General features: G+C 39.8%; 1 protein-coding gene across 2 annotated transcripts; it reads left to right on the top strand.

Moving 5' to 3' along the window:
• Nucleotides 1-37,996: 37,996 nt before the first annotated feature.
• LOC141611483 (protein NAP1) lies at nucleotides 37,997-61,446 on the top strand. 2 transcript variants are annotated; one of them, XM_074430029.1, is made up of 24 exons: nucleotides 37,997-38,230; nucleotides 39,391-39,721; nucleotides 39,815-39,889; nucleotides 40,699-40,779; nucleotides 40,867-40,947; nucleotides 41,114-41,196; nucleotides 43,625-43,709; nucleotides 44,321-44,446; nucleotides 44,574-44,681; nucleotides 44,977-45,021; nucleotides 45,103-45,245; nucleotides 48,072-48,204; nucleotides 48,672-48,785; nucleotides 49,005-49,083; nucleotides 49,166-49,359; nucleotides 52,768-52,913; nucleotides 53,920-54,001; nucleotides 55,184-55,294; nucleotides 55,469-55,594; nucleotides 55,672-55,805; nucleotides 55,879-55,975; nucleotides 57,427-58,418; nucleotides 59,342-59,542; nucleotides 60,829-61,446. In XM_074430029.1, the coding sequence occupies exons 2-24, from the start codon at nucleotides 39,422-39,424 to the stop codon at nucleotides 61,286-61,288; spliced, it is 3,996 nt and encodes a 1,331-aa protein (XP_074286130.1). In that variant the 5' UTR covers nucleotides 37,997-38,230; nucleotides 39,391-39,421; the 3' UTR covers nucleotides 61,289-61,446. The 2 variants fall into 2 exon arrangements, with proteins under 2 accessions (XP_074286130.1, XP_074286131.1); XM_074430030.1 differs by having other exon boundaries at nucleotides 38,064-38,230; nucleotides 39,394-39,721.
• The last annotated feature ends 10,643 nt before the right edge of the window (nucleotides 61,447-72,089 follow it).

Here is a 72,089-nt window from a genome sequence, read left to right as displayed (position 1 = left end):
TTTCCTCGTGAATCGACAGGTAAAAGAGCCCTAATTGATTTGAGGACCAAGTCTCCTTCTTTGATGTTCCTTGGCCTAACCCTTTTGTTAAAGGCTCGTTTGATACGTGCTTGGTACGTTTGCACATTGTGTAATGCACGTAACCTTCGTTCATCCAGGAGGATGAGTTCTTCATATCTATCCCTTTTCCACTCGGCTTATGGGATTTGACTTTCGAGTAAAATACGCAAGGATGGTACTTCTAGCTCGACTGGTTGTACAGCTTCCATGTCGTAGGTCAAATAGAAAGGGGTGGCCCCAGTGGGCGTCCTAACAGATGTACGGTATCCCCATAAAGCAAAGGGTATCTTGTTTGGTTAATCTCGATAGTTGTCAATCATTTTCTTGAGAATCGTGACAACGTTCTTGTTTGCTGCCTCTACGCGCCATTGGTTTGTGGTCTATATGGCGAGGAGTGGTGATGCTTAATTTTGTACTTGGCTAGCAATTGTTCAGTCTCAGCTTGGAAATGTGATCCATTGTCACTGATAATCTCATGTGGGCAACCATATCGACAGATAATGTTGTTTTGTATGAACTTTGCCACGTTTTTGGCTGTAAGACTGGTGTAGGAAGCCGCTTCTACCCACTTGGTGAAATAATCGATTGTTACTAAGATGAAACAGTGACCTCCTGTTACGGCTGGAGTGATCTTGCCGATGATGTCAATTCCCCAAGCAGAAAATGGCCAGGGAGATGTCATGGTGTAAAGCAATGAAGGAGGGACATGTTGTACGTTCCCGAAAATCTGGCAATTATGGCAATCCATTGTGGTCCAATAATACTCTAAACGTGTGATTTTCTTTGTCATCATGGGTCCACTCATGTGAGGGCCACATTCTCCATCATGGACTTCTTCCATCACTTTCCGTGCCTGTGAATGATCAAGACAACGTAGGATTACACCAAGAGGTGTTCTTTTATATTGTTCTCCTTGCATGAGAACGTATTGGGAAGCTAGCAAGCGGATAGCGCATTGTCCCCTTTTGTCCATTTCTGGTGGATATGTGCCATTGAGCTTGAAGTTTAGGATTGGTTGGAACCAAGGTTCCTCCGCAATTTCCTCTTCATCGGTGATTTGGTGCACATAAGCTGGCTCTGATCGTCTTTCGATGCATAAAGGCATTTCTACCATGCTATCCGTCATATTAATCAAAGATGCAAGTTTTGCAAGAGCATCTTCAAATTGATTTTCTTCTCGAGGTAGATGTAGGTAGGTCACTTTGTCGAAGAATTGGGCAACTTGGTCTATTCTAGCTTGATAAGGTGTTAAGCTTTCGCTTCGAATTTTCCAAGATCCCGTAATTTGATTGATGATCAAAGATGAATCCCCATGTACTCGAAGATTCTTGATGCCTAAACTTACTGCCGCTTACAATCCGATGAGACATGCTTCGTATTCTGCAGCGTTATTTGTCACCTCGAAGTCGAGTTTGACTGAGATTGGTGTATGCTCGCCTTCAGGAGAAATGAGCAACACTCCTATTCCAAATCCTCTTAAGTTCGATGCCCCATAAAAATAGAGGTCCCAGGAGTCCACATCCGTTTGGAGTGTATCCTTATCCGGAAACGATCAGGTGCCTATCGTTTGTGTATCATTGTTGGGATTTTCTGCGAAGAATTCGGCAACGGCGCGCCCCTTTATAACTTTCAAGGGTACATACTTGAGATCGAACTCTGAGAGCATCAAAGTCTATCTTGCTAAACGTCCATTGAGAACGGGTTTCTCGAAGAGGTATTTGACAGGACCCATTTTGGAGTATATTTTGACAGAGTAGCTAAGCATGTAATGGCGTAGCTTCTTCGTTGCCCACACAAGAGCGAGGCATGTCTTCTCGAGTGGTGTGTATTTGCACTCGTACTCTAAGAACTTCTTACTAAGGTAGTAGATAGCTCTTTCTTCTTTTCCTACAGTTTGAGCTAGCATGGCGCCTATGGCCGTTTCAGTTACCGTGAGATATAAACTGAGAGGTTGATCTCGTTGAGGTGGCATGAGCACTGGTGGTTTGGCTAGTATTTCCTTGATTCGTTCGAAAGCCTTCTGACAGTCATCATCCCACATGGTGTGATCTGTTTTCTTTAACTTCTTGAAGATAGGTTCGCAGATCATGGTGAGTTTCGATATGAATCGACTTATGTATTGCACCTTGCCTAGGAATCCTCTAACTTCTTTCTCCGTTTGAGGTTGTGGCATTTCGATTAGAGCTTTAATCTTGGAAGGGTCTATTTCTATACCTCGTTGGCTAACGACGTTGTGACACCCTTAAAAATAACATTATCTAATTACTCAAAATCTACAGAAAAACTGGTAGGATAGTTTACAAAAGGAAATTGTAATTAATAGGCTCAAAATGAATTTTATAACTATAATTGTAATGTTTTGTTGATTGTGCCGAAAACTGAGCCTTAGTCCCTTTGACTGATGCGATGTCAGTTAATTGAGTGATTGGTCAGCCGCAATTTGACCCGTACCTCTCGCAGGGCTGGGGTTGCGAGTAAATATTCGGTTGAATGATTTAGATAATCGGCCTTTTTCTTGTTTTATGCCATTTATCAAGCTTTTGTTCACATGTATAGCTTATTGAATTTAATAGTGACTTGTATTGTAGAAATGGCCCTAGTTTCCCCTGAAGCCTTTAATATGGTTACTATTGTTAGAATTAGAAATTAGTATTGAATACTTATTGAGGATTCTGTTGGGATTGTATGCTGTAAATAGACATTATAAGCCTTTCACATGATAGAATGCTAGAATTTATATTGATAAGTAGGACTTTTTGCCCTCTTAAGGTTAAGTGGGTGTCTTACTTGACTTGTGTGGTGAGTCATGTGTGGTGTGGGCTAAAATATTCAAGCTGGGACTAGCTGGGACTAGGTCCTAGGTGAGTATTTCGGCCTCCATCATAGATAGGTTTTTATAGTCTTTGACGAGTATATGTTCACTGCTTGATAGCCTTTGTGTTCCTGACTAGTGGATGTTTATCCAAGTTGGGGCATGACCTCAGGTACTTATTTTGATAGTATGGGGTCAGCTTAAGTACTAGCCAACCCTTCGGTGGTGTGTTACTCGACGAATTATCGTCACATGTTTTCGATTTTTGTATGTTTGGTGAATTTTTGTTTGAGAATTAGTTTTCACATGTTTAGAATGGTTGCATGCATGTCAATTGTTGTCAATTGTTAGCTTAAATTGTGCCTTTTGTTAGTTTAAATTATCAAAGTTGAATTGGGGACGATTAATTAATTTTCAGACGGTCTTTTACTAAACAAAAATGGAAAAATAAGGTGGTGTAGGGGGACGGGCAGCAGGCCCACGGCTAGCCCACGGCTGCCCGGGTTGGTCCGTGCTTGTTTTGCGGTTTTTCGTACAATATTGGTCATTTCGGGTTAATTAAGGTTAGAATAGTATAAGTAACAAATGGGTAGTATTTTGATAGTAACAAAAATTATGTTATTGGTAAAATTGTGCTTATATTAATAGTTATCACATGTTAGGGTAGTTTACAAAAGGAAATTGTAATTAATAGGCTCAAAATGAATTTTATAACTATAATTGTAATGTTTTGTTGATTGTGCCGAAAACTGAGCCTTAGTCCCTTTGACTGATGCGATGTCAGTTAATTGAGTGATTGGTCAGCCGCAATTTGACCCGTACCTGTCGCAGGGCTGGGGTTGCGGGTAAAAATTCGGTCGAATGATTTAGATAATCGGCCTTTTTCTTGTTTTAGGCCATTTATCAAGCTTTTGTTCACATGTATAGCTTATTGAATTTAATAGTGACTTGTATTGTAGAAATGGCCCTAGTTTCCCCTGAAGCCTTTAATATGGTTACTATTGTTAGAATTAGAAATTAGTATTGAATACTTATTGAGGATTCTGTTGGGATTGTATGCTGTAAATAGACATTATAAGCCTTTCACATGATAGAATGCTAGAATTTATATTGATAAGTAGGACTTTTTGCCCTCTTAAGGTTAAGTGGGTGTCTTACTTGACTTGTGTGGTGAGTCATGTGTGGTGTGGGCTAAAATATTCAAGTGGGACTCATTTGGGACTAGGTCCTAGGTGAGTATTTCGGCCTCCATCATAGATAGGTCTTTATAGTCTTTGACGAGTATATGTTCACTGCTTGATAGCCTTTGTGTTCCTGACTAGTGGATGTTTATCCAAGTTGGGGCATGACCTCAGGTACTTATTTTGATAGTATGGGGTCAGCTTAAGTACTAGCCAACCCTTCGGTGGTGTCCTTAGGGTACTCACTTCACTTTGTTTTAAAAAAGTTGTGGGTCTTGGGTGCGGTGGTGTGTATCCGCATGTCTAGGTCTGCGCAGATTTTAGGCTAGGGTTGTGTTGTATCTTGGCCATGTTTTCTTAATAGTAACCGCTGAGTCAAGATACCGGTTCGATTACCTTCCCTACCTCGTGGTATAGACTCGAGTTACAAAGTGACTATTGACGGGGCTAAGAACTTATGCCTGGCTTTGATATATTGCCCTTTCTTGTATGGTGATTTTATGAACTGTAATAGGTGAGATGTAAGCGGTTATTCTGATTGATAAAGTTTGGATTACTATTTGTTATCTGATTCACATGATAGTTTAGTTTGGTCAGTTTAGGGGTCATTTGTTAGAATACATGATAAGTAAATGGTTTATCAAATTGTTTATATGTTACATTACATGTTACATTAATTTTGACGATTCGTGGCTGGGAGGACTCGAAGTTACTCCCCACTGAATTGTGGCTTTCGTGTTTGTATAAAATGCGATTGACAGGTTGTTGATGCTTTGTTGGGGGTCACAGACGGCTAGTGAGCAAGGAACCTTGGACCTAGTTTGGTTTTCTTTTGTAGAAACCTTTTGTCTTTTGGTTATGTAAATAACCTTTTAACTTTTGGTTTGTATATAATTCGAAGGGACATATGTCTCCCTTTTCCATTTTGGGTTGTATCATTATGTATTTTCTTACCTTTAGCGGTGTTAAGTAAGTTAGATTGTAGCAATTGCAGGTTTGGCACCCGTCTTTTGGGAATGTTGGATTGGTTGTGAATGGTATAGTTAGAAAAATCTTTTGAAATTGCAGGTTTTTGACTAGTTGAACCATTTACAAACATATCCTACCAGTTTTTCTGTAGATTTTGAGTAATTAGATAATGTTATTTTTAAGGGTGTCACAGACGTATCCCAGGAGTTTGCCAGATATCACTCCGAATGCGCACTTCTGAGGGTTGAGCCTCATGTTGTACTTCCGTAGCCTTGAGAAGAATTTGCGAAGGTTCGCAATGTGTCCCTCTCTTTCCTTGGACTTGACAATCATGTCATCTACGTATACCCTCAACTTCTTTATGCATCATGTCATGTAAGAGCGTAGTTGCGGTGTGTTGGTATGTAGCTCCGGCGTTACTTAACCCAAACAGCATAACCGTGTAGCAATAGATTCCCCATTGAGTGACAAAGGCGGTCTTATGCATGTCTTCTAAGGCCATCTTGATCTGGTTATATCTTGCGTATCCATCCATGAAGGATAGTAACTCGTGATCCGCCGTATTATCCACTAATATGTCGATATGTGGTAGAGGAAAGTCATCCTTAGGACTAGCTTTGTTTAAGTCTCTAAAGTCAACACAAACACGGATTCTCCCATCCTTTTTGGGTATGGGTACTATGTTAGCTACCCAGTCTGAGTACTCGGAAACTTTGATGAACCCGGCTTTGAATTGTTTACCGACTTCTTCTTTAATCTTGAGAGCCCATTCTATCCTCATTCGACGAAGCTTCTGTTTCACAGGTTTGAAACATGGTTTGATTGGGATTCTATGCTCTGCGATGTCCATGTCGATCCCTGTCATATCTTTGTAGGACCAAGCAAAAACGTCTTTGAACTCATGCAGGAGGTCTATGAAATTGGCCCTTTCGGTGGGGCTCAAGGTGTTCCCTATCCTAAGTTCTTGGGGTTCTAGTTCAGTTCCTACTTTGATGGGTTCAGTATTTTCTATCACTGGTCCCCCTTCCCTCTCTTGTAGTATTTCTTTGGCTATGTAGGGAGGTATTTCGATTAAGTCTGGGTCTAGGTCATCCTCTTCATCATCGTAAACAGAATTGCATTCAAGATAACACGAAGAGTAAGCAGAACCTGATTTATTCATATTAAAATTTGAGAAAAGTTGAAACAAAGAAGCCATCTGATCTGTAGTCAATGGCGGTAAAGGGACAACGGTTGGGACATTTCCCGAACTACTGTCGCTATTTGACACTAAGTTAGGAGAAACGAGGGGAGTGGGAATGACGACAGGAGGAGACTCTCTAGGAACTTCTCTAGACTCCGACTCTGACTCCGACTCTGACTCTGACTCGAATTCATCATCTTCTGGTTCTCCTTTGAACATCTCTCCTTCTCCAGTGGTGAGCTTGAAGAGTCTTCCTTGATTGTTTGTCCACTTGATCAATTTTCTCCATCCTTTCTGCTGATTGATGTTGGTTTCTGTGATTAATGCGGTGGGTTGAAGTGATCGTCTTGAAATATCATGGTAATGATCTCATCCTGCGCGGCTCTAACAAATCGATCTTCTCCAAATAGTAGACTCACGGCTTGTTCGTCTAGGCAAGGTGCTTGACGAGTTTTGACGGTAGGAACCGTTTCTGGAGGAATGAAGTAGCAGTCGTGAAAGATCTCGATTCCGGCCAGCTTCCTTTCGAGATAGTGCCAAGGCTCAGGAAACCCATGAAAGATATCTTGACTTCCTTCCCTAACGAAGTATCCATTTAGGGTAGGGAGGTAGGGTCGCTTTTGGATTCCCACGTTCTTACGGTTTTGAACTTGAGCGAGCATCTCGAGAACTTCCTCTTTAGTGGGTTTGTATCCTAGTCCAAGGGGTATTCTTTGTGAGTTACCCTCTTTGTAGGGTGCAAAGGTGTTTCTTCGGATAGGATTCAAAGGCATTCCCGGTAAGTATCCCTGGGTTTTGAGTATGTGGTTGACCACTAAGTTAGAGTAGGGATTGAAGTATAAGGGTGCCAACTCACTTTCTATGACATTTATGATATGGAAGCCCCCAAGTTCATGTACTGGATCTGCAAGGACTTGATTACTTGACTTCTTTTCGATTACTGCCTTGATGGGCGACGAAGTGATCGTCACCACTTTACCATGTAGTGGGATTTTGATTTTCTGGTGGAGTGTGGATGTTACCGCTTGGGAAGCGTGAATCCAGGGTCTTCCCAGAAGTATGTTAAAGGATGCCTCAATGTCCACGATTTGGAAGTTGACCTTTCGCTCAATCGGCCATGTGGCTATGGTTAGGTTAACAAGTCCTACTACCTTTCGCCGTGTACCATCATATGCTCGAACACCTTGGTTGGTAGGGGTCCAATCCGACTCTTTCATATCCAATTTGTATGCCGTTTTCAGGGATATGACATTGACTGCGGAGCCATCATCTACCAAAGTCATTGGCACATTCTTCTTTAAGCAAGTGACAGTGATATAAAGAGCCAAGTTATGACTAGCACCAAAGGGTGGCAAATATTCATCCGAGAAAGTAATAGGATTACTTAGATTTGGTGATTCTTGGAAGACCAAGTTGACCACATCGTCGGGTGTGGAGTTATGTGACACATTTAGTTTGGCCAAGGCTTGTAGTAAAGCTTGGCGATGTGGGAATGAGCTTGCCACTAGTTGCCAGACTGAAAGATCAGCCTTTGTCTTCTGTAGTTGCTTTAGCAAGTGGTCGGTAGAGCCTTCTTCATTATCATTTGGTATGACCACATTGGTTGGACCGTTCGCTATGGGACCATTTTGGGAAGTGTTTTGGTATGGGCGTCCCGAACGAGTAAGGTGGTCTACATCTTGATCTTCACAATTTTGGACTATTTCCTCACTGATTTTGACTAAGTAGTGTTCAGTGAGATACTCGTCTTCATCATCATCGGCCCATATCCCATTGATGGCAGCAAGTTCTCTCATTCTCATGATTTCAGCCTCTAATTGGATAATTTGGTCGACTAGTTCATCAACCATGGCTACTACTTCTTGTATTGTAGTGTTTTGAGAGAAGACTAGTGGTGCACGTTCTTTAGGTGTTGCATTGGGATCACGTAGGATTGCCACTGCACTCTCTAGTTCCATGACTTGCCTATCCACACTCTTTGCCCATGCAATGAAATCAATGATGGTTGGAGAAATAGTAGAGTAGTTCCCTTCATTCTCTATTGCATGAATTTCATCTTCGACTGGAGAAATGAGGTGTGAACAATCTATGGTATATTCTTCACTTGTAATCACTAGAATTCCAAGAGGATTATGAGTGTTTTTAGGCTTACCTCCAGGTGGTATCGGTAGGCGATCGTCTTCAATCATATCTTGAAGTAAATTTTTCAGTTTGTAGCATTTTTCTGTATCATGTGCCTTACCTCTATGGTATTCGCAGTACGAATCCTCATCCCAGAACTTGGATTTCTTTTCTGGTTCGGGTGTAGGGCCTATGGGTTGAAGTTTACCCAGCTTCATCAACCTTTTCAGAGCGTTGGAATATGTGTCCCCTAAATTTGTGAATTTCCTTGGAGGGGTATTCTTCTTAGATGGCTCGAGAAGGTTAACTTCATCAGTTTTGCTAGTAGAGCCGTAAGAACGACTTGTCGAGCCTTGATATCCATGACCTATCGTTTTGGACAAGAGCCCTTTACGAATGTCATCTTCAATCCTTGTCCATAGTACGGTTAAATCTTTGAAGGTCTTGATGTTTTGATACCTCAAATGATTTGCACATATGGGATTTAGGTTGTCCACGAATTTCTCCACGAGGGTAGCTTCATCCGGACGTTCAACAAGTTGAGTACTAGTCTTCCTCCACCGACTTAGAAAGTCGGTGAAACCTTCTTTGTCATTTTGGGTAAGAACCTCTAAAGTGCGCATGTTGACTTGGATTTCAGCATTATCCGCATATTGTTTAGCAAACTCGATTGCGGCATCATCCCAGGTAGCGATTTTCTTGTGCTATAGCGAATAGAACCATTGTTTTGGGATGGTGTCAAGAGATGAAGGAAAGATCCTTAAGAACATCTCGGGTTTAATGCCTTTGATAGACATGTAATCCTTGAAAGCACGGATATGGTTCAAAGGGTTTTCGTGCCCCTTGAATTTAGGGATATCCGTCATGTTGAAGTTGGTTGGCAACTTGGAACTCACGGCCTCATATTTGCGATTGTTTTCCCTATAAATATCACCCCCTTTGAGATACATCAATTGCTCCTCCAAGTATTGGAGTCGTTTCTCAGCTGCAGTCATACTCATGGGAGGGTTTTCGTCCCCGAAGTTGTTCACAAATTCATCAGACACTTCACTTTCTCGAGGAGGCATCCTCGTTTCCACGGCATATATTCGGCCCTCAATGGTGTCAAGGCGATCATACACTTGGTCTTGAGTAACTTGGAGACGAGCTAGCGCGGCTAAGATTTGATCATTACTATTCTGGAGTTGGTTGAAATTCACGTCGCTTGTTTCAGGCATCTCGGAAACTGGATAAGAGATCGACGACGAATCAAAATACGATCGACCATTCTAGCACACTTACTCGAAAAGAAATGTTTTGACTCGTGAAGTGGGAGTGTGCCACTTGTGTCAAGTGAGTTTTGAAGAAATGACAAAGTTTGAAAAATGTTGGTCCTAGTCAACTTTAGTGTAGTTGTAGGAGTGGACTCGAAGTGAGATTTTGAAATGGGTTTTAAGGCCCGGATTTGGACTCGACAATTGGACAGAGTTTCGACTGATTTTGAGCTAATATTAGGCCCAGGTTTCAAAAATTTTACATTTTAAAGAAGAATTTTGATTTTACAAAAATCGTCATGGTTTGTTTTAGAAATGGTGATCACATATGGTACAAACATTATACAATCATTATAATGGGATGCTGAGTGCATTTAAAAGGGTTTTGGTTTAAAGGGTGGGTTGCCATACCGAACAATCAAACCCGAAGTCTGTGGAGAGGTTCGTACCAAACAAGAGTAAGGCCGATTCCTAGTCTATTTCCTCAAGTAGTGAAAGTCCTAGATACAAACAAGAGTAAGTACCATGGTATGGATGATGTCAATCGCTATCCATCCTTAGGTCCAAAAAAGAATTAAGACCGTTTAGACAGGAGGATTGGTCGAATGGGTTGGGTTGGGCCTAGGAAGGCCGAATGAAACGATCTAGGAAGACCGAGTTATGAAAACCGACAATTGTCTCGTACAAACTATTCCCTAACCTTGTTCAAGTTTCATCCTTTTGGCTACACGTAAGTCTATTATCCCCAGCGGAGTTGCCAAACTGTGGACGCGTGCCACAGGGGCGCTTGGGAACAAGCGTTTGCATTTGTGGAATCGCCACCAATTTATTGTGGAAAATTGGAAACCGTTCGAATACCTCGTGCCATGTCAAGACACAAAGTAGTGACATGAACACCAAGAACTCGTTACCCTTAGCATTCTATGTCTAGAATGACTCTCGTGGATGCCAATGGACACGGATGTTCACAGAGATCTGGAGTAAGGGGTGAGGGTAGGTATTAGGAAGCTCTTTTGATCGAACACCTAATCCCGCCCGCCTCGATAGCGGCCTCTACTAATGATTAGGGAAATTATCTATACTCGATATATTGAAAGTTATATGCATGCAATGTAACATCCATTAGATTAATCCTAACATGTGAGAATTAGACTAAGTCGGTTAACACGTAATTTATCATACAAGTGGGTCGAAGTTGGAATTAAGATTGATTACATGTGAAAACATACAAGTGATACAATAAAAGGAATACAATAATAAATACAATAATGAAAATTACAATAATTACATCGGATTAATTGATTTATGTCGAAAATACATCTAAAACGGATATTTTGAGAAAGAATAAATAAATAAATTAACGAACAAGAATTAGGGTTATAATACGATTAATAACAAATTAATACGTAATTAATAAACTAGGTCAAGGCAACACGGGAGTTCAGGGACAGAAATTAACCAGGAACAGGCGCAGCAGAGCTGCGTCCCTTGGAAGAGGCGCAGCAGTTGCTGCGTCCGATCCTTGGCTCAGTTCTGGCTGTGAAGCCGGAATTGCAAATCGTTAATGTTCGTTGGTGATTTTAATACTTGATTATGAATAATTGACCCGGACGAAAGTGATTAACATATTATTTATATGTGATTCAGGGTCATAAAAACAATAAAACATGGATGAAACCGATTAGAACGAATATTTACAAGATTATAAGGTTAATTAATTACAAATTAACAAACTAATCGAATTAATTAGACTAAACAGGTTATTAATGACGAATTAATGATGGTGACGATGAATAACAGATGCAACTATATCAAAGATCAAATTCCAGAGACTCAATATTAATGAATCGAATCTCTAAAACCCGGATTGACTTTAATGACGAAAACCCGCAAATATTGGTTACAATGGATTTAAGTCGGGATTTAATGAGGAATTAACAATGAATTATTTACACGTTAGAATTATCATATTCAAATTATTATGTCGATGAAACAAACAAAGAAAACGAAAACGAACAGACGACAAAAGACGAAGGAAGAAGAAAGGAAGCAGGAACTGCGGCAGCCTCACGAAGAGGCGCAGCAGGTGCTGCATCCCTTCGAAGAGGCGCAGCAGTTGCTGCGTCCTTTCTCGACGGTTGTCTCCTGATAATCCGTAAAAAGGGTTTTAAAACATGGTTTATAAATCGGTTTTATACATATTTTCGACATAAATCTTACAAGATGATTACAATAAATAAAGAACAATAATAAAATAGGGATTTACACTCTCAGACTTACATGTTTGACGAAACGAGATGAACTAAGTTAACGTTTAGTGATGCTCGACTCGAATGTAGACGAAAGTGCCCTCGTAAGAAGAAATTAAACAGATTGATTAAAGTTGATTATGGTGGAGTTGGACAAATTGGTCGGTCATGCAAAACGAGGCTGGTACCCAGAAAGATCCGAGCTTACGTGGTCGAAAGTTCAAGCACGTAGACGCCAAAAATTAAGAACGTGGTCTAGAATGCAAAGGGAGAAGAGAAGGGTGGACACTCGCGTGAGAAATATGTGAGACCGAAGGTCTCTATTTATACTAATCACACGGAGGAAGTAGGGTTTTTCGGAGAAACTTTGGAAGTGAATCTCGAAAAGATATGAAAAGATACGAAAAATACGCAGAAAAGGACTTGGGAAGAGGCGCAGAAGGCACTGTGTCTCTTGGAAGAAGCGCAGCACTTGCTGTGTCCTTTCCCAAGTGGTTTCCTTCTGCGGAAGAAAGATTTCCGTGTTTTGATTATCGAATAACGGATTAATCTTATTTTCCTTAATATTTTGTGTGAATATTACGGGAAATTCTTTGCCAAAGATTAAAAGATTGCAAAAAATAGAGAATAGAAATATCCGGAACATTCCAGAACATCCTGACTCGGTTTTAGAAAATGAAGACGGTTTTTTTGACCCGGACTCCAAATGTACTCTAATTACTGCCAAAACGACCGTATCGGCACGTAGATGACAACTAAGAGGCAGACACAAGTATTTGAGTGATCACTTCACGATAAACTTACGAACTGTCACAAATCGTTCCGCGTACCAAACATGCGGCCCAATCATCACCGGGTGGTTTGCGGGAGGTGCAGAAATGAGGTATCTACACCTACTGACTGTCCAAATGTGAGAGGTACGCACTATTATGAGTCTGACAAAACACATGTGGTGCCTCTAGACTATGTCAAGGGTAAAACCTTGGCACACAGGTGGTGAATGTTTTGGATTTTGACTGGCTTAATAATTGTTACTGAATTTACGATAATACTGGCTTTGAAATATAATTATGTTTTCACACTCGTTTTGAGCTTTGTTTATTTAGAATATTATTGTTTATAAACTTATCACAGTTTCTTATTTTCTTAAGACTCGGCTTTGCTGACGTCCTTATGTTTTGGGTCTTTCCCTCTCTGGAACATGTACCCCTTTATTGTTTTGGGTACAATTGCAGGTTCAGATAGAGTTGGAAGTATAGCTGGAGTCTTTAGAAGTCCTATTGTGTAAATTGCTTCCGTTGTAGAATCATAAACTGTAGTTTAGTTACAGCTGTACTTTGGAGCTTTGTATATTGGTTATAACATCTCTGTATTTTCGGCGAGTTTTGTATATAAATATTAGTTTTTGTTTAGCCAAAAATCAGGGGTGTTACAATAATGCATCCATGATGCACAACAATTATAATCTACAACAAGATATCAAGATTCTTTGTCACAGAGCACTAATAACTCAAGTAAAACATATAAATAAAAGAATCCCAAGTATTGAGTAGATAAACTTTCTACCTTTGAGGCAAATCTTCAACAAATCAACAATAAAGTGCTCCTAAAAAAAGTTGGCTCCTAACGAACACAATAATACATATATCAAACTTTATCCTTATTTAAAAAACCTGTTAAATCTTAACCTTAAAGCATTAAAATTTATAGCGAGACAGCCAAACTTAGGCGGAAAATGAGAGGGAACGGAACTCCGCTCAACAAATGTTGTCTCTAGCTGTAGATGCAAAATGATGTAAAATAACAACGAGTTTTACCAAATTGATGTAAAACTACTCAAATTTTTATGTTTGGTTTTTATTAATAAAATTGCAGCGAAATTAACGTGTTTTTGGTGTTTTTTGTGTGATGGATGCAAGCAAAATGAAAGGGATATGAATTAGTTGTGAAAATATCGCAAGACCTCTCAACTAAAACGAGGATATGACGCGATCAAGCTCTCCTCCCTCGCAAGGAACTCGATTGGAACACGAATGATGGCTCTCGCCTCACAAGGATTGAATCACACTACAATCTCAACCTCGCAAGGAAGAAATATAAACTTATAACTCGCAAGCAATAAGCACACTACAAGAAACTCTTGTATTAGTTTTCAAACTCCAATTGATTATTTAAAACTGATTACAAATACCCTTATTTATAGTACTCACTATTACCATAACTAACAAGACAATAATATGAAAATTATAATATGACAACTACCTCAACTAGGATTAGGAAAGTAACTGGCTTTCCTAAACTCATTAGGAAATTAAAACAACTTGACTCGAATTAGGAAACTAATAATCTAGACTCGATTTAGGGAAATAACTTAAGATCGATTCCAAGTGAGCTTCCATCTTGTAGTCACGTCATTTTTGTCACCCGCGTAAGAATTGGACAGCTCAACTTACAACGTCCATAACTCCTTTACTCAACCAAATAAAGCGTGTGACTACTTGTTGGAAAGTTAACATCATGTACTTTCATCTCCAACATAAATCACACCAAAACTACCTATATTTTTGGGAGATATTGAGCTTTTAAATCAAGTGAACGAATAGGAAATATAAGAGTTACTTGAACTTGCGTTTTGAACATATACCCATGTTCCCCATGTATCACAAAGTATTTCCAATGACATGAGGTAAATCCTGAGACAACGTAGCTCACTGCTCACTCATGTTTTCATGTCTCATCCAGAAGTCGTAAAGATGTTCCGTTCTTATCCACATGTGGTACTCATTGATTCGACCTACAAGACCAACATTTACAAGATGACACTCGTTGAGGTTGTTGGTGACACATCATGCAAATCTTTGTTCTTAATTTTTTGTGCGCTTATTTCTTCTGAGTTGGAAGATGGGTACACGTGGTTGTTGAAGAGATTGGGTGAACTTCTCAAGTATACCGGTGAATCTTCTTCAGCCTTTGTTACTGATTGGGAGTTTGGGTTGATCGCAGCTCTTTGCTCCGTATATCCTGTCACTCCTCACATGTTGTGTCGTTGTGACGTGAATCGTTCAATGGAGAACAAAGCACTTGAGTGCCTAAATACTGTGTGGTACAAAAATCATGTCATGAACAATAAAACCGGTTGAAACTTAGTGATCGATGCAACAACCAAGGAAGAGTTTAAGGAAGGTTGGGATGCTATTAGTAACAAGTGGTCTAAGTTGGCAACTAATGTGGCGATAACCCGGGCGAAAACCTCGAGCTTCGGCCAAATAAGCAATGTAAAAAACTGAGTATGATATGTGGGAGGATAAAAGTACGGGTAGGAAGATTTCTCGACCCAACCCATGTACCGCGGATAAGTCTCAAAAGTCATCACGACTGGTTGTGATAGCTCATGCAAATTATCTAGGCCTCGACAAGCCCCCACTGCACATCAGGAAAATCTCCATAACAAACTCTATAACCCGACTTTGGTAAAGCCGGACTGTGCTCTAGCTGGGATAAGCATAGGCGCTGGGACATTCTGACAATACCCAAACCGACGCATACAATGATCAGGTTGGTACGACTTCACTATATCAAGAAATATAAGCAAGCCCGAGTAAAGCGACGTCCTGCAAGTCCCATGTGAACCATAACCGTAAGAGGTCCATGTAACATGCTACGCCCTTAGCCCGTCTAACCTCTGCTGATGTTCCACTAACAACTCATGATCTCCCTTAACCAGCCTCGCTCATAATAGGACCAGGAGGTAGGGTTAATAACGATGCCCTTTCCCCGACCACGACGTGGTGGCACTTTGCGGTTTCGCTGATTAGAAGGCGTGACAAATCTATCGGCCATACGGTCCTCTAGGGAACCATAACAGTCTTTCCTCTATCTCTCATCTGCATTAACGAGATTAGAACGTTAAAAAAACATCGAAAAAAATAAAATAAAAATTAGCAATTTAATTACTCAAAACACGGTTATAATTAAATTAAAATGCCCGGCCTATAGATGTACTTTGAATTTCAAAGTCCATTGCCAGACTTTGAAATAAAATTCCCCACCATGTTCAACGTTGTTACCATGTCCAACGTTGGACATCAACTTTCGAACCGGTTTCCAATGTTGAACATCAACGTTGCCTTCATATTCAATGTTCCACATCAATGTTGCCCTCCTTGTTCGACGTTGAACATCAACGTTGCCCTCATGTTCAATGTTGTACTTCAACGTTTACCTTTGCCCCCAACATTGATTCTCAGCATTCTAGACCAAAGGCCCCATGAACAACGACACTAACACTAAACAATAACACCACCAAGCAACAACAACAATGAATTCAACAATAATAATAATCAATTAAAACCAATTCAAATTAAAATATCCTAAGCTAATTAAAACTAATTCAAAAAAAGCAACTTGTACATTTTATATAATAATCAATTAAACACAACAATAAGTGCAAATAAACAATCATAATCTAACTAATTTTAATGTATACAAACTTACTCCTAAACTAATTCAAAAAAAAAACTAATAAAATGGGTTACTTACGTAAACGGTGGAAGTGGTGGTTTGGCTGGTATAACGGTGGAATAGGGAGTTTGTCTGCAGCGGTGGTTCGGTGGCAGTGCCGATGGAGGGAGGTGAGTTTTGGTATTTTATTTTAAATAAGTAAAGAGAGAGTAAAGGGAGATAGAGAGGGTGAAAGGATATGTTGGTCTTTTTTTCAAAAAAAGATTTGTTATAAAACGTCGACGATAATTCATAGTCGGGATTGACATCCTTAAACAAACATGGTAAAAGAGGATTAACGGTTGCGTAAAGAAACACGGTAAATGGCCAAATCCGCATAAGTGTATTGTTTTTTTTTTTTGGGTGAGGAGAAGTAAGGTACAACCTTAAAAAGAAAAACGAAAACCAAAAAATAAACTAAACTAAACGGACAACTACGAAACTACTAAAGCGAATAAAACGTCACCACTCGGGGCCATGACACGCCACCAATGTCCTGCTCCATCAAGCGAAACAAATGATCTGACACATTCGAAAAATCATAAGTGACCAATTCTTGTATTTGAGACACTCCTTGATTCGCAAACCAATCCGCACAAGAATTCGCCTCGCGATAAACATGATGAAGCTCCACCCTCCAAGAGTTATCCCAAATAAACGATTGACAAATCTAAACCATATGAGTACGCCGTTGGAAAATCAAATTTCTTGTTCATTAACGTTCTTACCACCAATGAATCCGTTTGGATGATAAGATGGGTAATAGGTTGTGTTATTCTGAGTTCCAAAGCCAGCATTAAACCCCTCCGAAAGGTCATAAGCTTCGCCCTAGTAACAAATGCCATACCAATTCCCTCCAAAAGGCCCTGATCAACTGGCCAGTCGAGTCCCTAAGCACGCCGCCAGACTCGGACAACCCTGGGTTGCCCTTGGACGCTACATCGATATTCAGAAGCACCTAATTCGTTGGTGGTTCTACCCATCTAACAAAGACTTCTTTGTACCTTTCCTTAAATGGCTTAACACACATCTCGGTCGGATTCTTAGCATTTTTCACCTCCTACGCCTGTTGCATTAGGAAAGCATGAGTGTATTTTTACCATTTCCAATCGACGAATTTAAACCCCTCTTCAAAGCATTAAAGCCCTCCACCACTCCTTTCCAAACATTTGAACTAACTTGTTTGCCCTTGAACATGTCTATGTTACATCCCCCCTTAAAATACTTGTGACGTAAAACACGAGCTCAGAGTGCATTCGGCTCCGAAAGTAACTGCCAGCCCAGCTTAGCCATAAAAGCTATATTAACTTTGTCTTTAGTCCTCATGTCCCAAGAAACAAGGCTCAATCCCCGCTTCTCTTCATCTACTCCTCATAAGAAACGTCTAGATTTCTTATCAAGTTCATCACAAAGCGATCGAGGTAATTTCACTGACTGCATAGCATACGAAGGAATTGAAGCAAGGGTCGATTGAACTAGAATTATTCGACCAGCTAGTGACATTTTTTGCTTCAAACCTGGGAGTCTTTTGTCTACTTTCTGTGCTATAAAATCGAATGATTCTTTCGTTACTCGACCGTTCAACGTTGGCATTCCCAAATACATTCCAAGGTCTTTAGTTGCCTGAATTTGGATCTCATTCATGATGTTCAAGACTTCATCCCCATCAACATTTGGCGAGAAAAAGACTTTAGACTTGAATTTGCTTACCCTTTGACCCGATGCTTGGCAAAATGCATCTAGACATCGGTTCATCACTTGAGCTTGCTCAATAGTAGCTTCTCTGAATAAAATAATGTCATATGTGAAGAATAAATGAGATAAAGTCGGTCTGCCCTTACATATCTGAAATCCTTTTCATTGTCCTACACGACTCCTTTACTCGATAAGTTGGCTTAACTTCTCCATACATATTTGATATATGATTAGTTTAGACCGCCTCCCTTCCTTTTTCTCATGCATTTTGGTCCCACTCGACACGGTTTCGGCCCCTATTTGCTTGTATTTTACCATTCTATTTTGCTTACTTCCATGCTATGAATTTTCGTCTCAATTTGTAGGGAATAGGCCAAGAACAAGGCAAGACTGAATAAGGAGCAAGCACGAGGGCTAACTTGTGTTAGATTGAGAAGAATAAGAGGAGAAAATAAAGAACCGGTGTCCCATGCCCGCAAAGAGGCAGCCGGCCTACCGGTTGGGGGTACACGAGCTCTCCCTTAAAAGAATTAAAGTAAAGAAAGAAGCCAATTTGAAGAAATGCTCGGTGCCGGCAGGCATACCGGCAGCCGGCCAACCGACACCCACGCCAGACCCTTTGAAGAAGTGAAGAAAGCAAGAAGAAGGAGAGTCCTCTGCCAGTAGGCCGGCAACCGACTCACCGACAAGGAACCCATTCATATCCATTTCTTCACATTTTGTCATAAGAAAAAGAGATCTCGCTGTCGGAAGGCAAGCCGGCAGCCAGTGGACCAACTGGGAGCATAAACTGCTTATTGGGCTTTTACACTTCTTTTGAGATGTAATCCAAGAGGATACTATATATACCTCATTGTTTCTTGGACACATTACCCTAGGTTGAGAAACCCTAGTTTAATCTGGTAATATTCCCTAATGAAGTATTAATATTTCCTTAATTATAGCGTAATTGCTCTTTAGTTTATATTAGATCTACTCTTTTCAATAGTTTACATTTAATAATTGGATTATAATTTAAAAACTTGAAGAGATTCATCTTCCATTTATCAATCTAAATTGCCTCCTTTAATTAGTATTGGTATAATTCTCATCTTTATTTCACGTTCTTTCATTTTTTTTACATGTTTATTCTTGCTTAGTTTACTTGGTTTCATATCATGTCTCTTATTGCTAGTTTTGTGGCATCTTCTTCATTTTTTTGTTGTTGTAATCCTTAGTATGTGTGATTAGTCTCCTTACTAAGGTGAAGAAGGATCTATTGTTGACTCCTTGAGTCAATTGTTGGCTTGAATTAGTGGACACCATTGAGTAATTGGTTTAAAGTAATTGTGCACACCAAGTGTTTGTGGAATTGCTAGAATGAGGATTCTAGCCTTTCTCTATTTGTTGACTAGTTAAGGTGAGAGCCTTAACTTGTGGCAGTGAGTACAATTACTCAATATTGGCTAGCCTAAGCGAGGGCTTGACTTTCCTTGACCTAGGGACCGACTCATACCGAGAGGAGCCTTCCTCGACGCTACCTTTGGTGGCCATTGATTTAGTCCCACTAGTTGACCCTTGTCTACACTAGCAATTCTAACACCCTAGTCCCTTTAATTATTATCTTCAATCGTTCTTAGCAATCTTCTAGTCTTTACTTGTTTTTTGTTTCAATTGCTAAGTAGTCTTTTAATCAACCAATCGCTTTACTAGAACTAAACTAGACGCTAACAAACAATCTAAGAGCCGTAATTTCGTCCCTAGGGTTCGACCCTCCTAATACTACCACAAGTAAAACTGTGCACTTGTGGGAGGAGTAAATATAAAACTCTATCAAGATTGTGAAGATGTAAGGGGACAGTGGACCCCCCTACCGAATACCTCTCGTAGGCGCAAAAGGCTCGGTTTTCTCGCCATTCCATAAAACATTTAGACTCGTTGATTGCAAGCAAAGCATTATGGTCTTGATAATTCGCATAGGCATCCCATGTTGTAATACCCCCTAATTTGATAAATATTTATTAAGAATAAATTATGTAATTCAAATAATTAATTAAAAGACATTTATATTAATAATTGCAAATAAGACAATAATTAATAATAAAATTGATGGGGCATATTCTGCACCCGTTGACCAGTCAACATATTGAGCAAGGTCAAAGATATCCACAGCAAGTCAACGGCTTAGACATTTAACTCGACGAGGCGAGGCACTGTCGGCTGTCGGATGGGTCCCGCCGGGGCAACCAGCCAGCCGGGGCACACATCCGCGAACTCATATCCAAGACCCCTCGGCGGTGAGTCAACAGGGCCCGCCGGCCTGTCATAGGTCCCTCGGCCGAGGGGTAGATCGGTCTTTTCACCTGCTAGCCACTTGGCCACTACGTGACAAAAGGTGAAAGTCTATAAATACTCCTCAACTCTCATTGAGGAAAGGATCCAATTAATCCACAATTTAACCTAAGAATCACTATTCACCTGATAATATCTTCCTTATCTCTCTACAATACGTACTTTGCCAAGTAACAACAACTTACCTCTCTAAGTTACCGACTTGAGCGTCGGAGTGAGTTCGCTCGGCCCAAAGCCGAGCCCTCGGTTTGTTCATCGTTTGGGAGACCGCAAGGAGGATTCAACCAAAGACGTCATTCTACAAGCACGGGTGGTAACTTATAATCGCTTCCGGAATTACACCGGAACAATTTGGTACGTGGGGAAAACAGATACTAGAAGCTAGTCACATTCATTCCCAAACAAAAAAAAAACAAAAACAAAAACCCACCCAAAAAGCTAAGAAGATGTCGAAACAACCAGAGAAGGTGTTGGTGGAAAACAAATTCTACCAAGACGACACATTCCACAACTCAGAAATCGGGCAGTCCCCCACCGGCCGTATCACTAATGCGACGAACGGACGCCAAGCGAACAAGATGTGCGCGCCGTCACGACAGTCACCATCATGGGACATGTGGTTGATGCAAACAAAGTGAAGCTACTCCTAGACATAATTGCTAGTACGTCGGCTCACACTGTCACACCGACAAGAGCGGCGGAACCCGTCCGGAGACCGGGGCCCGAGAATGTGACTCCAAGAGACTTGAATGGAGCCTTTGGAAGAAGCGGCCTGTCAAGACGCCGGGGAGCCAGAGCGCTAGTGGTAGACCTTAGTCCTTCCCGCACTCGCGGGAGGATGGCGTCGCCGCAGCGCCGAGGAGGCACCCCCCAGAGGAGTGAAAGAAGTCCGACTCGTCAGAGTCGGAGAAGAAGCCCGACTTACCATAGTCGGAGGAGAAGCCCCACCCAGTACGAGGAGAGGAGCCGGACTAGGGACGTGAGAAGCCGATCGCCGCGTGTCGTTCGACACGTGGTCAGACAGCCCCTCAGCGCCTACGTCCTAGATACCCCGGTGCCGACTAAGCTGAAGTTACCACCTATAGCATACAAAGGAGAAGGCGACCCAACCGACCACGTCGAGGCTTACGAGTCTCACATGTCAGTATGGGAGCAACCCGATGAGGTTTAGTGCCGAATCTTCCCAACGACACTGCATGGGATGGCACAAAGTTGGTACAAGGGGCTACCCGACGGGTCGGTATACTGTTACGCCGACCTAAAAGACACGTTCCTAGCCCAATATTCCTGCAACAAGAGGAGGGCCGTGGAGACCTCGGACCTCCTGACTATCAGACAGGAAGGAGGCGAGTCTCTCCGAAGTTATGTGAAGAGGTTCGACGCCAAGGTTCAGCAGATCCGTGAGTGAGCAGCAATGAACCGGCGACCTTCAGCGATGAAAGGCCTCCCGAGAGGAGACCTAAAGAATGAGCTCATCAAGTGCGACGGCCAAAGGTTAGACTCCGCCAGGAAAATGGTCGATCAAGCCATTAAGGTGGAAGACTACCACAAGACCTGGGTAGGCCCCAGCGAGGCCGAATACTCAGAAAGAAAAAGCCGCCGGGAGGACAACCCGGATGAAAGACGCCGTGACGGTAATGGGTCACGGTCGACGACAGTCCACCGGGGAACGAGAACTCGGCGGACGCCGGGGAGTTCGGAACGAACCGCCGAGGCGGTACAATGATCACACCCCCGGCCGTGTCGCGCCGAGGTTTTCGCCCTGAGCAAGAGCGAGGGTCAGAAGTGGGAGAGGCCTCCCAGGCCGAGGAGTGACGGTGACACGAGCAAGTACTGTGAGTACCACGGCCACACCGGTCACCTTACTGACAACTGCCGACATCTGAAGAATGCCATTGAAGAACTGATCCGGAAAGGGAGCCTCGGCAAGTATGTTGCCAAAGGCCAAAAGACCGACGGTTCAGATAAGAAATCCGTCTTCGAACGGATAGGAGTAATCCATGTTGTCATCGGGGGCAACGAGAACGGTGGGTCCGCTCATGGGCGCAAACGGCACCTGAACGAGCTGTATCAGGCCATCAACTTTGTGCCCAACACAGCGACTCCCGCTTCCAACATCCCCGATATAACTATTGGGAAGAAGGATTACGAGGGAGTCATCGCTCCTCACAGCGACCCACTCGTAGTCCACTTGGACATAGCCAACCACCTGGTGAAGAGGTGCCTGATTGACACATGCGCCTACACAAACATTATGTACAGCGAATGCTTTCTCAACCTCGGTCTGAAAGTTGAAGACTTGAGCCCCTGCACCAACCCGTTGTATAGCTTTTCTGGAGCCGGCCTGGTACCCCTTGGGTCAATCAGGCTGCCAGTGAGGTTCGGCGAGGGAAGTGCGGCCAAAAACGTTATGTCGGAGTTCGTGGTCATTGACGGCTCGTCTGCCTACAACGTTCTCAAAGGCCGAGTCACCCTGAGCGAGGCCGATGCGGTAATGTCCATCCGGGCTTTGACATTGATGTATGTCTCGGACCGGGGGGAAGCGCATAAGCTCGTTTGAAAGAACGAAAAGGACGAAGTGGTCAATGTCCAAGTGTCCGCCAGAGGGTGCAACGTGCAATCCTTCAAAGTGGCGAAGAAGTCAGAGAAGGGGAAGAGCCCATCCTTGCAACAGGAGGGCGAGCGCATGGGTACCACCGTCGGCATGGTTGAAGGAGCGGAGACCGAGGAGGTAGAGATTGACCCAGTCTGCACCGTAACTATCGGTGTTAACCTGGAGCCAAAGTTCAGAGCCGCACTCCTAGATCTGCTGAGAAAGAACAAAGACGTCTTCGCCTACTCAACGGCCGAGATGCCAGGCGTGAGCCAGGAAGTAATTGTTCACAAACTAAACGTACTCCCCACCGCTCGCCCTGTCAAGCAAAGGATGAGGAACTCCTCAGCCGAGAAGGATGAGGCCATCAAAGCCGAGGTAGATAAATTACTGGCGGCGGGCTTCATCATGCCTTGTACCTATCCTGAGTGGTTAGATAATGTTGTAATGGTGAGAAAATCATCGGGGGCATGGAGGATGTGCGTGGATTTTACCAATCTTAATAAAGCATGCCCCAAAGATTGCTATCCTTTGCCTCGAATAGATAGCTTAATCGACGCGCGACGGCAGCTACACTATCCGAGCTTTGTTGGACGCCTTCTCGGGGTATCATCAGTGTTCATGGCCGAGGAAGACATGCCTAAATACGCATTCATCACTGCTAACGGCACATACATGTACAAAATGATGCCGTTTGGTTTAAAGAACGCCGGTGCAACTTACACAAGACTGGTGGACAAAGTGTTCCAAAATCAAAAAGGGCGAAACATTGAGGCTTACGTCGACGATGCTATTGTAAAAAGCAAGTCCGACAAATGAGCACTTAGCCGATTTACGCGAGACATTTTGTTCACTAAGGAAGTACAAGATGAAGCTCAACCCAATGAAATGCAACTTCGGTGTCCGGGCGGGTAAGTTCCTCGGCGTACTTGTCGGTGCCTGGGGGAATTGACGCCAATCCGGACAAAGTCCAGCGATCCTAGACTGCCGGAGCCGAGGAATCGAAAGGAGGTCATGATCTTGACCGGGAGGATGGCGGCTCTAGCCCGTTTCATCTCTCGGTCAGCCGACAAAAGCACCCCATTCTTCAAGGTGTTGAAAGGGAATAAAGACTTGGTGGGGGAGGAGCAGAGCACGACCTTCAATTTGAAAACTCATCTTCGACTCTCCCAACCCCGTCTGTGCCGGGCCGATCTTTGGGGGAAACACAGATCAGACATAGCGATTACCTCGGCCACGGTCGGTGCCGTGATCGTCGAGAAGAGGACAAGCAACAAGCACCAATCTACTTTGTCACCATACATTGTTGCCCGCCGAGAAATTACCCGCCGATTGAAAAAGCGCCTTTTCGTCGTCGTCGCCGCAAGGAAGTCGAAACCCTACTTCGACGCACATCCCGTGACGGTCCCTAATGACCGGCCGTTGGAAAAAGCATTGGAAAAATTTGAGCAATCCAGCAGCTCATCAAATGGGCAAGAGAGCTATCCGCTTCGGCATTCGATACAAGCCGAGGCCCTCGATAAAGGGACAGCAATCGCGATTTCTGGCCGAATGCACATACCAAGAAGAGCAAAACCCCGGAGTATGGGAGGTATACACCGACGGGTTCTCCACGACGAACGGCTCGGAGAGGCATACTTATCATCAACCCCAAACGGGACGAGTTCGAGTACGCCTTGAAATTTACCTTCTCGGCCTCAAACAACGAATCCGAATACGAGGCAGTGATAACCGGAGTCGAGCTAGCTAGGGCCGCAGGGGCGGAGCACATAATTGTGAAAACAGATTCACTTTTGGTGGCCAATCAAATCAGAGGAGAGTACGAGACTCGAGACGACGGAATGGTAAGATACCTGGAAAGGGTGAAAGCTGACACCTCAAAGTTAAAATCTTTTCAGATACAATGCATTCCCAGGTCTGAGAACAACCGAGCCGAAGCTCTCTCAAAACTCGCCAGTTCAACCATCAAGAATGTCAGCCGAACCGTGCTGGTAGACATCAGGAATGCCAAGAGCATTACTGAAGCCGTCGGCATGGTGGGTAACATAGAGACCGAGACAACGTGGATGACTCCGATAATGAAGTACAAATTGACAAGTGAACTACCGGAGGACCGCAGTCTCGCGCAGAAAATAAAAAGGATCGCAGCAAGGTACTTGGTGTTCGAAGGAGAACTATACAGAAGGTCCGTGATAAGACCACTTTTGAAATGTGTCGGCCCAGCCGACGCGGAGCTCATACTGACATAGATTCACGAAGGCATCTGCGGCCATCACATGGGCGCAAGAATACTAGCCCACAAAGCTCTCCTAGCCGGCTACTTCTGGCCCACCATGCTTGCGGATTCCAGAGCCAAGACCAAAAAATGCAACAACTGTCAAATGCATGCTCCGGTGATACATGCGCCGTCCCGAGACCTGCAGCCGGTACTTAATCCCCTTCCTTTCGCACAGTGGGGGATGGATCTACTAGGGCCATTTCCAACGGCATCCGGTGGAAGAAAGTTCTTGATTGTCGCCGTTGATTACTTCACCAAATGGGTTGAAGCTGTAGCAGTACTTGCAAAGACGACGGCGGAAAGTAAGAAAGATAATGGGAAAATGTCATAACCCGTTTTGGGTTACCCCAAGTCATGGTATTCGACCACGGCCGAGAGTTTTGGAGTGACACAATAATGAGTCATTTGGAAGGGCTCGGTATCAAATTTGCATACTCCTCCGTCTGTCACCCGGAAGAGCAACGGACAAAGTGAGGCGCCCAATAAAACAATCCTCAATGGTTTGAAGAAGACAGTTGAAGACCTAAAGGGAAGATGGGCCGATGAACTACCCGGCGTCCTATGGTCCCTACGAACCACGGAGAAAGAAGCAACGGGGTACAGTCCATTCCACTTAGTCTACGGGTCCGAAGCAGTCCTGCTAGTTGAAGCAACGGTGCCGACATTCAGAACGGTCACCTTTAACCCGATCGAAAATGAGGAAGGCTTAAGAACCTCCCTAGACCTAGTTGAAGAAAGCCGAGATACAGCACGCCTCAACTTGGCGGTATACCAAAACCGAATGAGAAGAGCTTACAACCGAAGAGTCCACAAAAGGGACTTAAAAGTAGGGGATCTAGTCCTAAGAAAGTCGGCCGCCACCAACAAGGGAAACATTCATGGTAAACTAACGGCCAACTGGGAGGGTCCCTACAAAGTGGTTGAGGAAATGAGGTCGGGTACATACCGGCTGACCGACATGGAGGGTGTGCCTCTGATGAGCCATTGGAACACCGACAATCTCAGGAAATACTTTGTGTAGCGGCGGAGGTGTCCAAAACAATTGTTGGCACCCCAACACATGTTACATCTAATGAAGAATCACCCAATTTTTCCATCAAAATGTTTATCCCCTCCGCGGTCATATCGAGGTAGACGCCCCGGCCCAAGCCGGGCAGTCACCCCCAGAATGCTGTCGCGTCGTAACCCCTAGTCGCCTCGGCCAACCGAAGGTCTGGCAGGGGACACAACGATCGATAAGCCAACATACGCTGTCGCGTCGTAACCCCTAGTCGCCTCGGCCAAACCGAAGGTCTGGCAGGGGACACAACGATCGATAAGCCAACATACGCTGTCGCGTCGTAACCCCTAGTCGCCTCGGCCAACCGAAGGCCTGGCAGGGGACACAACGATCGATACGCCAACATACGCTGTCGCGTCGTAACCCCTAGTCGCCTCGCCAACCGGGTCCGGCGGGGGGACACAACGATCGATACGCCAACATACGCTGTCGCGTCATAACCCCTAGTCGCTCGCCAACCAAGGCCTGGCGGGGGGACACAACGATCGATACGCCAACATACGCTATCGCATCGTAACCCCTAGTCGCCTCGGCCAACCGAAGGTCTGGCGGGGGGACACAACGATCGATACGCAACATACGCTGTCGCGTCGTAACCCCTAGTCGCCTCGGCCAAACGAAGGCCTGGCAGGGGACACAACGATCGATACGCCAACATATGCTGTCGCGTCGTAACCCCTAGTCGCCTCGGCCAACCGAAGGTCTGGCCGTTGACACAACGATCGATACGCTAACATGTTCAAGAAAAAGACGTTAAACACAGTTGAGATACGCCTCGGCTAAGCCAAAGGTAAAAATGAAAAGCGCTCAGCTAATAACGCAAGAAGACAAGAAAAGACCTCGGCCAAGCCAGAGGCAAAACAAGCAAACGTTCGTTAATGACAACAGACTACAAACGAGAAGAATGCAGACGACGGCCGTCCCCATAGGGGTAAGCCAAAACGCAACCTACCAAAGTTTTACATAAACAAGGAAAAAAGAAACAAAAGATTACAGACATGATATTTGTAGCGCCAAAAGATGGCAGGGAGGAAAGGCTCAGTAGTTGGCCCCCGAACAGCTAAAGCTATCCGAGACGCCGGGTGAGTCTGGTGACGACCGCCCGTCTCCCTACGTTTGATGCCGCCCATCATCGGCAGCAGTAGCATCAACTTCGGTGGCCGGCCCAGAGGAAAGCTTGTCATCTCCACATGCCTTCAGCCTTTCAGCCTCCTTTTCGGCCTCCTTCACCTTTGCATCATAGGCCGCCTTGGCCTCGGCTATCTGAGCCTCCTTCGCCGCCTCCTCTTTTTCCGCAACCGCCTTTTCCGCGGCATCGGCCATCTCATCCAGAAGCTACTCAAATTTCTCCCACGGGAAGGAGTCTTCAGGAATGAGCCTCTTGATTGCCTCCCTGGTCGCTTCCTCGGCCTGATCCCGGAATTGAGCGCACAAGTCAGGGAGGACCTTATCTTGAAGCACCTCAATATCTTTCTCCCTTTGGGCAAGAACAGCCCTAGTGTCCGCAAGTGCCTCCGACTGAGCCTCATACATCCCCCTCCATTCTTCCCTTTTGGCAACAACGGCGTCGTAGCCGCCCTTATACCTGTCCCGCTCCTCCAACAACTGGGCAGAGGTGGCATCAGCAGCCTCGACTTTGGCCCTCTCGGCCGATAGCTGCTTCTCAGCTTCCTCCGCACGCTTCCGAGCAGCTAGGAGGTCAAGCTTAGCCTTCCCGGCTTCCCCCTTTGCCGCGGAGAGATCAAGCTTAAGCCGTTGGATCGAGGCCCACCGGGCCATGGCCTGCTCTTGCTCCATAATGTAGGAGCCGCCGGTTGAGTCCACTTCGCCGACCTCTTGGATATTTTTGTACCCTCCGCCACAAGCTCGGCGGGGGAACCTTCCGGAGTGCGGAGTCAACGGTGACATTCCTATCACCCGCCTTCTTAGGTCGCTTCTCTAATTGCCGATCGATGAAGAACGGCGGCTGCCGACGCAGCGGATCTACAAAAAATTTACACAAGCGCATCCATGTCAACATTCATTGACACATCGAGAGTCGTCGTCGGGAATGCATAATGAACCGGCTAAGTCGAACCACGGAGTTAGGTCCGTACCCGGTCTGGACCCTCTTAGTTAGGGACCGGGTGAATCACTCTTTTCCCGGCAGCGGCAGAAGCCGGCATTGACTCTTTTCTCTTCTTTGGAGGAGGAGGGCCCTTCGCAACGGTCACCATCTCCTCGGAGACATCGACGACCTCCACATGCTCCTTCTGGACCGTTGGGGTTGAAGAGGGAGTGGGGATCGACAACGTCGCCGACCTGGATCTTGCCTTTGATGTTCTCTTGCACGCCCCGAGAACCCGTGCTTGAGCCGCGCCGATCCCGAGCCTTCACCGCTTGTCCATAAGTTCGTTAGGAGCCAATCTACGATCACGCGCGTCAGCCTGAGGGTGCCGCTCAACGACGTTCCCGTCCTTATCAAGCCCTAACCTCTTCAAAGTCTCCTCCGATAGATCCTGGCCAAACCGGTGCGCAAGAAACCGACAAGAATTACATAAAAGAAGTAAAACAAAGCTCTAAAAACAGGAGCATAATAGGCAAAGATGGGCCTCACACCGACCCTACTCACCCCGGTCGGGGGTATGAGGCCGACGCGGCAAAACAGACTCATCCTGAAGAATAAACGGGTCGGGGCACCCATCCCTTCTCAAAGATCAAACAACAGATCGCGCCGCTCCTCGTCGGCACCAAGAGGAACCTGCTGGCATCCATCTTGTGCTTACTCGGGAGACCCATTTTTCACGCTCCCTTTTACTCTCGCACCGTAAGTTGACTTGGTCTTTGGAAGGACCGGGCAGCGGATAGTCATCCAAGCACTTCGACATACACCCACCGCCCCTTCCGGTCCTTGCGGGAAGAAAGCTTATCAACGAGAGAGGACGCCGGCTCCATCCGCACGCTGTACCACCCCACCTTACCGGGGTCGATGGACCGAAGATGATGAAGCCGGCGGAATAAATTAATCGTAGGTACCTCCCCTTGAAAAGACAGAGCCACACGAAGCCAACTATCGTCCTAATGGCCAACGGATGCAGTTGAGCCACGGCGACGTTCATAGCTTTGATGATGGCCGTGACGTATTTATTCAAAGGAAACCGGAGGCCATACTCCGGATACGATATATACGCCGATATGACCCGGAGGCGGGCAATGACCGCCCGACCCTTCCTGGGGATAACAATTTTGTACCCCTCACCGAAGTAGAAGTGACCCTCGAACAGAGTTCCACCGGAACAACTGGCGAATTTGTTGGTCCAGGCACGGTCAGGACCAGTCATGCAAGCCTCGCCGTGATCCAGGATGTGCGACCTCTCTTCACCAGAAGGAATCCCTTCCTTACAATCATCATCAACATCATCATCCTCCCAACCCTCTGGAGCTTTTGGATCCACTTCAGGAGACGGAGACCTAGGGCCCCCAAACCTTATCGGGATGGCATTTAGTATCTCCTCCTCATCAAGACGCGACGGGGAACCCCCCGTCGCAGGCTTACTAGGTCCAGCACCAGCAGAAGACATGTTACAACAAAACTTGAGTTAAAAAGAGAATTTATTTGTTTACCTTGAAGAAAATGCCACGCCGGAGTAATGATTCTGAAAGCTAGAGAGAGGTTTCGTCACAAGGGCTAGAAAGAAGAAAATTTTGGAGAAAATGAAATTGGTGGCCAATTTCAGGGACTAAGTACCCTATTTATAGAGGAAAGCCCATGAAGAGGGACCAATCAGGGCACAGCCCATGAAACGTCAGCCAATCAACAAACAGACACGTGTCGAACATGCAACCACGAAATGTCAATCGTTGCAACAGTTGAATGTCAATCAATGCAACAGTAACCAAGCGTCTTCAACACGCCCCTTCATATCTCTCTGCCTGTTCATCTTCCTCAACAAAATTCCTAAGTACCCGTTTCTCCGCCGGCAACATGATCAACCAAGCCAGAAAGCACCGGCCAGGGGGTAATCAGAAGCAATCGGCACTCTCCACCCTGGTCTCAGCCAACGTCATTACCTTTTCCACATCGGATGTCCATTACACACCCATGTGGAGGGGGGATATGGTACGGCCTCAACAGAGCCACGCCGAGGTAGAAGAAGCCGGGGCAGAAGTTTTGTCTTGTGCAGAATATACGCTCAGCATACATCGGAGCCCATACCACGGCATAGACTACGGCTGGGGGCAAATTGATGGGGCATATTCTCGCACCGTGACTAGTCAACATATTGAGCAAGGTCAAAGATATCCCAAAGAAGTCAACGGCTTAGACGGCCCTAACAAGACGAGGAGGCTGTCGGCTGTCAGATGGGTCCCGCCGGGGCAACCAGCCAGCTGGGGCACACATCCGCGAACTCATATCCAAGACCCATCGGCGGTGAGTCAACAGGGCCCGCCGGCCTGTCATAGGTCCCTCGGCCGAGGGGTAGATCGGTCTTTCCACCTGCTAGCCACTTGGCCACTACGTGACAAAAGGTGAAAGTCTATAAATACTCCTCAACTCTCATTAAGGAAAGGATCCAATTAATCCACAATTTAACCTAAGAATCACTATTCACCTGGTAATATCTTCCTTATCTCTCTACAATACGTACTTTGCCAAGTAACAACAACTTACCTCTCTAAGTTACCGACTTGAGCGTCGGAGTGAGTTCGCTCGGCCCAAAGCCGAGCCCTCAGTTTGTTCATCGTTTCAGGAGACCGCAAGGAGGATTCAACCAAAGACGTCATTCTACAAGCACGGGTGGTAACTTATAACTGCTCTGGAATTACACCCGGAACAAAAATAATGATTGAGTCGTGAAAGGGAGTTGGTCCGTGTATTGGACCGTGTGTAGTAGCTCATGCAACATATGATAATAATAATAGTAATAATAATAGTAATAGTAATAGTAATAGTAATAGTAATAGTAATTTACAAATACAATAGTAGTAATAATAATAAATATATAATAGGAATTAAGAAATTTCCTAGTACCGTCCTTATACCTACCTTCTACTAGTATAAATACAAGACTATATCTATTCATAAATCACTTTACACCTTTAAAAATATCACACATAAGTTAGAGAGGGGGAGGGAGAATAAAAAGGAAGAAAAAAAGGGAAAAGAGATATTGACAATCAATTTGAGGATTTTGCATCTACTTTATTGGATTCAATCTTTTATTTCGTAAGTTTATCTTTAATCTTTCAAAATTTTAATCTTTAATCCTTATAAGCATGTTTTAAGTTTTAGCTCATCACCTAATCATGTCTAGATTAAATATAATCATCTATAGTTAAAATTGTGACGATTTTGTTAAATAATAAAGTTACAGCAATTCAGTAAATCTGTAAGTTGTCTTAAACGAATTATCATACCGTCTTAAAGTCATTATATTCGAAAACGTAAAGAATAAACTTAGGTTATTTTCAAGCCTAGTTGATGCCTGTAAAATTTCGTAGCAATTGGCCATGTAGATTTTCCAGAATAAATTCGTTATGAACATATCGACTAAATTGAAATTGAGTTGAGTCTTTTTCATACAATAAATTTTAAGAGTCTAGATGATTCTAGGAAAATGAATTTCTCAAACATCAAACTTGCTTTATGAATCAATACTTTTTATGCGAGGATTCGTCAGTATTTATAAATCCTTTAAGAAAAGTCTGATAAGTCTGGAATTTGAGAAATATCTATTTCACAAGAACTGTAAATATGAGTCTTACGGTTCCAACCCTATTGTTCTTGCGTCACTTGGACTTTTATTGAATTAATTATGAATTTTAGTGAGACTGAATTGTGGTGTAAAACGGTAGAATTAGATATTTAGCTTCAAAGTTGTCAAAAGGATTAGGACGTGGGCATAGGATAAGTGCATGATTAGTTGGTTGTTTATGTAGTAATTCTACATAATTATGTTATGTAGGTTATGAATTTGTAAGGGATCAAATTTGATTGTTTTGCTTTGCTTGGATTCCTATTTGAGAGTATTTGCTGAAAATTTAGGATAACGATTTTACTGGACTTATTATTTGTGTATATTGTCATTTAATTGGATGTTGTGTTTATTGGATTGAATTGTTTTGGATTATTGGATCATTGCATGTCTTGCATATTGTGATTGAAAGCGGTTGTATTGGTTATTCTTGAAACGGTGTGGTATGTAGCCATTGTTGTTGCTACCGTTGGTTTGATAATGGGTTGGATATCAGGTTTAGCCTGGCAGACATCATGGTAAGAGCCTTCGGGTGATGTGATATAAACTTACTTGCTGAGGTAGACATCATGGTAAAAGCCTACGGGCGATGTATTATAAACTTACTGACAGACACCATTTAATACCTTCGTGGTGGTGTAAGGCCCCAGGCTGGTTCTGTAGACCTGTCTCTGGTGTCTACTCAAATGGAGGTTGAGGGCTGAATTATGAGAATAGATGTTTTGGCATTTGTGTTTGAATCTTTATACTATTTATATTATCTGTCTTGAGATTGTTATCCTACTCAACCTCGTGGCTGACAGTTATTCCTGAACACCTGTGATGAGCCGTAACTGGGGAGCAGACTTGACATGTACTTGAATTAGCTGACTTGGGAGGTTATGGGGATGCGTAGGACTCGGCCACTCTACCTAGAAGTCTAGATCATATTGTTTATTAATCACTTTATTTAATTTCCGCTGCGAGTTGTAATTAATATTATATTGAGTTTCAGTTTTAGTTTGGTTAACTTGTAATCAACATGTAATCGCTAAGTTTTATCTAAAGTACTTTGGTTTGTTGTACTTTGTTATTCACTACCTCGGAAAATTAAGATGGTAACGCTTTCATTTACTTGGGATGTCTTGCTAAAGGCTCCTAAATAAATGGGGGTGTTACACATGTCTTGCAAAGTAAATTGGATAAATGAGCATTCCATCATAGGCCTTTTCTAAGTCAATTTTGAGAGCCATAAAACCCGTTCGTCCTTTCCTGCTTCTCATCGAGTATAAGGTTCTTGAACAATAATAATATTGTCCGTAATTTGACGACGAGGCACAAAACTAGATTGCATTGGGTTGATAAGAATAGGGAGAAGCGGTTTCAACCTATTGACAATCATCTTGGTAATACTCTTATAAGCAACATTGCATAGTCGAATTGGCCTAAATTGCGAGACTAGGTGGGGATGGTCAATCTTCAAAATTAAAGATATAAATGTTTCACCCAAACCATCTGGTAAAATATTCTCGTGAAGAGCTTCAAAAACCATTTTACACAAACTCGTGCTAACGGTATCCCAATGATTTTGCTAAAACAAAGCCTGAACATCGTCCGGGCCCGGCGCTTTAAAGGGGGACATTTGATTCAGCGCACATTTCACATCCGCTACAACATAGTCATGATCCAACTTTTCCTTTTATTCCATTGTTAACATGGGAAAAACCCCAATAGTTATACCTTGAAGATTAATACTTGATGTCGGGACTGGAAACAGATCGTGAAAAAAATCAAGTACCATACTTTTCACAACATTCGTATCCCAATGCCAAGTTCCAGACGCATCTTGGAGTCCCTCAATACTTATTTTTCCTGCGAATTATCGTACTCAAATAAAATAAGCGAGTATTTCGGTCACCGTCACAAATAGATTCCATACGGGATTTCTGAAACCATAATAATTCTTCCTCCATAAGCACTTCATCAAGTTTTTTTTTTAGCTTGATCTCGTGCTTGAAAAAATAATTAAAACCGCCATGGAAGAGCTTCCTCTACACACCCAGTAAACGATATTCAAGGCTCATCTTTCTTGCAAAAATATTATGAAAAGTACTCTTATTCCAATTCTGCAAAAGCTCAGCGAGTTATCGATAAACAGAAATAGCAGTTGATCATTATTCCAATTATCCTGCACAAATTTAGAAAATTGGGCATGTCACATCCATGCTGCTTGGAAACGAAAGGGACGAAGCACCTTTGGTATTGGGGAAAAAACATTAGTGCTCACAATAATAGGACAATGATCTCATTGGTTTTGGATAAGGTGTCTTAACGACCCTTCAACAAACATCAATCTCCAATCAGAATTACACATAACACGATCAAGCCTTGCTCATTGCCTCGTACTCGATGTGTTGCCCCGAGCCCAAGTGTAATACGGCCCCGAGTAATCAAGGTACATCCACCCATTGCTCTCACACCACGCGTTGAACTTATTGCACCGTCGCCTCATACCATTATTTGTCCCGTTGCTCTCATGTAAAAGCGAGTATCATTAAAATCACCCATAGCCAACCATGGTTTATTATGAGTCCTAGTGAAAAAACTCAAGATCTCTCCACAACTCCTCCTTTCTCGTCTGATCAGGACTTGCATAAATAGTCGAATAATACCAAAGAACTTCACCAACACAAGCAATTTCAACCGTAAAGTGCTGCGAATGGTGGATAATAGGAGTCACTATTACTTCCTTTGGATGCCAAAACTACCAAATCCCTCCACTAAAACCTTCCGCGTCCACTCTCGTCTTTCCTCCGAAATTAATTTTGTCACACACTTGATGAGCAACAAACCCACTGATGTGAGTCTCAATAAGAGCAACAACTTGGGGTTTATTGATACAAATTAGTTCCTTAAGTATGGATAGGAATACATCACTTCCCGCTCCTTGAACTTTCCATGTCAACAGACTCAAAGCCGGTCACCGGTTTAATTGTTGTGGAAAACGATCCAAAAAAACTTTGGAAAAGATGACAAAGAAGACATAAATGCTTCAGATAATTTCATGAGAATTCTCTTTACCTGCGACGGGATTGACTTCTCCATAACCAGTTCCTGAGATGCTGCTTTTAGAGGTCGAATGACCCGCAAGTCCAACTCCATCAAATGAGTCAGAGGAAGTGTCGTTATCAGCACTAGGATGTTCATTTGTGACATTGAGTAGAGGCGCAGAGATGAGGGGATGGTGACTTGTTTGGTGAATGAAATCAGAAGGGGGGGGGGGGGGGGATCATATTGAGGTTGAGAGATGTGGAGAGGTCGACTAGTTTTCTTGTAACTAAGGCGAGACACCTTACAAGCTAAGGAATTTTTTAAATTTTTTTTCCTTATTCAAATTAGGGGACTGAGATTTTTTTAGAATATTTTTGTGAGACGACTTAGGCAGGTTTAATAGAGGATAATTCATAGCAGGTTGAATAGCTTGAGGAATCAAAATATCTTCTCAATTGAGAGAATCAAATCAGTTGAAATATTGGAAATCTTTTCCTTATTTGAAGGAGAATTTTCAGGAATAAAATCCTTAATTATATGCACCTTTGGAATATTTTGCCCCCTAACTAAAGTTGAATTCTTCCCATAATTGGTTTTCTTAAAGATACTGGTCTTAGGAGATTTCGAAATTTCCACAAATACGGAATCGATATCCCTTGATTTATACCAACTTCTTCCTATATGGCCATATCTTCAAGCTGACTCACCAGATTTGGATTAGTAAGGACTTGTATCTAGGCTTGCATTCGGAGTGTTTGTTATCTTCCTTTTATTGCTTTTATGGATTTAGATATTGTCGTTGTTGTGGTTGCAGCTGTCCCTGGTTGCCGAGTGAGAGCTTCAGCTCAGATCTATAAGGTATTGATTATGACCCTAATTATTCAAATTTCATATGATTGTGTTAATTCGTTTTTCGTATTCCGTTAGCCTTTTTTCGTCTTCTCATTGTTTATTATTTTTATCTTTCTTTTCTGGGTGGGTTGGTAGCTTACAGATTACAAGTGTTCATATGGAGGACAATTTTCCATTTGTTTGAATGTGGCGATGCATTTTGTTTGCACCTCTGGATGCGTTATGTACTTATGTGAACAGATCTTTGCCTTGTGATCCGTAAAATCATCATTTTGTTTAGCCTTTGTTAGGGTATTTTAATCATATTTAAACAAATGACTCAGACGGTGGAAGTAGTGCTTAAAGCCCTTACATCGGCTCGCTCAAGTTTGTTTATGAAATGGAATTGTAACATGTTTGGGAGCATCTTGTTATTTTGATGTTCAAAGATTGAAACTTTCTTAGGAATTCATTAATGTCTAAAGAAATGCAGAGCTGACTTGCTTAGGTGGTTATTACTTATTAGCGATAATTTATTTAACCTCGACCGAGTTGTAGATCTGTTCTAATGATAGTCGTATTGTCTTACCTGGTCGTCAGTGATATGAAGAACCTGATTGGGGAAGCACTCTGCGGGATATGCCAGGAGAGCTTCAACGCTTCCGTCACAGCTTTAACTGTTCCCATTAACATGTAAGTTTTGGCTTATTTTAATATTAGGGAGTTGAGCTGCTGTGTGATAGTCTCGTATGTTAGCCTAACCCAAGTGCTTGAATATTTCTACTTCAACAACAAACCATGTTAATCGGGTTGGTATAACATGTTTGACAATCTCATACAAGTTGTTTTTGTGCATAGAATACTCTTGCTAGCTCTACTTCTGACTCATGTTACTGTTTTGTTCCTAAAGATATAGTGAATGGAGTGATGAATGTGAGCGAGCCAACACCGTGGAACACGATGTTGAGTAAGCTATGGTGAATCTGAGCGAGAAGTGTCACAGTCTAAATCATTCTTCACCCCTTAGCAATGTTCTATGTACTTGCTATAAATGTTAGTTAGAGGGCCGGAATACTTGGTAATATTAACGAATTGGTGCAATAAACTGGTTTGTATCTGTGTAATATATTGTTACTTCTATTCCTGGATTTTTAATGTAATGCTATGGTGACAATGAACAGTTTGTAATCGTCTTATAATTCGACAATAGTCAGTACCTTGTTTCTTCACTAATTATGTTCTTCACAAATGTTGTTTTTACCTTTTAAAGTAGCAATAGTTCTCTTATTGTACTGTTTCGTGTTGCTTGAGATGTACCGCGGAACTATAAAGTTAATTTTACCTTCCTGACAGCCATCCTCTATCGACAATTTAACATATTTCCCAAAGTTAATTTTATCGTTGTAATAGAACTATATTTGTAAATCAATTAATAGCAGGATGTAAATCAATTCAAAACACAGATGCTACATATGGCTGTCAAGTTCTTGTTATCAACCGACATTATGCACTCTCCAAATCAAATGTCCAACTGCTAAACCAGTACTTGGTAGGAAAACATGGGAAGTAAGTTTTACACAAAAGAAAACCGACCAAACGTCCAACATATGAGAAGCTTTTTGTATATTCGTGTTCGTTTCATTATGGTTTTTTGGTTTGGTAAGTTGATTTGATCTTAAAATACATGTTTATCGTTCCAGGTTTGGTTGTTTGGTGTGTAAAATAGATGGTTTATCGAAGAATCAAGCATTCACAGCCCTTAATTGATAGGCTAAACGGTTTCGTTCTAAGTAATATTAGATGCATTGTCATGACTCTCTGTATTACAAATATGAATGGTCGATTTTTTCATCATTTTTGTTGGAACTAACTTAATACTTCACAGTAATCAAAATTTGAATTATTTGTTAATTAACTTGATGTTTCTTAGCATATAAGGTTAACACTTAACAGTATGTGAGCTAGCTAACGGCTGAGCCATTTAGTTTTGATGATGTTTGAAACTCGTCAGTTTAGGTGTTTTATGTACACTAGAGTGTTGCATATGTATAGTTCCCCAACTAAATTTCCATTTCTATGCATTTATATGTGCTCGTCTCAACGGTTCTCCAAATTGCGGTCCTGCCTCCAACCGGGCGCGGCCCGCAGGCCATCAACTAGTATCGCAGAACTGCAGAAGTGTATTGTATCATTTGTATGATATCGTATTTCTCTTCTAAACTCGTAGTTCCACTAACAAACCACTTCAACCACAATTACCAAACTTTCAACTCAACTTTCCTTCATTTCAACACTTACTACCAACTACTTCATTTCCAATTCGCTGATTCCACTTCCATGCCGTAAAATGTAAGCTTTTCAATTACGATTCATCTTCTAATTGTTTCAATTTTTCGAATTTCCGTTACGAACTCGATCTCATTTTATTGCGTATTATACTAAATTGGAGCATAATAACTTTATGAATTTCGAGTTTATCATGCTTCTGTTTGCGTATAATTGCTGCATTTGTCAATGTGTGTGGTATAATGCCCGGAAAATTGGTTGATTTGGCAACTACGAAAGGCGTTTAGTGGAAATTCGTTGAATTTTCGGCGATTTTTTTGAATTCGTTAGATCTAATTGAGTCGCTAAGCTGTGCTATGAATAATCTCAACTGTGGATATGTGTTGATTTTTACGTCGTTTCGGTAAGTAAAAAAGATGAGCATCTAATATTGCCCTAGACAATGAAGGGGCTCCCATCGATTATCAATCGATCGATGGTAAGCCCCAAAATTATTTCAAATTTCAATCAATAGTATGCATATCTATTTGCTATTCAATAAAAGTCTCCCTTTTGGTGAGAATCGTTTGCCCGTCCCTTATTTCGGGGTTTTTCCATTTATTCGCGGGGTTAGTTTCATCATTAATATAGTCAAGAGTAGTTCGTTAATGGTTTGCAGCGGGTTCTTTTAAAGGGTAAAAGTAATTTGTCAACGATCTTTGGAACCAGTCAGAGGTAAATTTTCTCTCATAAATCAAACGAAGGATCATCTCAAAAGCTACATGAAGATAGCGATAATAGGACGAGCCGAATTGTCAGATGATGTTTTGAGATCCCTAGTTTATAAGAAAATTATTTTTCTTTGGTTTCCATTAGACTTGTTTTCGATTATAATTATTCTTTGTAAGTGTCGTATGACGTTCTATTAATTAATTGTTCCTCTCTCAAAAAAAAAAAATATTGCCCTAGACAATGAACTACCACCATCCCCACCATAATAATATGTTCATCAGTTTTTCTTAAATCCACCCAAGGGGGACAATTAAAATGGGATAGAGGGAGTAGAATTTTACGATCTTCAGCTCGATTTAATGGTATAACCAAATTATGTCACGAATAATCTGAGTTGTGGAGAGTTCAATCATAGTGTGAGTATACCTTAGTAAAGTTTTTGTAGTAGTTGATAATTTGGTTTAGTATCCAACGTTTTTTTTAGTATAATGGGTTTGTTTTACATTTTATAGTAGGTTTCAAGCATCAGATTTGTAAATTCCAATGGCATCACCGATGTCGCTGAGGAGTTATAAGAGTATGGGACCAGAGAGTCAAACACAGAGTTCTGGAGGGTCTATGAAGAATTTGAACATTCAATATGTGGTGCAACTCACGGAAGTTGGGGAAGGACTTATGGCAAAAATGTACCGACTTAATCAGATTTTGGATCATCCGGACTCCATAAATCATGTTTATTCTGAAGCGTTTTGGAAAGCTGGTGTCGTTCCTAATTTTCCTAAGCTTTGTACTTTGGTTGCGCGAAGGTTTCCTGAGCACACAGGCAAACTGAACCTTGAGCGTGTAAGCATTGACGTTGCCTGAATTTTTTTATTGGTGCTGTATAGTATGAATGTGGCTGTCACTCAAGGTGCAGTTTGATTGGCACTGATGCAGGTTGACAAACTCGCTTTTGATACATTGATGGATGGAGCAGAAGGTTTTCTCCAAAATCTGGAACCGTGGGTTCAGGTTTGTGCTTGATGTGTTCATTTATTTATTCTGCATTTCTTCTTTTCCCCTGTTGCCGAACTAACATAATTTTAAGAATTTGTAAGAATCTTAAAGCCAAAATCTGGTTGCCTGTGCGATCCAGGGTTACCTAATTCGCTCGTCCCCCCTCCGAATTGCGAATTAATTCGCAATTCATTTTCATCTTAATTATTCGCTGAGATGAACGAATTATATGATTATGCTAAAAACCAAAAAAAATGAGGAAAAATTGAAGTATAGACAAGATACGTTATTTTGAAGTTTGAACTTTGAAGCCAAGCACAATAATTTGATTCACTATTGTAGATTTGTAGATTTAGCTTTAATTTGATTTTGATTTCTGACACGAAGATGATTTTTTTTTAGCTTTGTTGATATAAAAGGATAATCCTTTTGCGAATTGGATTCGACGAATTACCGAATTTTAAAATAATGTAATTCGCCAGCGAATTGAATTCGCTAAATTGAGCGAATTGCGAATTAGAATTAAGAAAGCGAATTGAACGAATTGCGAATCCGGTAACCCTGGTGCGATCAATAATGTGATTGAAAATTTGATATAGAGCAGTTCAAGAAATTAGTTTTATTTGTCATTCTATCTAGCTCAATGATAATGTCAACATTAGGGTGTTCTGAGGCTTACGAAGGTCATGTAAAAATCATCAACTGTGCCAACCAAATGCTACTTAACAATATAAATTGATTATACTATTGAATGTCATATGCTTGCAGCTGATTAAAGTGTGTGTAAATCATAATTGATGGTTGAGTTTATTTTTACTTATCAGCTGCTTCTTGATTTGATGGCGTTTCGTGAGCAAGCACTTAGGCTTCTGTTGGATATAAGCAGCACTGTGATTACACTGTTGGTGAGTTTTGAAATTACAAAGAGGCTCGAGAAAGCCTTAAAGACCTAGTGGTTTTGGAAATCTAATCAGTGGGAAACTCTGTTGCAGCCTCACCAAAACTCGTTTATACTGCACGCTTTTATGGATCTATTTTGCTCATTTGTTCGTGTGAATCTATTTTCGGAAAAGGCAAGTCTGGAGACTTGCTTGCTGTTTCTTCATTAAAATTACTGTTCTCGTGGCACTTTTCTAGTTTTCTCTATAATTTTTTGTTTGGTTATTGGTGTCTTTCTATATAAATCCCTGTAGGTGCATTAATGTCAAAACTAAAATTTTGCTGTTGCTCACTATGCAGATACCTGGAAAAATGATGCTACAGTTGTACAACCTCTTGCATGGAATCTTGAGAAATGACCGTGATTGTGACTTTTACCATAGGTACAAAGTTGTTTTTATGATCCTTTTATGAGCAATAGCACCACTATTTTGCTAAGCCTCAGCAACTTAGATTTTACCTGTCATTTTTCAAAACCCAACAATAGTGAATCTTTTGTCTCACCTGAAACGGAGGCACACACTTATTCCAAAGTTTGTGACTGGTTGGGCCTATTCCCTACTCTTTCGGCAACAATGACCATTGATATATTGAGAGTAGACCCTGCTCTCATATCTCCCTAATAGACCCATCCATCCCATGGTTTTAAATCTTGGCCGAGACGTATCGTATCGGCCGAGATGTATCGATATCGGAAGCCGCCGATACGAGATATCCCAGATGTATCGGGCAAATTGAAAACAAGAAAGTATCGGCCGAAACGACCGATTTATAACGTGTATAGGATACTCGGCCCGATACAGCCCGCAGTGAACCCGATATGAACGAGTTATAACTTGTACGGGCCAAGTTTTTTAAAGAAAAGCTCTTAAAAACTGTATAGCATTGGTCAAAGTAATTATCCTAAGTAGAATTAATCTTAACTTTATATGAAATAGTAATAGATGATGAAATATGTACAAAAGCTTGTAAAATAAATATCACCGAGATAACAGCGATTAAGAGCGCGACGGCCGAGTCGAGGACGAGCCCGCGACTCCACTACCGCGACCGCAATCGCGACAGATACCGCTATTTAAAACCCTATTCCATCCTTACAATGGACGTGATTCTCTATGGTATGACGATGTTTCTATTTTGGCAACTGTGAGCGGTGTCTCTCCTAAAGTTGATGTTGGTGTGCCTGCATAACATTATTGAGGCTGATGGACTATAACAGGTTCTGCCTGACGTGCCTGTTACAAATGAGTCCATCTGGTCTATGGAAAAGGATCCAGTACTAAGGTTCAAGTGTTCAACTATGTTTTGATAGTTGATAGCTTTGAAGAATTGTAGGTTTGAGTACAATCTGTGTTCTTTCAACGATAGTAAAACTTTTCAGATGGCAGTCAATTTTTTGCTGAAAGTGCTTAAATAACGACAAATTCAGGGGTGGAGGATGGTGGTGGTGATGTTTTGAATGGTATGTGGGGAGGGTGGAGGATGTTGGGGGGGGGGGGGGGGGGTGTTGGAGGGAGGTCCGCGGAGCTGTACAATTTTTGTGGTGAGGGGAGGGTGGTTGAGCTGATGGTGGTAGGGTGGGGGTGGGGTGAGGTAGGTTGGGTTTGTGAGGAGAGAGACAAAAGATGAAACTGAATAATGGTATGCATTGAGTGTGGTAGAATGCTTGAAAATTATGGCATGGGAATTAATGAGCTTTCTTTGAAGACCGTATGACCTCATGGCGGTGTTACCTTAGAACTACTCTTAAATAATGTTTACTCCTATTAGTTAAGAGGCATAATTAAGACATGTAGCTAACTAATACATTTACTGCTGACCTTAACGGTAATGGATTTAATATATAGATCAAATAGTTAGGTTGAGGCTGAAGGAAATACTGAGGACACCAGTAGCAAACACCCAAGTTGGTGACGTACTTGCTCAGGTGCATTGGGAGATGAATTTTTTCCCATATGAGCACCATACTTTACCATGTGCAATGGCCTTGGAGCTGGCACCTTTAGCAATAAGGGTTGATGAATCGGCTTCAAATGTTCTTGAATAAAAGAGCTGTACATAATATAATCTCATGGAAACTGACGAAGTTCCTAGTTTGTTGTATGAATTGAGAATCAATAATATGAAACCCATTGGCAAATAATGAGAGATGGTATCTTCTGTGGACTTTCTTATGTTATTTTTTTTTTGCCATATTCTCATTCGTGTCTCCTTAATAGTTGATCTTTTAAAGAATTATGATCTACAGCATTTTAATGGAGTCTGAGTGACGAATCATTTATGTTGACCCATCCCATTTAAGATTCTAACAAGAACCGAAATTTTCAAGCATTTTCCGTTTTGCTTTTAGCTGCATAATGTCTTATACGTCTCATTAGTCAACATTCAACAAAAGTGGATGCGTAGAACCTTGTGTTAAGGGCATGTTCTCTTCTCCTTGTCCTAAAAATGTACTCCCTCCGACCCGGTCATTTGTTTACTTATTCCATTTTGGGGTGTCTCAGTCAATTGTTTACCTTTCTATTTTAGGAATGCCTTTGATGGGCAATTTGATCCCCCACACTCAATTTGGACCACTTGTCATCTAATAATTGGCCCCTCCTCTTTCCTTGGTCTTTGTGCCAAAACCAAAGGTAAACAAATGACCGGGGCGGAGGGAGTATTTCAACAGTTCGATCAATCATATTAGCTTGTTATATGGCCCATGCTTTGTCCTCAAGTTCTTGCAGAATTGTCAGATGCAGAATTGTAAGCTTGGACTTGCTAAGTTTCAGCATATAAAGTGGCTAATTCTTTTCTTTTGGATCGCAGGTTGGTTCAATTTATAGACTCGTATGATCCACCAGTGAAGGGACTTCAGGAGGATCTTAATTTTGTCAGCCCACGTATTGGAGAGGTTATAACCATTATTAACACAAATAAGCATACGATAGATATGCTTATCTATGAGCAGTTAGAAAATTATCTTTAGTACAGAGTATCAGTAATGTTTTCATGATTTCTCATATGAGTGTGAGGAGATGATGATCATGTACATGTCTAAAAGCATGCGACGCTATGGCCTTTTCAAATTTTGCATCACGTCTGTTGCTTGCTCAGTAAATTCTATGACTGCTATATGCTGTGGATGTTCAGTTTCAATCTCTTGTAAACTGTTACTCTGAACTCGAACAGGACGTTTTTTAGATTGACGCGGTTTGGTTATTTCAAGTCATTGCTGCTTTGAAGTGCGACCTACATTTCTGTTTTAGTAATTTAGTGTATTGTTTCACAATAAGACTCCAAAATTTACTCATGACTACATCAAATCTTCAATTCGTATTAATTACTTTTAATTTAAAGGCTATGGCCATTGTGCTTGTAAATGTAATTTATGGGTGTGTTGGTGAGCCCGAGATGTGAAATGAGTGTGATGCATGTTAATAGCTGTTAGCCTGTTACTAGGCCATTGTTTGATTCACTGTGTATGTAGATGTTTTAACTTCTGGATTTGTTTTTTTTGTCCAGGTTTTAGAGGCTGTTGGACCTGTTATCTTTTTATCAGCAGATACAAGGAAGCTCAGGAATGAGGGCTTTTTAAGTCCCTATCATCCTCGATATCCTGACATACTTACAAATTCTGCTCATCCCATGGTAAAGTGGCTATCTCAAAAGCCTTGGTGCTATTTCAATGCTTAGCTCGTTTATATCCGTTTCTTAGATAACTTGACTGTTGTGGGCAATAAGAGTTCTTCTTGGACCTAATAATGTATTTTTACAGAGAGCTCAAGATCTAGCAAATGTTACTTCTTATCGCGAGTGGGTCCTTCTTGGATACCTTGTTTGTCCAGACGAACTTCTCCGCGTGGCCAGCATTGATATTGCTCTGGTACTGCCTATCTCATAAGAATCTTGAATTTTGAATTTTGCCGTTTCTCGTGAGAAATAACTCTATTATAGTACAAAAAGATTTTAGAAGATTCAGTTCTGGATATTGGCACCTTCCTTCTTCATTGCTGGTTTTTTTTTCAGCCATCATATATCAAAGAATTAAACTGTTATTAACGTTAAACTTGTCTTGCATCGTACTAATTTTACTTCTGATGTAACGTATAATAAATTCACAACTGTATATGTGTTTTCATTAAATTCTTCATGATAAGGGCTTTCTATGGTTATTGTAGGTTGTGCTGAAGGAAAACTTGGTTCTCACATTGTTCAGGGATGAGGTGAAGTCTTCATCTTTTTCTTCTTGTGAATGTTTTGGCTCATTTGCACAGTGATACAAGATTTAGTTTATTAATGTGCAGTATATACTACTGCATGAGGAATATCAGCGATATGTCTTGCCACGTATACTAGAATCAAAAAAAATTGCAAAAGCCGGCCGTACAAAGCAAAAAGAAGCAGATCTTGATTACAGTGTGGCAAAGCAGGTTGAGAAGATGATCAGGTATGAGTGTAAGGATTTATCTTAAGATGCTGGATTGACATATTTTAACCAAAAAATATTTTCATCTGGGTATGCTAGTTGTCTCTAGTGTCTTTCTTTTCTCAGCAAATAATATTTCACATGTAATAGTGGATGAGTGTCTGGTTTGCATGTGAGGTAGATATGTGCCATGAATTCGTAAGTGGCGCTCTGTCTACATCAGTAAGTGCCTTCAGTTATTATGTATCAAAGTAAGACACAAGTTTGACATCTTAACTGAATTCCTGTAGTTTGTTTGCATGTTAAGTTTCCAAATTGAGCATGAGGCCGATTTTACTTGTGGAAGGAAAATGGATGTTTTAAAAGACGAGGCTGAAAATGCAACGTAGATAGTTTTCTCTTGAAGAACAAACGTTCGATTCTTAACACCCAAAATTCTTTCTAATGGGAAACCACCTCGTTAATGTTTGTTCACTCATGCTAACTATTGACCAAACTAAAACACTACTAGCACAAAGACGAATGCAAAATTTTACTGTAATTCCTATAACAGCCTATGAGTGGATTTTAAGTTCTCAATGCTTTATATCCTTTGTGACATTGTAATGAGGAAAATTCTAGATCAAGAAAAGCTTTGCCTTTTATGATTTTGATCAATCTGTCTCTGATATCTTCCTCTGAATTGCCAAATGAATTGGCTTACAGCTGCAAGTCTATAAGGTTTCTCCACATTCTTGGTTTTTCTTTGTGTATTTTAAGTTTGCAAATCTAAAGTTCCATTGAGAACAAGCGGGTTTTGCTGGGGAACTATCACACTTGGTCTTAATGTTACAAGTTGGAGAAGTTGCGAGACATGGATGCATTTTTTCTCCATTGAGATATCAGTCATAGTTTGTGGTCGAGGTTGATTGGTATTTCTAAAGAGCTGTGAGTGTTAGCTGATTCAGTGACTGAATTCGTCAACATCAGATTTCAAGGCTTAGGTAGTACAAAAGACAGACGCGCTGTCAGTTGTTTGTTGGTGCATCTGATTGGATAAAAAATCCTTTTATTTTCAGGGATTAGACATTTTTAATATCTGGCGAGAGTTAGTTTGTACGTAGCTTTTAGCATTGGGTTCTAAATTATGCCACTGGAGGAAGGGCCTCTAACGAATCCCACTCCAGTGCGCGATCCCATGGTTTTGCCCTGGGTTTCTTGGGGACCTCACATGTGAGGGGGGGGGGGGGGGAGGGGGGTGTAACCTTTTCCAAGACTTGTCGGGTCTTCTTTAGCACCTCACTATCTCTTCATTTCTTCCTTTTATTATCCTAATTAGTGCATTGCTTGATTTTCGCTTAATGCAAATCCATAAAGCAGGTATTATGCATGTTATCTCCTTAGTTCAAAGACAGAGAATGCTAATTGATACCACCAAGTATTATGTATCCTTTTATATTTTTGAGTTACTACTCAGCTAAAAATGATCTTAGAGAGTCAAATGGAACCACAGAAGTGTCTTTACCAATGTTAAAAAGCTCTTGCAAGATCTGTTGATGTTCTGGGTAGGCTTAAATTCCTGTCAACTTCTAGTTAGCATTGCTTCTATATATCATGAAAATGTTCCAATGACCGATAAAGAAAAGATGGCCATGCTTAGTTATAAGCGTCAATTGTTTCAAGTCTGATAGGGGAGTACACAGCGGATGCTTGAAAAAGGGCATCATAAACCATTCCGTGATCACCAGGATAATGGAACTAGAAGGGAAAGGATCTCCTGGTAGTGACCCAGGCTTTTGTATTTAATATACTAATCTTCTGGCGCATTTGATAGTTGATACAAAGTAACTAAAGTAAAAACTTTACCAAATCTCATATAATGAATCTGTGCCACTTCAACAAAACAAAAAATAATGTCCAAAACTCTCACCATCAGCTCTGGCTTATTACTATTACTATATACAACGTGGATTTGAAATGCCATGTAGTATGTGTCAGTGTGTCACCATTTCCAATATTTGGCTAACTGGCCCTTTTGTGGTTCCTTAATTCAGCTCCTTGATGATCTTTGATTTTAGTGTCTATTACTTTCTTTACTTTCCGCCCTATCCTCTCGACATTTTTTCAATTTTTAACAGCAGAAAAAAAATTCTCAAATACTAGTCATCAAGTTAGGTAGCAATATGGACATAGGTGAAGGATCAAATGCAACTTCCGTAGTTTTTAAAATTTTGTCATTAGTTAGAAGTGTCATCACAATTTATAACTATGGCCACACTAAGTATCGCGCAAGTAGGGTGAAAGTGACTAATAATTGTTGAAGACCAGTGAGACCGCGACAGAGAATAGGAGGCAAGTTCGGGAGGTCAATCGAGCAGTTTATACATATAAGTTGAATTGTTTTTCTACACTAGACTGGGTTTATTATAAGCAGAACATTGAGACTAAGGCCTTGTATGGATAGAAAAATGAAGGGGAAGGAGAATGGAGGAGTTGGTTTTTCTTCAAATCTGCCCTTTGTTGGAGGGGGGCTTGGAGGAGGGCTTGGAGGAGGGAATGCAGGAATTCAATTTCCCTCCCCTCCAAATCCCCCCACCTTCATTTTGCTAACCAAACAAAGGAATTTATCTCTCTCCCAAATCCTTCCCTCCCTTCTCCTCCACATTCCCCAATCCAAGCACACCCTAAATGAATATCTATGAGAAAGGAGAATTCTATCTTAGATAAAGGCTTGAATGTGAAGAAGACACTGTTTAAAAAAAAGTTCTCATTTCTTGGAATTCTTTTAAGTTTCTTTTGCTACATATTTGTTATCTTTCTGTCAGAACATTGCTTAGTATGCGCTTTAATGTCTTACTCGTCTTCCAGTGAAGTGCATGAACAAGCATTCCTGTGTTGTGATGTCATACACCATGAAAGAAGAATATTATTGAAGCAGGAAATTGGGAGAATGGTGCTCTTTTTTACAGATCAGCCTAGTTTGCTGGCTCCGAACATTCAGGTATGACCAAAATTTATCGTTGTGCTACTGTAATAATTTGCTGTGATGTGTCATGAAGAGCTCCTACAATTCAGGCATGTCCCATAAATTGTTAATATTTGCTACCGTAATTGATTTGCTGAGATTGCTAGGAATAGTTTGCTGGATATGTTTGTTGCAAAAGTCTAATTTCTGGGGAATGGGGATTTGTTGCAAAATGTAATATAATTAGGAGAGCTGTGAAAATCTTAAGTTCTCTTTAGGTTACATGATAAAAGATTCTATAAAAAACATGCTGATGTTAATTTTTCTCCTTTTGAAGCGATGTACGCGCCATTACCTTGTGCGGATAGATATATCCGTTTTCGCTCGCTCCCCCATCATTACTAGTCTATCTACATGTTTTGATCTGTTGTCATTTAGAAATAGCTAATGCTTATTAAGCAATCTTACAGCCTATTCTTATAGTTCTTCTGTGTTTTTTCTAGATGGTTTTTTCAGCTTTGGCATTGGCCCAATCCGAGGTGATATGGTACTTCCAACATATAGGAATTATGTCTTCAAAGTCAAGAGTTAGCAATCATGTGCTTCCAGTTGAAATTGTAAGTGGCTTATTCTATTTCTGCCTTTAAAAAGGTTTATATAGATTATATAGTTTGATCTCTGAGCAAGCTTGGGGGTTTCTAAGCACGTCATCTTGCAGTAACATTGCTACTGTTGAATTCTGACGTACTGTTTTCAGTTGGTTCATTTTTTATTCATTCTCATATGCTTTATTCTTTTTTTTTCTTTCTTTCTTCTCTTCAAAACATTGATTTCAGGATCCTACTGATCCAACTATAGGGTTTTTGTTGGATGGGATGGATCGTCTTTGCTGCCTAGTGCGCAAGTACATCGCAGGTCAATTACAATTTTTTGCTATGCAAATAGTGATTAAATTTCATTTGTAAGGGTTTGACACTAATGTCTTCATGTAATGCAGCGGTCAGATGTTATGCATTATCTTATCTATCATCTTGTGCTGGTAGAATTCGGTTTCTGCTGGGAACTCCCGGAATGGTTGCACTTGATTTGGATGCTAGCTTAAAAGGAAATTTTCAGAAGATTGTTCAGCATTTGGAAAAAATACCAAAACCACAGGGTGAAAATATCTCTGCAATCACATGTGATTTAACGGTAAGAAATATTAGAAATCAAACGAGTAGTCTATTTGCAATCAATTCAAAAACTAAAATTATTCAATCAGAATGAAATGACCTCCTTGCCTTACCTTGAAAGGTAGCTCACATCTTAATATTCATACTACTTCTTTTTCACTTTTGTGCGATCTTTCAACCTCATGTGATTATCTTCTATACAAGGAAAAACATGGATTTTTCCTTTAGATGCACACCTTCAACAACAACAACAACAACATCAGAGCCTTAATCCCAAAATGATTTGGGGTCGGCTGACATGAATCATCCTTTCGAACCGTCCATGGGTGAACGCACGCCTCAAAATGCGAATAAAAAAAGGGAAGATGAAGAACAAAAAGGGAGAACGAAAATGTAATGGAAAGTCAAGGTGAACTTAGGGGTTTTAAAATCGAATTCCGTCTTTCTTTTATAAAAACTTAAAATTTAAATCGAGAGAAAAGATTAAAACGATTTTTAAAACCGAAATAGAGTTAAGGATCCGGAATGAACCAGGTAAAATCTATAAGAAAGTGGTTGTTGAAAAAGTGTGTAATAAAGGAGAGAAAAATAAATAAATTAATTTCTTTAAATTAAATAAATAAAAAAACACTAAATCTGTCAAAAAACATCAAATACTAAAAATCCACATGTATCCTTTCCCTCCATTGTGCCCTCTCCGTCACCATACTCTCCTCAAGCCCCAGAACTCTCATATCGTGCTCTATCACTCTCAACCATGTCTGTCTCGGTCTTCCTCTGCCTCTAGAGGCCTTTTCTGTACTCCAAGTCTCCAGCCTCCTAACTGATGCACACCTTCACAAACTTCAATTTTGTGAAGATCTCTAAATTTTTACTTTTGTTGTTGATACAGAGTACTACCTTTTGAGTTATGACAATCATCCTGCCAAAGTTCACGCCATTTCAACACTACAGATTTTGACCAAACCCCATTGACTTTGTTGCCTTCTCTTATCCAGATTTACTATTCTCAACTAAACTTTTACTATATCATTTCCTCCAGTGTCTTAATTTCCTCGGCATTTCACTGCTTCAATTTGTGATTTTTGGGAATTGAGGCACTGAATTTGTGAAAATGCCTCATGTTGTAGACATTTCTTAGATTTTACATATTTTGGTAAAATCCAAAGATATGAAAAAAAAGTAATAAGCCTGCTAATATTTGTGAAAGATTAGTTTCATTAGGGTCTGATATTTTTATTCAGCTGATGAGAAGCAAAAGTCACTTTTACCAGGTTCTCTGCCTCCTTGTTCTTTTTTGACAAGTTCTTTGCCCTTGCTATCCCTGTCTACATATCGTGTTGGGATCCAAAGCAGTTTTCTATATATAGTTATTATGATCTACACCATTCATTTAATTAATCGCTCAGATCCTCTCATTAAAGAACAACTATAACATCAGATCCTCCCATTAAAGAAACATGTTGGAATGTAAGAAAACCACATGTGAAGTCCCACATTGTTGGCGGAGTAGAGAGTTGTTCACTTTATAAGGCCTAGAGGCTCTCCTCCTATTGCCAATCAGTTTTACGAAAGATGGAGTTCCCTTGGGCTTGTGAAGTGGGCGCCCTGTCTCATTTCAGATATAGTCAGGCCCATTTCGAATTCGAACAAAACGAAATAAAAAAAATAGAAAAATGAGTAAGCAAGATTAAGAATTTAAGACCCAAAAGAAGAAAGCTAGGCTTCCGTATAGTCATGCCTTCCACCCTATCTTACTCCGACTCGGCTGAAAGTGTCGAGTGTCGGATACGGTAACTTTCTGCGAAATTTTCAAGTTTTTGGTCTAGAATGAAGTGACCAAAGTGAAGTGTTAGAGTAACATAACTTCTACTCATGGAACCATCAATTACCACCTTCACACCGAACCCATCACAACGTTTGCCGAAGAAAGGTTTAGGATATGGTTTTACGGTGCCAGACAATCGCTCTACACACTTTTCGGAACACTTTTGCTTCATCGTCGGTACAAAAACCAAATGACACCAGGAGATTGGCTATCCCTTTTAAAATAATAATTATATGAGTGGCGGTAGCATGAAATGGGCGTTGGGGGGCCAAGGCAGGGAGATGATGGGGGCCAAAGGTGACTTCTTTTATGTAGTATAGGAGATAACCATGGAAATGGTGGTGGAGGAGGATAATCACTTATTGGTGGTCCACAAATGGGATGCTTTTCTAAGTGACGAGGAGATAAAGGGGGAAGAGAGAGAAAGATTAAGGGGTGAAAAGAATTGTAAAAAGTAAAAAACAGTACCTTCAGATTTTGAGAGAGAAACAGGACCCTTATTGGATGGCTCTGATTGTGGAAACTATTTATATGCAGTTGGTTATAAACTGCTATGGATCCCCACGTGTATCCAATTTTATTATTTCAGTTGCTGTCAAAATTTGTAAGTTTTTAACTGTTTTCAGGGATTTAACTGAAAAGAAGGTAACAAATAGGAACTCTGTCACAGGAGCTCAATAGTATATAAAGAATTCGGATACAGATTCTATTGAGCTTCAAAGCTGAAATATTACAAAGAGTTCGAGAAAGATTGAGAAGAGAGAAGTCTTGTCAAAAGTCTGAATGAATACAAATGATGATGCTAAAGCCTCTTATAATTACAGAATCACTGACTGTCTAGCAATCTTTTTATCAAACTCAACCACTTCCTATTCCTAGGATATAACTAGCATGGTAATGCTGACTAGGCATGTGCGTTACATATTCTATTCCAATGTTGAAAACCTATTGTCCTGAAATGCTAAACAATGAAGGAAAAAATTGGCGAGTTGCAGATCGCAGTCCATGTGGCCTAATGAATCAAATAAAAGTAGTATTAAAGGGATGGATTTTCGTTAATTCGATGTTCCTTTCCTTTTTTTTTGGTTTTTTTTGTTTTTGTTTTCAATTGTTAGTTTTTTAGTCCTACATTTTCGTTCCCCCTTTTTGTTTTTCATCTTCCCTTTTTTATTCGCATTTTAAGGCGTACGTTCACCCATAGACGGTTCGAAAGGATGATTCATGTCAGCCGACCCCAAATCATTTTGGGATTAAGGCTCTGATGTTGTTGTTGTTGTTGTATTTGCGTGTATATAGATACACTCATTATTTTTGAATTATTGCCATGGTTGCTTTATCTTCTTCTGATTATTGATTAAGCTAATATTTTCTACAAATATTCAGGAGATAGTTTTTGATACTTGATAGCTAAATTGTTTAGATGTTAACTAACTTGATTAATGGATGCCAAATTGCCAATACTATCATTTGATTTATTTTCATTACAAGTAAACTAAATAAGGTCCAGGTCTGCCACTGACTGTGACTCCCATTATTCTTTCTTGAGATTTTTGGGCCAACATTTTCACTGCTGATGATTTGTGGTGGGTTTCCTGTCAGGATTTTCGTAAAGATTGGTTGTCGGTGTTAATGATTGTCACATCATCTCGATCTTCCATCAACATCAGACATCTTGAGAAAGCTACGGTTTCCACTGGCAAGGAAGGCTTATTAGTTGAAGGCAATGCTGCATATAATTGGTCAAGGTGGGTTGTCCAAGTATACAGGGCATGTTTCTTTCTATAATATTTTATATATCCAGGTGGGTGTTTGGTGAGTGTAACATTCGTAATTGGATGATATACTGGGAGCACAAAAGCAACTCCGTCCTGCTGTGAGTAAACAATATTGATTTCCAGTATGCAGTCCTTTTGCATGGACTATAATTTTCAACCTGTGTTCAAAATGTGGAACTGTGGGTGGACTTTATGGGTCAAGTTTGTGTATCTTTGAGAAGCTTTCCATGTAGCAACAATGTAAATCACTAGTGAAGTTGCTTTTGTGCCATTACTTAATAAGTTTTGCCACAATAGAATATAATGTGGTTAAGTGTGATTTGACATAATATGCTGCCTAATATATGAAAAGGCTTGACGATTAATCCGTGTCTCGATTCAAGAGGAACTCAGCTACCTTAACGAGTTGACGGCATCTTTGAGAAACATCCCATGAAGGAACTGTGGAAGTTTTGCATCTTTTGTTTAACCTCTGAAAAAACCCAGAGAAGTTGGCGACGTCATCAAGAATGTTATTAGATCACGATCTAAACAGCCAATTTGATGCTTGCAGTGGCCATGAAAAATCAACGTCTCTTGCATCTTTTGTTTGGCTTGATCGCTTGATAAAAATGTCTTTTCAGCTAGACGCTAGTTAGGAGGTATCTTTGACGGTTCTAAAGGATATTCATGTCAGCCGACCCCAAATCATTTTGGGATTAAGGCTCTGATGTTGTTGTTGTTGTTGTTGTTGTGTAGTGCCTTGCATTTCAAAGGCTCTGCATTATAAGCCATTTAATAATGCAATGTGTTGTTCTTTTGTTACACATTTCTTACATTAGGCGACATGGTATTTTATTGCTGTGAGTTTCTATCTGCTAGCAACCGCCCAAGCTAGGACCAATGCGGAATTACCTATATATCTACGGTGGTGGTTGATTTTTTATCGGATACAAAGGAGTCTGTAAACTCTTATGCATTTTACCCTAATGTGCAGGTGTGTTGATGAGATTGAATTCCAGCTAGTGAAACATGGCAGCCTCAAGAAACTGTACTTCTATCATCAGCATCTTACCTCGGTCAGTTATAATTTGATTATTCCTGGCAAATTTGCGATATGAACCTTTTTACTGGAATACTATTACCTAGGAGTTTTTGATCTTTTCCCGCTCCTTTTATGAATGTTGTCGGTAATGTGAAATATATTTCACTTCTAGTTCACCCAAGCGGTCTGGTCTCGATACTAGGAGCAAGAGAGAAGAGATCTTATTGAATCAATGACGTCAAAATGCACTAAATTCAAACAGTTATAAGCAAATTATTTGCTCATTCGTGGTTTCTACTTCTTTTTTTTTTTTTTTTTTTTTTTTTTTTTTTTAACAATACCAAACAAATTATATGTACATAATGCCTGTATGTCACCTCTGGGCCTAATGGAGGGACTGCACGGGATCATTCTGAGATTGTCTTATTATGAATGGGGGTTAGATGAGGTAGATGGCTTGCTGGCTTGTTGTTCTTCTCTATGGGTATCTGTCTCTGAATAAGAATACTGGAATGTGAAAGGCATATACTTCAGATTATTTAGCGTAAAAGCTGTTGCAATTAGTTGACGTGATTAGCCCAGGCATGAAAACATTCAATTTTTTTCTCATTGCTAGTAATCGTGATTTTTAGTGTTTTTTTATTTAATTTCAAGAAATTAAATTATTTATTCTTCTCTCCTTTATTGCACTTTTTTACCAACCACTTTCTTATAGATTTTACTTGGTTCATTCCGGATCCTTAATTCTATTTCCGTTTTAAAAATCGTTCTAATCTTTTCTCTCGATTTAAATTTTAAGTTTTTATAAAAGAAATCCGGAATTCGATTTTAAAACCCCTAAGTTTACCTTGACTTTCCATTACATTTTCGTTCTTCCCTTTTGTTTTTCATCTTCTCTTTTTTATTCGCATTTTGAGGCGTGCGTTCACCCTTGGACGGTTCGAAAGGACGATTCATGTCAGCCGACCCCAAATCATTTTGGGATTAAGGCTCTGATGTTGTTGTTGTTGTTGCTAGTAATCGTGATTGTTCTAGTTTATGGACTTTCTTTACCCTTCTGTCCTTTGCAGACACCCGTCCTTGCCCCTGCCAGGATCAGGACTGATCCGGGGGCAGGGAAGCTTACAACTTAGTTTTCTCGAAATGGAAGTTGTTGTTGATCATATAATGTTGAATCATGCCCAATCTCATTTGATTTGGTTTACTGTTGGCACAGGTTTTCAGGAATACCATGTTTGGTCCTGAAGGACGTCCTCAACACTGTTGTGCATGGTTGGGAGTTGCAAGCAGTTTTCCAGAGTGTGCTTCTCACATTGTTCCGGAAGAGGTATCGTACTAAATGCAAATTTCATATTTGTAACTGTATCAAACCAAAAGATTTATGAACCTTCCCTTCATCACCCAGAACTAAAGTAGGATCTTTCTTTCAGTGCTCCAGTTTGTGGAGTCCCATAACTAGGAACAGAGATACACAACTTCACTCATCCGATTTTTAGTACAGGTCACGAAAGTTGGAAGGGATGCAGTTCTGTATGTGGAGTCTCTTATAGAGTCTATCATGGGCGGACTGGAAGGTTTAATCAATATTCTTGATTCTGAAGGAGGATTTGGTTCTCTAGAGATGCAGGTTGGTAAAAGATTGTGATTTTTTATTTATTTTGGTGCTGAAAAAGTTATTGATGAATAATCTATGATGCATGTCAGCTTCTCCCAGAACAAGCAGCTATCTACCTAAATTCTTCATCAAGGCATTCAAATTTGTCATCCAAATCCCCTAGAGGATTACCCGGAACGCCTGGCCAAGAGAGCTATCCTGAAAATAATACTTCTGTTAAAATGTAAGGCTTTTAACATGTCTGATTCATTATGCATGACAGCACAACAGTACTATCTCAATTTTTTCTCTGTCAGGTTAGAAGCTGCCATGCAGAGGTTGACAAATCTTTGCTCTGTTTTAAATGATATGGAACCAATATGCGTTCTGAACCATGTATTTGTTTTAAGAGAGGTGTGCATCTTCTTTCTACCTTTGTTATTGTTGCTCATGCCATGATACAATTAAATAATTTTGGGACTAAGGCTTTATTGCTACTGATATAAAGGCAAACAACATTGTTACTACCCTACAATAAGACGAGACAAGGACTCTTTATTTTGGGATGAGCTTGTAAAACTCTTTGTTAACTTACTCTGAAACCTTGGAATCTCGCAACGTCTTGCCTTGCCGTATATGGTCTTAAACAAAATTTCTTCTAGGATAATTTTTTATTCTTTTTGTTTTGGTTAGGGCAGGGAGAGCTCGTCTTGTTAGGCTTTGTCGCACATTTATACGTGATGAATTACACTATCTGTTGGAAATTTAGAAGCAATCTAAGCTAAGTAATGTTGCCTCTAGCTTAAGATTTGGTAAAAAAAAGGTGAACTGAAGAGATCTCTTGTATTGTTAAATAGGGTGTTCTTATTGTTTGAGGTATCTTATCCATGTTCTTCAATCTTCATTTGGTTCCCCTTCTGTTTTTCTTCTTTTAATCGCATGTTTTGGGTAGAGTGATGTCTTCCATAAAGAAATTTTTTGTCCTTTGAGATGGTGGTGTTGTGGAAATTTCTACACTGATGAAAAGTAGACTAATTATTGAGTTTCATTCAGTTTTGGTGTTGGGTCCTGAGCTTTGAGATGATGGTGTTGTGGGAATGGGAAAATCACACGCTCTTCATCAACAATAGGGTTGGATGGGTTGCTATTTTTGGCTGGTTTGCTGATTTGTAGAAACTTTTTCACTTGTTTCGTTCTATTAAAGAGAAAATACAGGCGAGTCGCTAAGTTGGCTTTGATATGTGAGATGAAGTCTTCATTCCCATTTCACAGTCCAAAGGTTCTTGGTGGTTCATTGAATTGGTTTTGACTATTTTCCTCTTGTAGGCTGAGAGTTAAGATCTCAACAGTTTATAATATCATTGGTCATTTGTTAGTTTATTCAAGCTTTTGATGGGTCTCTTGGGTTGGATATTAGAAAATTTTAGGTTCCCTTGTCTCCCTCCCTTACAAAATTAAGATCGGTAGTTCGCTAGAGTTTTGTGGAAATTTCAGCATTTACATTGATGGCAACTTTCAAGCTTTATTTGAATGTCAAACTTGATTTCATACTTAATTCTCCCGCTTTTAAAAGGCAGGAAGTTCTTCTTCTCTTAAATGTGGAGGATCCACTCTGCAATCTTAATATAATAAACATATCCGGCCATGAGCTCTTTCCAGTATCTTTATATACTTCTATTGAAGAATGTAGAAAATTGGACTCATTCAAATCTTAGAAGCAGATGATATGCGATATGGCAAATTAGCTGTAAGGTTTTCAACGTCCCCTGGCAATGCTTTAGCTGGAAACCTCACTGAGTCTTGGTTATAGTTGCTCTAAATTTAGCCGTCATGCATCGGTTTACGCTTTTATCTGATCAATGCAGTACATGAGAGAATGCATCCTTGGGAACTTCAGAAGGAGACTCCTTTCAGTTCTTAAAACAGATAATGACCTTCAGCGTCCATCTGTTCTTGAATCTCTGATTCGTAGACAAATGAGTATAATTCATCTTGCAGAACAACATGTCAGCATGGATTTAACCCAGGGTATCCGGGAAGTTCTACTAGCAGAAGTCTTTGCGGGACCAATCTCTTCTCTTCACCTTTTTGAAAAGTCTGCCAATCTAAATACAGGATTAGCCACCGAAACTATTTGCAATTGGTACATAGATCATATCGTGAAGGATGTATCTGGGGCTGGTGTCCTGTATGTGCCAGCTCACAAATGCTTTAGGAGCACAAGACCCATAGGTGGTTACTTTGCAGAGTCTGTGACTGACACAAGGGAACTACAAGCTTTTGTTCATCTATTTGGAAGTTATGGAGTTGACAGGTTGGAAAGGTTGATAAAAGAGCACATTGCGGCACTGTTAAATTGCATTGGCACGTCACTACGGTCAAATCGTGATGTATTAGAGGCTATGGCTGGAACCTTGAACTCCGGTGATCGTATAGAAACTGATGCTTATATTAAGCAGATTGTAGACTTGGATACAGTAGTTGGATTTTGTATTCAAGCAGGGCATGCCTTGGCTTTCGATCGGCTTATTTCAGAAGCAGCTGGTCATGTTCTCAAGGAAGATGCACCTTTAATTTATTCTTTGCTAGAAGGAATCGTACAGCATTTACCTAATGAAGTCCCAGAAAAAAAGGATATCAGCAGGATGAAGGAAGTGGCGAATGGCGTTGGTGTTGCGAATGACCATGATTCACAATTTGTTAGATCCATAATGGAAGACGTAGGTGTGGCAAATGACGCTTCATGGAACTGGCTGCCATATTTGTTATCTGCTTTCATGTCATCAAGCATATGGAGTACAACAGCATTTAACGTTGATACAGGTGGTTTCAACAATAATATTCATTGCCTGGCAAGGTATAATCTGAAACAATGCACTGGTTACTTCTGTGTAGATGTTTAGTGATGTTGTGGTGATGGTGCTTATCTCTTTGCCTTGTTCAGTCTTATTAGTGGGCGTTTGGAATATTTCTATTTGATTTTGTTTAATTTGGGGAAAGCATATTCCGAGCAAATTTCTAATTGCCATACTCAGATTCTGTTTTAACTTGGGGAAAGCATATTCCAAGCAAGTTTCCTAACTTCCATAGTTTTGGATGGGAACGGGAAAGGGGGAAATGAGGGAGAATGAAAACCCTCAAAGAACAACCTATATTCCCATTATTACACTGACTCTGGAATGTTTAATTGTTTCAAGTATTTGTGTTTGGGCCTTGGTGCAACGGAGTGACCAAGTTTTCCCTCTTATTGCTCTGCTTTGTCCTTCTTTTGTACAGCTAAACCATGGGATTTTATTGAATAAGTCTCCGCTGAAAATATTTTCTGTTAAACCAAATGAAGCCATTGTATTCTCCTTTTCTCAGCACAAAATTATTGTCCTTGAAGGCGGTGAATCGATGCTATTTCAATTTGTGTAGCAGATTTGTCACATCAAAAGTTCAGTTTATAGTTCAACAGATAGATAAGTAGTTATTTGCGAGTTAAAAAACTGCAAAAATTAGTATAAATTTATCTCTTGGACACAATGTCTTGTTAAAAAAATATATCACGTTTCCTCTCCCATTTTTTCTTTAGCTCTTTTACTCTGAAATCCGATTTCGTTGAAGCTAATAAAGTCTTTTTCATTTGAATCCCTTATTCAATTCTTGGAATTCTTGTGATTCCCCTCTTGTAATTCCCTCTGGAGTAGCCACTGACTGAGCTTTACTAAAAATTTTCTTTTTTCTGGTCCCAATTTCATCTCACTCTAAAATTTTGAACATAGTCAACGTTATTTGCAGATGCATAAATGCAGTGATTGCTGGAAATGAATATGTCAGAATGGAAAGGGAAAATCAAGTGGCTAACGGCCATGTTGATGAGACTTTGGAGAGTCAAATGCAGAGCTCTTTAACAGCTGAAGCAAGTACCAAGGCTACTTTACTGCTCTTTGTAAAAATGTCAACTGGACTGATCCTGGACTGCTGGCATGAAACTAACAGGTAATATTTATAACCTTCATGACCTTTCTCTCCCCTCTGCAATACTGAGTTACTTCAGTCTAATCCACTGTCCCTGGAAGCTGTCCTGGTTTACATATCAGACATACCCCTTTAAGTGTCGATGGACCTATCTTATGTATTTGTTTTGGAAAGTATCTGACAGCTATAATTTACTGCTCGTTCAATTTAGGCCATATCCCCATGTTGCAGAATCTGTAAAGCCTTGAGTGTATTAACTTTATGTAAAATTGTGTTCTTGAACTTACAACCATGGTACAGTAGTTAGTAGTATACACATTATAATTATTTCCCACAAAAGTAAGTTGTTCTGACTTCTGAGTGGTAGTCGTAAGGGTTCTCACCTCTTAAACAAGTGGCTACTGGCTAGGCGATTGATTCCCAACTCTTGCAGATGAAAGAAATCAAATCTGAACTTTATTTATTCCATTTCTGAATATAGCATGGGTGAAATATGAACTGTTCTGGGTGGGACTTCTCTTTTGGGGGAAGAAGAGGGCCGCAGGGCGGAGGGTGGGTGCAGTTAAGGTGATTGCGCTGCTGCCGACTGCCTACCGGTACATGTAAATCTGGCAAAGGGTGTTCCTCTAATGAGTTTGCTGGTAGATGCCTGTTTGATGCGGTGTAATTTGCATCCTGACCCACTAAATAGGTTTAAGTATCTTGGAGTTTTTATTTTACTCAGCTTTAATGAAATCAGTTCCTAATTTGGTTAGACTCTCTTAGGTGTGCCTGTGAGACTGAGAGTCTCGAACCTATTAGTAGTTTAGTACCCCTAGGTCTCTCCTGAACTAGTTATGCATTCGGGAAGGTGTCATCAGAACTCAGAAGCCATACCATACCTTCATTATTTTTGCGTTGATAAAGCTGAATAGTTTTGGACTTTGGTTTATGTCAACTTGAGATTATAAAAATACAAGACCGGCTAGGCTGTTGACCTTAGCCGATTAACGAGTGGAGATCTTGCATTCCATTTGTGCCCCATCTTGTATCCTGCTCCATTGTATTTTGGCAATACACAAAATCAGTTGATTGATAATCACTCGAAATTGGCGCGGTCAGCCGGTCACAAAGGTATCCAATTCATGATGAAATACACAATGATGTACTAGCTCACAACACAGTACCTTTCCTGAAAACGAGCAAATTCATTTGAGACTCTTGTATTAAAGATCCCAAATTATATATTGGGGACTCTTGTATGAAACGGTCACACATTTGAGACTAACCAGTCTTTAGGTATCCCTCTTACATTGTTTCTTGTTCAGGTCTGATCTAGCGCCTCAACTAATCTTCATGGACCAGCTGTGTGAAATCTCTCCTTATCTTCCTAGAAGCTCATTGGAGGACTGTATTCCATATTCTATTATCCGGTCTCTTTATAGTCAATACTATGGGAACTCTCCGGCAATCCCGCTTGCTCTACGGAATATGTCGCCTCGCAGCTCTCCCGGAGTGTCTCTAATGCATGGTTCTCCAGCATTGAGACAGGTTCGAGGTGAGATGGCTCAATCTTCAGGCCTTGGTCGAGAACATTCGTATGATGCTGAATCAGGAACTGCACAGCTTAATGATAAAAGATATCGGAATCTCCGAGGTTCTGGTCCATTAGAGTACACTTCAAGTCGGAAGGTCAAATTTAGTGAAGGATCGGCATCTGGAAGCACGGGACCGAGTCCTCTTCCAAGATTTGCTGTATCAAGGTCAGGTCCAATATCATACAAGTAGGACTGTTAGAGTTAGTTAGGTTTATTCTTCAATCCGAGTAATGGTGTGTAACGAACTAATGATCAAGAAATTAAGCTTAAATCAAACTCTCAGTTTCGACATGTTGTATATGAGTCTGATACATTTGTATTGTAATATATTTGGTTCGTGTTGGACGATGTTCCTCTTACACTTTTTTGGACGCGAAAGTGGTAATTAAGCCCCTCTACTTTGTTCAATTGTGAAATTAGGCTTTATAAGTTTTATTTGGAGTGATCAAGTCCCTTAAGTTTCACCAAAAGTGAAATTCAACCCCATTTCTAAAATTTTCACAAGAATTTTAATTAAAAATATTTTATATTAGTATTAAACAATTTATTAAATACAAAAAATTACTAATTACAACTTTGCGAATTTCTACATAATTTATTAATCATTAACGAACACTTTTACATACATATATTAAAAAAAAAAACAATTCTCAATATTTAATACTATAAATATAAAAGTTCTATAATTATAAAACAAAATCTTTTATTTTTGATAAATTATATTAAAAGTGATTTTAATATAAGAATTTGGTTAAAATTAAGAAAATGGGGTTGAATTTCACCTTTGGTGAAACTTAAGAGGCTTAATTGCTCCAAATGAAACTTATGGGGCCTAATTTCACAATTGAACAAAGTTAAGAGGCTGAATTACCACTTTCACGCTTTTTCGGATGCGCGCGTTGTTAATCAAAACGACTTTTCTCAGAACGCAACAGAAGAAAGTTTAATTTCAGATAAAAATGTATGAATTTTTCACAATATGATTCGACTATTCAATCCTGGAATTGAATAGAGTAGAAACTGCGGTGATTTGTGGCGGAGAATACCACCTAGGATTCTGATATTTCATTCAACAATAATTTTCTTGACGAATACACTACAGAAGCACTTGACTTATATAGCTAAATTACACGACCAAATAAATGGAAGCTAAAATTACTACACTACCCTTCCTATATTTTCCGTGCGTATCAAATTATTAATACCCGCCTCTTGAAACGATCCTTGTCCTCAAGGATCAAAGAAAGCTTATTTTTGAAGCAAAGCTAAAATGACCCTCGTGGATCGAAGACGTATGTGGTGGTCTTCATACCTCTTGGCCTTTGTTTGCTTGACGCGCGCACTGATATGCTTTGGGTTGTTAGGGGACAAAACAAGCGACAGAGCCAACAAGCATGCTTCCGGTAGTTAAATTCTTCTTAAAACCGTTACAAATAATGTCCTTGGCCGTCTTTTGAGTGGCCAATAACTCATAATTCCGATATCAAGTCGTTAGCAATTGAATTAAATACATTGTCATTTTGTTGCGGGTTCCCAACACGAATCTCCAGTTGCAGCATTGTGTCCTTGCTTCCGTTTCTGGTGTAGAAAGAGTTTGTGATAGTTGATGGAAGACGCTCTTGCTGATATTCAAACGACACGGAGAACGGTTTGAATAGGTAAGGTCTCCGGTCCATCAAGTCAAGTGTCAGATTGAACTCCGCGTCTAGACTCTTATTATCGTTGGTGATTGTAAAGGAAGTGATATCCAACGAAACAATCTTGAAATAGATTAAAGGGGGCCTAGTACTTCCGAATAATACAACTCCTCCAAGTACACAAACAAAACCAACAACAGCAAATATGAAGATGATGTCGTCGTAATTACGTCTATTGTTGTTGTTATTGTTGCTTCTTTCGGTTTCATTGGTAGGATTGTCGTTGATGGATACTCGAATTTCATCACTTTTTTGTTCCTCTTCATGCTTCATGATTCAATTTTCAATATTTGATGGATGTTTATCTTTTGGTTGAAAGATCAAAGATGCAAGTATATATATATATAATACTATAAACTCCACAGAATATTTCCTAATTCGTGTAGTATTCGGTGACATACAATTGTTGTAGACATATAGCAAAAACTTGTCGACTATAGTCACCAAAATTAAAACTTGTTCACCAAGTAACCTAGTTGCCTTTTACTTCTGTTTGTCTATTTTTTATTTTTGGGTGATTGAGAAAACCGCACTCGTTATATTTGGTGTGCACTGGATAAATCCTTGAGACTTGAGTATACCCAATTATTATGGGTGGTGCTCATTCATAGACAGATTTTACTCTTTTATGGACGTAAATTACTATTATACCCCTAAATTACAAAACATTAAAAAAAAAAACAGAAAAACAGAACAAGCAGTACCGTGAAGAACTATTTCATCAAATTTCTTGGTTAAACAGGCAGGGGAGCACTACTCGAACTGAATTGCGTGGGGTCATATTGGAGTAAAGGTTAAGTTGAGGACCTAAACTTTCCATTTTATTCCAGTTAAGGACCTATACTATTAAATTCTGTTAACCCTTCGTTAGTTTTGAGCTCGTATTTCATTTTTTTACTGCCGGTATCGATTTGCCCGTCTTCTTCAATCATATTCAACCTTCCTCAACTAATCAACTTGGTCTCCCTTTTTTCCAGTTCTTTTCGTTACCAATGTCTCTTCTTCAACATATTTTCAAAATTGCACTTTTTTTGGGTTCTAATCCTTGATCCTTGAAGGATGCTCCCAAAAACCAAAATTATCTCTTATATATAAGACCATAGCCATCGATCATCACCCAAAAACACAACCTCTATGACAGGGATAGAATTTTTTTAAACAGATCCTATAAAATTGGTGGATAATTCCAAAACAATATTAGGTATGCTTAGTCAGAATATTATATGGTGAAGTTAGCTATATAATTGTAGGGTCAGATTGTATGTGTGCTTAATTCAAATATTAATCCGTATAATTTTAGAGTAATAAGCTTGCATACTTTGCGGAGGAATAAAGGGACAACGCAAAGTTTTTTAAAAAGAGGAAAAAGTTCAAAGATGATTAGTGACAAACCAGTAGATGTTCAGTAAAATTAAAAAGCAAAAGAAAGGTAACGGAATTGCTAACAGAAAACATGTCGAGTCCCTTAACTGGAAATTTCAGAAGTACAAGTCCTTAACTGGAAAATAATTAAAAGTTTAGGTCCTTGTCTTATGCTTAACTCGGTCATATTGGGGTTAAATAGGCCACGACTCACGTCGCACCTCCGTCTTACTCCCCTGTCTTATGTCGGCATCTTGCTTACACCTCTGCCTTACACCGGTGACGGACGACGTGCCTCACCCCAACGCCGGCGACGCCTTAAAACAAACCCTAATTTAACCTAATTTGATATAATATAATTGATAAACTCAATAATTAGAATTATTACTTGATCGATATGAGAATTAGCATCCATAGTTGTGTAATTTGATGGATTCGATTAATCTTATGAGGAAGAGAATTAGAGAGAGTTTTTTTTCTCTATCTATGCAAGGGCATACTATGAAAGAAAAACGAAAAAAAGTACATAAAAAAGTAAAACTCGTTCATGAATGAGCAACTACGATTATTATTACTTATTATATTATCACCCTTTTTTCTTCCTCCTTAATAATTGTGTTCACCCATTAATTGCCTCAATTTCCTCCTATTAATTAGAAGTACTAAAATGGTCTTTATACTTATAAAATTAAATCACTATAAATTGTGTTATTCACGTACTCTTAGCCTCTGTTTGGTAAAATTAGCTGAAAAGCTACCTGAAAACTAATAAGCTACTTGAAACTTGAAAAGCTAACTGAAATCTAAAAAGGTAACTGATAAGGTAGCTGAAAAGTAGGAGCTGATAAGATAACTAATTATTAGTTGAAAAGGTAGATGATTTTTAGTAAAATGACGTAAAAGGATATGATAATTATTTAATACTATAAATTGTAGGGGCTATAAATGGAAGATAGTTTATTTCAGGTACCTGAAATCTCAAATGCTACTATAGGTAGCATTTTATTTCAGGTAACTTATTTGACCAAATAAACTACTTGCCAAACACGTGCAAATAAATCAGGTAGCTGAAATTTTGGTCAAATAAGCTATTTTGGTCAAATAAGGTACCTGAAGTGTCGTGTCAAACGGGACCTTAAACAAGGGTGAACCCAGAATTTAATGTTAGTTCAGTGCATGCGCATGGAAATGCATTAAGGTATAAAACTAAGTATCGAGCTTCAATTCTCAGCTTACGCTTTTAATTGAGATGATTCTCGAACAGAAATGTCAATTGTAAATTTGTAATGAAGGGTCGACATTTGGATAGAGGCGAACCCAGTAGGCAGCAAAGGGTTGCATCTGCTACCCCCAAAGAAAAAATTTTTATAGTTGGGACGATGAAAATATGCAACCCCATATCTGAACATTTAATTTATAGATAATTAGTTTGAAGCTCATATCTGGGCCGGTTACCACCCAGTAGGTTGGAGTTCTACCCTCATTGTAACCAGTTTGCGATTACACTTTTTTTTTTTATCACGAAGTTATAATCAAAATTAGTGTAGGAAAATAAAATGAGATAAGTTGTTGAATTACATAATGAAAATTTTAAATTTGTCGGGTTCAATGATTGTTGAGCTGAATTTGAATTTGCCTTTTTTGTATGTAATGCAAGACATTTTTCGCAATTTTCATATTATTTTTAAATAACTTTACGCTTATTATATTTATTACCCTGAATTTCAAATTCTGGTTTCACTCCCGCATTTGGATGCACAAAGCCTCGTCCTCTTTGGTCTTCCGAGTTAACACGAACATGATTACATGAACGTGAAACTTGGGATCGGACAAAGTGGCCTGATATTAATTAATTTGCTGAATCTTAAGATAAGTTTTAGGTTTTAAGACACATTTTAGGGCCCATGCATAAGTAATAATACTCCGTATATCTTATCATAAAGTATCATTTTGTAGGAAGAAAATCTTATATAAATAATAAATTCACGAGTTTGAAATAACTCTGGGGATGATTGGATAAATTAAAAATTATTAAAGTGTCTTACAAAAACGAGTCTAAAAATATCCGAGTTTTGATTCAGAACAATCAAAGATGAGTAGAAATCTAAGGTATTAGAATCTAAGTAATGATCTGGAAACAATTATTTAGACATGGCAAACTTATTGATTAAATTGAAAATCTATATGAATTTTCTATCGTGTGTCTAATTGACAAACATTAACAATCCGAGATTGAATACATAAGAAACTACACAAATAGGATTATACATCCAGTTGTACCATAAGCATTGTACAACTAATGTATAAGAATTCGAGCTTATATGTATTCTTTCTGAGCTAATTCAAAGTTTATGTTTTTAATGTGTAAATGGATAAGCTCGTTACTTTCTAATAAAACTCATATTCTTTAACATAAAACTCAGATTCTACATCGTACAACATATACTAGTCCATAAATTAAAGAAACTATTCTATTATGAAAATCGCAAAGGTGATTACATATTTAATTTTTCATGATATTCGTTCTCAATGCACCACTTTTAAACATTAATATATCGCAAATTCTTATTTGTGACGGAGGTATCCGTCACAAATAAGAGACGGGTACCATATTCTCTCACACACAACCCATAAGGGTGAGAGACAAAGCACATGGAGTGGGTGCCCACCTTGTCCCCTCTACCCATTTCCACTCACATAATACCCGTCGCAAGATCCGACCCGTCGCAAGCAAGACTTATTGTTAATATATACTCCGTATGCTACTACGTCCTAGGCAATCTGGGCACACAATAGAAAACCATATATGACGGGTTTACATATTTACATGACTATGTAAGTTTTGAACAGTATAGGTCTTGAATACTGAATACAACAAGGTTAACGAAAGATGAACGCGCGACCAAGCACATTAAATTAAATTTGTACACTTATACACTAAACAATAAACGTCTTGGATGATATCTAACCCATATTAGCTACCGCCACATCCACCACCACCACCACATCCGCCACAACCAGCACCGCCACCATCACCGCCGTAAAATCCCATACCATGGCTGCCGTGAAATTTCCAGCCTCTAGTCACTACAACGCCACCATCAGCATTATTATCCGCGGAGCTGCCGCGACGTCTTTTCTTAGAACCATCAGTAGTACAACCAAATACAATCATGGATATAATCGACATAGACATGACAAACAAACATATAAAAAGCAGTAGACCACCTGAGTTTCCTAGTAACTTAATAATTTTACTATAGGTTGTGTTTATGGATTCAAGTACTTAAGAGGGGGAGGGGGTGAATTAGGTACTATTTAAAAATTTAACTTCAACTTTATTAATTTAAAGTGAGTTGTAGGATGATAAGAGACATGAGAATACTTCGAATAATATAGAGAGATTAAACGAGTATTAAAATGAATGTTTGCTGAAGTATGAAAGCAACAACTGTTCTGACTGTAGCTATTTGTCTCAGTTTATGGAGTACAGACTGCAGACCAAATGTGACAGTATGAGGAACTGTTACTTTGAAAGTTAAGCAAAGCAAAGCAAACGAAATAAAGAGCAGCGGAATAAAACAAAGAAAATCAAACACGAGATTTTTGAATTGGTTCGGCAAGAACTTAAGTGCCTACGTCCAATCTACCTTTTATTGATTAATTTTAGTGATCTACTCCGATTACTAAAAAACCCGTACAATAAAAAAACAACAACCTACTCCGGTTGTGACACAAGTTCAAGAACTACTCCGTTCTAGAACAAGTCAACTCGCAACCTACTCCGGTTGCCAAAGAGTTGAAGACTACTCCGTCCTAAACTCTACACACAAACTTAGAATGTTATAAGGATCAAGTTTCCACTAGCTTATTCTTAAAAAGAATTGAGATGTACAACTTTTACAAGATCAGCAATTCATAAGTGAGAGAGTCTAGTATATTAAAGTAACAGTAGCCATGATTGTAACACTTGAAGACTTTTAAAAGTTTTGCAAAGTAAAGACTCGGTTTTTTTAACCTTTAAAAACAATTTGCAAACTTGGATGAAATCTCAGAAAAAGTCTTGAGGTTTTGAGAGGATGAGGCACGCCTTTTATAGAGAGGATGAGGCACGCCTTTTATAGAGAGGATGAGCAAGGGAGTTGTTAGGGTTTTGAGGGTCAAAGACCATCACATGTGATGAGTCTCAACAACTTCCCAAACTTGCACAAAAGAGTGTTCTTATTCAAAAGGCAAAGGAGAGAAAGAGTGTTTGAAATTATCCAAAAGAGATCATTCAATTTCAGAAAACAAAGAAGGGAAAACAAGTCACATGATGACAAGCTTTCACAAAAATGGCAAAAAGCAATCTCTATTTTATGAAAGACAAAAGGGTCAAATTTGCACAAAGAGGAAACAATTTGAAATGATAATTATTCAAACCACTTTCTTATAGAAGGCCAAATCCTTGTAAAAATCTGAAAATTATCTTTCAAAATATAAGACGCGTAAATGACTTTTGAAAGATGAGAAAGAGTTCAAGTGTTACGAATTGAGGCAACGGTCCAGGCTGCTGTTACTTGTGAAAGTAACAGTGGTCTTGACTGTTTTTATTACTTTAAAATACTTTACTTTCTAACTTTTACATTAGGTGACGCCTAGGACTCAATACAAATGGATGATCAACAATTCAACACTTTTTAATCGAAGCTTGATTTAACCAAAAATCCTGAAAAGGTAAACTAAGATAGCACAAATTAAATGGGCATGTTATCATCAATCAAAGGAACCCAACAAATTCCCCCTTTGATGATGACAAGCCCTAAAACGAATATAAGCAATGTAAACACCTTATTTCAAGATTTTAATCAAGCAAGATCATATGAGAGAAGGGACTATATTACCTTATAGAGCAAGAACTTAGATCAAACTTACCATGACAAGTTTACATTGCCCCAAAACAAGAGTAAAAGTTGTGAAGGTTAGGCCTAGTTATGAGTTAACCAATATGCAAAGAGATTAAGAGCATGAGTTTACCTTTTCCCCCTCTTGACATCATAAAAAAGGGCAGGGATGTCAAAAGCAGTCAAGAGCAAACACACATAAGAAAACACAAAAAGACACACATAAGCGTGACAAGATAACAAGGTCAACATAAACATACGGTTTAACATAGTCTAACCATAGTTCACCACGGCTAAAAGTAGTTTAACATACACCACCAAGCAAAATATTAAGAGTGAAAAAAAAGTTTGAAAAAGGACGCAACAAGGTGGGACAAAAGGGTAATAGGGGAAGGGGAGTTTTTTTAAGGGGAGGAGGCTTGGTCACCATCCGACTCTTCACCCAAGGGGTCTTCATCCAACGGGTCGGCTATACCATCATCACCATGCTTCTTAGTTGAGACAAGTGTGGAAATAATATCCACTTCACCACGAATCACGTCCATAGTGGATGTAAGAGCCGAGAGAGCCACGTCCTTTTGACTAGCATCATGCTTGACCCAAGCACTCAAATCAGCAATGGCTTGGAGAACTTCCCGTAAACTACCCGTTCCAACTTGACTAGACGACCCAGCCTCCGGTTCAGACTTAATCTTCACAGAAATTAGTTCATCATTATCCACTTTGATAAGCATCTTTCTGTTGGAGTAGTGTCCTCCACAATAAGTGCGTTTACATAATAAATCTCGTAAAAGGAATATCAGGGATTTATTTATTTATTTGTCAGCTGGTCATCGTTAATCGGTAATGATTGGCTGACTAGAGTTTGACATTACTGTCGTGTGACGACGGTGATCAGCTGATCCCTTTAGGTCACACCTATAGGATGACGCCCAAATAGAATAAATTAATTGTTTGTATGAGATACGAAATAATTAATTCCTTGTATTATTTGACTATTAATTAGTCGCGTGGATGTATTATTTGATGACGGGTTATGAACTCGGGCCGAGGAGATTTATTATTTAATTATGTGATAATTAATTAATAAATAATAATTAGAATTTATTAATTAATTGTTAATTAATTAATTTTATTTGACATGTGTATATGTTTTGAGGCGGAGGTAGTTAGCTATTTAAATTTACAAGAGGTTGTAAAATTAGCTAATAAAGGTTCCATTGACAAATTTTATGGTCTAATGATTACTTAATAGTTGAGTGGACATTAGTGGTTAATTTGTTTTATTTAAGTGTTAAATAATCAAATTAATATTTAATTATATAAGATAATTAAACATAAGACATATAAGCATTTGTGGGACAAATGTCGAATAACATAATGGACCCAAATTAAGTCATGTGACCGTGTATATGAGGAGTGTCTCACACTCTAATAATTTGTCAATTTGTTGACATAAGAGACACACCATGTGCATGTGTTTTGACTTTACTATCTCAATTGTTTACATTTGAGATACTATAAATACCCCACTACATAGACATTTGCATGGAAGGTTTTTTTATTAAAAATTGGTCCAAAAACAAGACTCCTTGAGCCGTGTAAGAGAAGAGAAGAAAAAAAAAAAATTGTTCTTCAATTTTCTTATCTTGAATTTTCACAATAATCATCTAAAATATTATACATCTTATATTACTATAGTAGTAGTATTAAGTAGTATGATTCAAGGTTTCTTAGTAATAAAAACTAGTCATTTTTATACTAGGATTTTGGGTTAATCTTGGGTGCCACCAAAGGAGATTACCTATATTGGTAATTGGTGTTCTTGGAGGATCATCCAAAGTTGAATAGCTCAAGAACTATAAAGGTAGGAGACCTTTGTAGTGCCCATATTTGCCTTATAGCAATGTAAGGAACTTTTGTCTTAAGATGGTTTAAAACCATCCTTTATACATTTCTTTTGCATGCATGTAGATTTAGACCATTTATAATTATTTTGTAATTTTAATATCATAAGATGAATATTAATATGGTCTAAATAACTAACAAGTGGTATCAGAGCATTGTTAAATACATGCATGTTGTCTTAAGACGATTTTAGCAATTTATGAGATAAATTAATAAAATTGATATTATGTTACTAAAATTCGTTTTATCACATAATATAGTCTTGCATGTAAATAATCTGGTCTTAGGATGTTATGGGACGAAAATTTGATTTTTGTTTAATTTTTCCACTTTTTATAACTTAAATTGGCATAAAATTGAGTAAAAATGCATTAAAATTAATTAAGAGTTAATTAAATTGTGTTGCATGTTAATTTTATGCATGTTTATTTAAAAATAACCACATGCATGTTCTATTTATGAGATAAGTAGATACTATAAATTAATGTGATTAATTTAGGTTGTTTATTAATTTTTATTTGATAAAAATGGGTAAATAATGGTTATTTTGTAAATAAATATTGATTTTAATTTTGGGCTCGAAATTTCTGAATTTTTAGCTCCTGGAAATTGTTCCAAAATGTACAAAATTTTATTTTAAGTCGTTTCAATTTTTATGGTTTGATTTAGAATTAAATCGTAAAATTTATCGCTTTACCGATAAAATTGTGAAATCATTTTAAATAAATTTAAAACCAACAATTTTCACTTGCATGGCATTTTGGGTGTAAGACCAGAATGTTCATAGGTTTTGAAATTTATTTTTCCATAATATTTTATATTAAATGGAATTTTATATGATAATTGTGAATTATTATATTATTTTTTGTCACAATTGTGTTTTAATTCCCATATAAAATCAAGATAATTGTTGAGAATGATTATTTTGATAGTAGACCAGATTAGAATGATGAGTAAGTCTTAAAATTGTTTTAAGAATTGATTATGAATTTTTATTGGTAAAAATTCCGTCAAAGCAAGCTCAAATGATCGTTGTTGGTAGGTAAGACGATTTGGCATGTCATATTTACATAATGCATTTTATTATTCATTTAGATGAATGGTTTTTTTTTAGAATTATAATTATGTAATTTTTCCTAAT

Source organism: Silene latifolia, chromosome 11 (genome assembly GCF_048544455.1).
Source record: "Silene latifolia isolate original U9 population chromosome 11, ASM4854445v1, whole genome shotgun sequence".
Classification (NCBI taxonomy): domain Eukaryota; kingdom Viridiplantae; phylum Streptophyta; class Magnoliopsida; order Caryophyllales; family Caryophyllaceae; genus Silene; species Silene latifolia.
The sequence above is the reverse complement of the archived record's forward strand: the minus strand, read 5'-3'. Positions and strand labels throughout refer to the sequence as shown.

Bases quoted from the DNA above. Each gene is read 5' to 3' on its own strand.
- LOC141611483 (XM_074430029.1), top strand. From the start codon at position 39,422: ATGGCATCACCGATGTCGCTGAGGAGTTATAAGAGTATGGGACCAGAG. The intron at 44,682-44,976 runs GTACTGCCTATC...TGGTTATTGTAG, and splicing joins CCAGCATTGATATTGCTCTG to GTTGTGCTGAAGGAAAACTT. The intron at 59,543-60,828 runs GTAATATTTATA...TTTCTTGTTCAG, and splicing joins TGCTGGCATGAAACTAACAG to GTCTGATCTAGCGCCTCAAC.